General features: G+C 45.7%; 1 protein-coding gene across 1 annotated transcript; it reads right to left on the reverse strand.

Annotated features, from left to right (window-relative positions):
- Window positions 1-6,708: 6,708 nt before the first annotated feature.
- Window positions 6,709-51,357, reverse strand: LOC120998910 (vomeronasal type-2 receptor 26-like). Its single transcript, XM_040429788.1, has 5 exons — window positions 51,103-51,357; window positions 24,046-24,237; window positions 21,970-22,189; window positions 11,089-11,211; window positions 6,709-7,628 (listed from the first exon to the last, which is right to left on the reverse strand). Exons 1-5 carry the CDS (start codon window positions 51,355-51,357, stop codon window positions 6,709-6,711), a joined length of 1,710 nt encoding a protein of 569 aa, XP_040285722.1.
- Window positions 51,358-72,089: the final 20,732 nt, after the last annotated feature.

Here is a 72,089-nt window from a genome sequence, read left to right on the forward strand (position 1 = left end):
AATAGTTTTTAGTTTGTTTTTAGTTTTAGCTATTTTAGGGGGATATCTGTGTGTGCAGGTGACTATTACTGTGCATAATTATTAGGCAACTTAACAAAAAACAAATCTATACCCATTTCAATTATTTATTTTTACCAGTGAAACCAATATAACATCTCAACATTCACAAATATACATTTCTGACATTCAAAAACAAAACAAAAACAAATCAGTGACCAATATAGCCACCTTTCTTTGCAAGGACACTCAAAAGCCTGCCATCCATGGATTCTGTCAGTGTTTTGATCTGTTCACCATCAACATTGCGTGCAGCAGCAACCACAGCCTCCCAGACACTGTTCAGAGAGGTGTACTGTTTTCCCTCCTTGTAAATCTCACATTTGATGATGGACCACAGGTTCTCAATGGGGTTCAGATCAGGTGAACAAGGAGGCCATGTCATTAGATTTTCTTCTTTTATACCCTTTCTTGCCAGCCACGCTGTGGAGTACTTGGACGCGTGTGATGGAGCATTGTCCTGCATGAAAATCATGTTTTTCTTGAAGGATGCAGACTTCTTCCTGTACCACTGCTTGAAGAAGATGTCTTCCAGAAACTGGCAGACTCCATCCTCAACCCGAAAAGGCCCCACAAGCTCATCTTTGATGATACCAGCCCAAACCAGTACTCCACCTCCACCTTGCTGGCGTCTGAGTCGGACTGGAGCTCTCTGCCCTTTACCAATCCAGCCACGGGCCCATCCATCTGGCCCATCAAGACTCCCTCTCATTTCATCAGTCCATAAAACCTTAGAAAAATCAGTCTTGAGATATTTCTTGGCCCAGTCTTGACGTTTCAGCTTGTGTGTCTTGTTCAGTGGTGGTCGTCTTTCAGCCTTTCTTACCTTGGCCATGTCTCTGAGTATTGCACACCTTGTGCTTTTGGGCACTCCAGTGATGTTGCAGCTCTGAAATATGGCCAAACTGGTGGCAAGTGGCATCTTGGCAGCTGCACGCTTGACTTTTCTCAGGTCATGGGCAGTTATTTTGCGCCTTGGTTTTTCCACACGCTTCTTGCGACTCTGTTGACTATTTTGAATGAAACGCTTGATTGTTGAATGATCACGCTTCAGAAGCTTTGCAATTTTAAGAGTGCTGCATCCCTCTGCAAGATATCTCACTATTTTTGACTTTTCTGAGCCTGTCAAGTCCTTCTTTTGACCCATTTTGCCAAAGGAAAAGAAGTTGCCTAATAATTATGCACACCTAATATAGGGTGTTGATGTCATTAGACCACACCCCTTCTCATTACAGAGATGCACATCACCTAATATGCTTAATTGGTAGTAGGCTTTCGAGCCTATACAGCTTGGAGTAAGACAACATGCATAAAGAGGATGATGTGGTCAAAATACTCATTTGCCTAATAATTCTGCACTCCCTGTATAACCCCCCATACCAAGCCAAGGAATTAACTGGGGTTATCATCAGCTCGCTTACAGTGCAGATTGTACAAGTACGGATCAATTCTACTATCTATTGTGCTCAATGCACGCACTACAAGTACCATCAGACGCAGTATAGATATGGGGCACAGTGTGAACCATTACCTGACACCATTGGAAGACATGTCATAACACATATATATTGGTCACTTGTTACGGGAAAAAAAAAAATCCCCAGGTGGATAGCGGAGCCTGCAGTTTGCTAGCTGTCCATCTGGTGTAGTATCCCCGAGTAACAAAGGGGATAGGACTATATTTTATGATATATAAAAACTTCCCCAATCATTTTAGGGGATACCAAATAAAGGTTATATTTTAGCGACACTTATTAATCTAGTTATCCATTCAATACATTGGGTCGTCAAAAGATTTACATATTTTTATGAGTTAATCCTAGATATATATTTATCAGCATTCGCTTCTTTGGTTTGGCGATAAATATCTATCCACTGTCATCAGGCGGAAATGTGTAAAAATCCTCATGGATCCATGAGTTTGACTCATTTTAACAAAGGTAATGTGTTGAACACTTATACAGGACAATTTTGCCCACTTGAGTGTAAAGACGGCACCTGCCGAGGTGAAATGACACTGAAGGCTGGACAAGACAGTTCAGCGACAGCAAACTGGGCCAGTTCCAGCCACTGTTTCAATCTGCCTTCCCAGGAATCCTTGGGATCAGGAGATAACATTGCCCCTGCTGTCTCACTTCTTTCTGTTGGCACAGATGTTGCACTACTCACAGTGACCAGCCCCACTCCCCTTTCTTCCACAACTCTGGTTCCGCCATCCTCTGGCATCCTCTGTGAGCCAAGCCTTGGTGTCTACTTTACAGGTCTCCATCCCTGCTCTATAGGACATGTGTGCTTCTTCTTGGCCTCTTGCAAGGTCAGCTTGCGCACGTCCAAATCCTTCCCTAGCCAATAGATTGGTTTCTCTAGGTAGTTAAGGTGCCCTTCCCTTTGGGAGAGTGTCTGAGTTTTAGTTTTTCTAGTGTCTAGTAAAACGCAAAGGTGTATTTTCTGTCTTACTACCCATGTACCTTACTCCAGTCTGACTACCAACTCTGATTTCTAGTTGCCATTCCTGACCTTTCCCTGTTTCTCTGATTTCCCTCCTGCTGCCTGTCCTGACCTTGGCTTTGTCTCTCGTATAAAAAAACTCACTGAAAAAAGTGGCCTAAACGGGTGAAAATACTCCAAACCCAGACACTGTAGCGTGTCTATAACCGGGTGAGCAATTCCTCCGCATGCGGTCCGCAGACAACGGCAATCCCCAGCAAAAAATGTGTACAATGGAGGATGCCGGGGCAGACAGCATGCACCACAAGAACATCTTACACAAAATGATACATTGTGCAGATGAAAAAATATATACATACCAAAAAATCACTGCAAAAAATGCACCAAAATGATATGCAACTGACAATACTAGCTAGTTCCTCAAGCCGATGTTAAAAGCTGAGAACTTTGCCAATATCTTCCAGTCAGGAACATATCGGAGCCCCTCATGTACCACATCACGGTGTCTCAGCACGCTTGGGGTCCTACCACTCAACTGTCCGTGGTGTGTGAACAGGGTCTGAATCAGTGCTAGAAATCAACTCACAGCCAGACTCTCACATGCCTCCATAGTGGTATCACCAATGCACTGCGAGGCAGGATAAAGCTATGAGCCGCCCCCACAACAGACCACGTGACACAGAAGCTGCCAGGTGCAAAAGAATGTTACCAACAAAACAAAGTGGCACACTCCATACACATAAAGACAAAAAACTCACTGAAAAAAGTGGCCTAAACGGGTGAAAATGCAAAGGTGTATTTTCTGTCTTACTACCCATGTACCTTACTCCAGTCTGACTACCTACTCTGATTTCTAGTTGCCATTCCTGACCTTAGCCTGTTTCTCGGATTGCCCTCCTGCGGCCTGTCCTGACCTTGGCTTTGTCTCTCCTATACCCTTGTATACTGCTTGCCCTAACCTTGGCCTATCTCCAGACTACACATATTATCTCATCCTTCGCTGCGTTTCACTGGAGTCTCTTACCTGTCTGCATCAAAGTTTGTCCCTGTCAGGGGTTAAAGGGTTAATACCAGAGGATTGACTGGATAATGCCCTTAGTGTTACCCCTAAGCCAAACCGGTCTGTTGGTATAGTAGGTTCACACCCACTGCCCATAAACAGTGTATGTGCCATAGAAAGGGCACACAGTCATGTACAAAACAAGACCATTTTAAATAATTTAACAAAAGACAGCCGGCCAGAAGTGCAAATATTATGTAGCAGAATAAAATGTGGTTGAAGGCGCAGAACTGCGCAACATTTTGAAAATGAAGCAGTATTTACACACAAATGGCCATAAGTACCAATGCCATAGAGAAGAATACAATGTGGGTGAAGGGGCAGAAGAATGAATTAAGAAGAAGAATGAATTTCAAAATTAGACAAATTTTACAGACAGCTGTCAAGAAGTAATACTGCCACAGAGACGAATACATTTTGGGAGAAATCACGGAACCGTGCAACCTTTTTGAAAACTAGACAATTTTTACAGAAAGGTTTCCAGAAATATACAGCAGAATTAGATTTGGTGAAGACATGGAACTGGGCAATATTTAAAAAATGAGACAATCTTTACATGCAGCTATTAATAATTCATTACATTTGGTGGAAGATGCCATTTGCCTCACTGAATACTCTCTACGACAGTACAATGGAGGCTGGACAAGACAAGACAATGCCTCCCCAGAAGTCCATGGGGTGAGGAAACAGGGTATGTGCCAGACAAAGGGCATAATCATTTAGAAAAGGAGACAAATTTAAAGGGTTTCTGTCATACACATTTCACTGATATAACTACTAGTGTTGATCGAGCACCTTAGTGCTCGGGGCTCGGGCCGAACACATCGTGATATTCGGGTGCTCAACCGAGCACCTGAGTATAATGGAAGTCAATGGGAGAACCCGAGCATTAAACCAGGTACCCCCTGCTCTGAAGAGGGGAGGGTGTCTGGTTCATAAGAAAATGTCTGAAATTGTTGGTAACACCACCGAAATGGTTCTGTAACAGCATGGGGCGGATGTATGGATGCATCTGGGACTCGCTGGTCGCTGCTGGGAACTATGTTGTCCAAATAGTGCGCCACTTTTACATAATGACAATAATACGCACAAAAACAAGGGAAAAAAAAAAAGATTTTAGAGGAAAAATTGATAGAAAACATTCTTTCCTGAATATAAAGTGCAAGTACAAGAAGAGGCACTCCGATACACCCTTAGTTACACATAAAGGAGGGCATCCTACACACTCTTGGTGACCCTCAAAACATTAAGAGTAAGGGCCTGCTGATCTGACCATCTAAAACCCTAGGGGCGAGGGCCTGCTGCCGCTTTGGTGACTCTAGTAAACCTGGGGCCGATGGCACGTCCATACTGTCATATTGTTTAGATACATATAGATGTCATATACCTTAGATACATATAGATGTCATATACCTTAGATACATATAGCTGTCATATAGCTTAGATACATATAGGTGTCATATAGCTTAGATACATATAGCAGTCATATACCTTAGATACATATTGCAGTCATATAGCTTAGATACATATAGCAGTCATATAGCTTAGATACATATAGGTGTCATATAGCTTAGATACATATAGGTGTCATATAGCTTAGATACATATAGGTGTCATATAGCTTAGATACATATAAGTGTCATAGAGCTTAGATACATATAGCTGTCATAGAGCTTAGATACATATAGGTGTTATATAATTTAGATACATATAGCAGTCATATAGCTTAGATACATATAAGTGTCATATAGCTAAGATACATATATCATTCATATAGCTTAGATACATATAGCAGTCATATAGCTTAGATACATATAGGTGTCATATAGCTTAGATACATATATCATTCATATAGCTTAGATACATATAGCTGTCATATAAATTAGATACATATAGCTGTCATATAGCTTAGATACATATAGCTGTCATATAGCTTAGATACATATAGCAGTCATAAAGCTTAGATACATATAGCTGTTGTATAGCTTAGATACATATAGCAGTCAAATAGCTTAGATACATATAGGTGTCATAGAGCTTAGATACATATAGGTGTCATATAGCTTAGATACATATAAAGGTCATAGAGCTTAGATACATATAGCAGTCATATATGACCCCTATATGTATCTAAGCTCTATGACACCTATATGTATCTAAACTATATGACGGCTATATGTATCTAAGCTATATGACGGCTATATGTATCTAAGCTCTATGACAATTATATGTATCTAAGCTCTGTGACAACTATATGTATCTAAGCTCTATGACACTTATATGTATCTAAGCTCTATGGCACCTAAATGTATCTAAGCTCTATGACACTTATATGTATCTAAGCTCTATGACACTTATATGTATCTAAGCTCTATGACACCTATATGTATCTAAGCTATATCACAGCAATATCTATATTATGGACAATGATTTCCTCTGTGATGTTCCTGGGGGTGGTTTTGAGCTACCAGCTGGGGCTAGTACAGATCGCCAGACGCAGGGCAGCGGGCACACTGGTGGACCGGAGGGAGGGAGCTTTGGAATCCATGGAATCTTTCTTCACGGCTGCCGGCACTGATAAAGATCGCGCATGAGCGATCCCGCACAGGAGCCGCGGCAGCCAGATACAGAGAGACACGGGGCGGGCACCAAAGGCTCTGACGTTTCCTTTACAGAGCCGGGCCCCTACCTCAAGCAGGGAGAAGCCTGTAAACGAGACGTCACCGCCGGAGCCTGGTGATTGACGTCAGGGGTCACGTGACCCGCATCGGGCGTGTGGAAACACAGCAGAATAAATAATGAATGTACCTTAGAAATGTGTTTTTAATAATGTTTTAAGCCACCTTAACATATATTGATTTAACTCGGATAACTCCTTTAATTAAAAAACATATTGAGGAAGATCCAGACCGATACGAGAGTAGATATATAACTAAATAATACAAATATAAAAGACTAATAAATACAGATGCAGCCGAGCTAAACTTGATGGTTAACGCATTAAGTAAATAATAGGAAGAGAAAGGTAACTAACTTTCCCATGGATTTTAATGGCTTTTGTCACGAGAAAACCAAGATAAGACTGTGCCATGTGTTATCAGAGTCAAGTTTAGCTCGGCTACAACTGTACATTGAAACACAAATCAAAATTCTCCTGTACAATGTCTTCTTATGACCCTTATATTGGACTTTGTGTTGAGTTCTGGTCTCAGTAGGATAATGTAACATTTGGGAATGAAGATACAGCCCAGAAGTCCAGCACTGGAACATGAGATGGCAAAAACTTCCACAGCCACCATGTACTTCCCCTTAGTGCTGAGGTAGGCCGGGATGAAGGAGATCCACACACTGCAGAACACCAGCATGCTGAAGGTGATGTACTGAGCCTCATTGAAGGTGTCTGGAAGTCTTCTGGCCAAGAAAGCTACAATAAAGCTCATGATTGCCAGAAATCCAATGTAGCCGATGGACAAGTAGAAAGCAATGGCAGATCCCTCAATACATTGTAAGATTATCTTTCCAACCTCTATTCCAGTGTTATAATCTGGGGATGGTGGAGAATAAAATAACCAGAGGACACAGATCAAAACTTCTCCAGATGAACATATAACAAGTAAGGATGTGGAGAGGTGTCTCTTCATCCACTGCCTCAGTGTCCTGCCTGGTTTAATGGCTTGAAAAGCCAAGACTACAGTGACTGTTTTAGCTAAGACTGAAGAAACTGCAAGGCTAAAAATGATTCCAAAGGTCACTTGTCGGAGGAGACATGATATATCTGAGGGACGTCCAATGAATAAGAGAGGACATAAAAATGAGAAGATGAGTGAGAGGAGAAGTATGAAACTGAGCTTCTGGTTATTGGCTTTCACAATTGGAGAATCTTTATTTTTTATAAATATCCCCAACACAACTATAGTCACAAGGCAAAATGTAAGATTTATAATAATTAGAGATGACCCTAGTGTGTCTCCATAAGACAGGAATTCAATCGGTCTTGGAACGCAGGAATCTCTTCTTCCATTTGACCAGTGATCGTTAGGACACACTAAGCATGTTCCCATATCTGCAATCAAGAAATGATTATATTTTACCATTGTAAATTTGGCGGAAATGTCAATTTATAGTAGTAGTCATGACATCACTGGCCTGCGGGAAACAGCAAGAAGGCCACGGTGCTACATCCAGCGCCACTGCCTTCTCAAACAGCTGATCGGGAGGATTCCCGGGTGTCGGACCCCCACCGATCAGATGCTGATGATCTCTGCAAAGGATACATGACCAGTAATAAAAAGCTACAGAACCCCTTTAATGACCTATATTTTGAATCCTTTGAGGATGTAGCCAGGTTTTTTCATTTTGCCTCTTTGCATTGGGGCTCCATGATTCTTTGAACCTTTTCCCTTATATAGCTTCATGAGGTTTTGTTTTTTAATAGGATTAGATGAACTTTCCCATGGTGCTGAGTTGGATTAAATATCCTTTCATTACATGTATTTTTATTTTTGATCTCAAAAGGAAATTTTTGCACCTTCTCAGGATGAGACCTATGGAAAGCCCTGATGAGACGAGTGGCCATAATGTCCACCACTGGGACGCACATCCTCTCCTCAGGACCATAACCCTCCCAATGAACGAGGTACTGGAGAGAACCGCGGATAATGCAAGAATCCACAATCCTAGAGACCTGAAATTCAAGATTACCATCAACAACAATCGGAGGAGGAGGCAAAGAGGAGGGTACAGTGGGTTGGACATAAGGTTTTAATAGGGACCTTTAAAAAACATTATGGATCTTCCAAGTCTGAGGAAGATCAAGACGGAAGGCAACGGGATTGATGATGGACAAGATCTTGTAAGGCCCAATAAACATAGGACCCAACTTCCAGGAGGGAACCTTCAGTTTGATATTCTTTGTAGACAACCACACCAGATCACCCACATTCAGGTCCGGACCAGGCACACGTCTGTTATCCGCCACACGCTTATATCTCTCACTCATCCTCTTCATATTACCCTGAATCTTTTGCCAAATAAATGACAAAGATGAGGAAAATCTCTCCTCATCAGGTAAACCAGAAGACCCCGCTCCAGAGAATGTCCCAAACTGCGGATGAAACCCATATGCACCAAAAAATTGTGACTTATCAGAGGACTCCTGACAACGGTTATTTAAAGCAAACTCAGCAAGTGAAAAAAAAGAACACCAATCCTCCTGATTCTCCGCCACAAAACAGCGCAGATATGTCTCCAGATTCTGATTGACGCGTTCGGTCTGACCATTCGACTGCGGGTGAAAAGCAGAAGAGAAGGACAACCGAACCCCCAAGCGAGAACAGAAGGCCTTCCAGAATCTGGAAAAAATTGCGTGCCCCTATCAGAAACGATGTCTGAAGGAATGCCATGCAATTTAACAATGTGATCAACAAACGCTTGCGCCAGTGTCTTAGCATTGGGTAACCCAGGAAAGGGAATGAAATGCGCCATTTTGCTAAAACGGTCCACTACTACCAGAATCACAGTCTTCCCCGAAGAATGAGGCAGGTCCGTAACGAAGTCCATGGACAGATGCTTCCAAGGACGGGAATGAATGGGTAACGGGAGGAGAGAACCCGATGGCCGTGAATGAGGGACCTTGGCACGAGCGCAGGTTTCGCAGGCTGCCACAAAACCCTCAACCATCTTACGAAGAGCCGGCCAACAGAATCTCCGAGCAATGAGATCCACTGTGGCTCTGCTCCCCGGGTGCCCAGCAAGGACAGTATCGTGGTGCTCCTTAAAAACCTTGTGTCGTAAAGCGAGAGGCACAAACAACCTCCCAGGGGGACAAAGATCAGGAGCCTCTGCCTGGGCTGCCTGAACCTCTAGCCTCCAAATCAGGATAAAGAGCAGAGACGACCACCCGTTCAGCCAAAATGGGACCCGGGTCTTCAAAGTTCCCCCCTCCCGGAAAACAACGTGACAGGGCATCTGCCTTCACATTTTTAACCCCAGGGCGGAACATAACAACAAAATTAAACCTAGAAAAGAACAAAGACCATCTGGCCTGTCTCGGGTTCAGACGTTTGGACGATTCCAAGTAGGCCAGATTCTTATGGTCTGTAAACACGGTAATAGGGTGTCTGGCTCCCTCTAACCAATGGCGCCATTCCTCAAAAGCTAATTTGATGGCCAACAACTCCCTATCTCCCACATCGTAATTTCTCTCTGCAGAGGAGAGTTTTCTTGAGAAAAAGGCACACGGTTGCCATTTGGCAGGAGAGGGACCCTGAGATAAGACTGCACCCACACCCACTTCAGAAGCGTCCACCTCAACAATAAAAAGTAGAGAGACATCAGGTTGTACCAAAATGGGAGCGGAACAAAACTCTCTTTGATACTAGAAAAGGCTTTAAGCGCATCTACCGACCACAAAGAAAAATCTACCCCCTTTTTAGTCATATCAGTGAGTGGCTTAACAACAGAGGAATAATTCAAAATTAACTTTCTGTAATAATTGGCAAAACCCAAAAACCGCATCAGCGCCTTCTGATTCTCAGGAAACTCCCAATCAAGCACAGTGCGGACCTTCTCAGGGTCCAATGCAAAAACCAGAAGCGGAGAGAAGAAAATCAAGAAATTGAATCTCCGGAGCCGCAAACACACATTTTTCCAGTTTAACGTATAATTTATTATCCCACAGAATCAGCAAGACCTGACGTAGGTGGTCTGGATGAGTCTTGAAATCAGGAGAAAAAATCAAAATGTCATCCAGATACACCAGTACAAATTTCCCCATTAAAAGATGATGAAAAATGCTGTTCACAAAATGTTGGAAGACGGCCGGAGCATTCATCAAACCAAAGGGCATACCTAAATTCTCGAAATGACCCTCAGGGGTATTGAAGGCCGTCTTCCATTCGTCCCCTTCCCTGACCCTGACTAGGTTGTATGCCCCTCCTAAATCCAACTTAGAAAAAACCTTAGCCCCAACATGATAGGCTGTCTGCAAAGCCCGCCAGCCAGGGTTTCTCCCAGAGTCATGTGATCTGTCTTCCCCATCTTCCCCGCTCTATTTCTCTTGCATTTTAACAGTAAAATGGCAGTAAAATGGCAATCACTGTTTTGGCAATTCCTAAAAAGCTAATTGCCTAAACTACGGATTTGTTTGGCAGAAGATTTTTGTGAAATTTATATTGAATCTGAATAACCTTCTATGGAGAATGATAAAAATAAAAATATGGATTTCTATATATGATATTCATATTAAACACCTGGAGTTATGGAAACTAGCAAAATGGCACCTTCCAAAATATGACTGATCTACCCGACATACAGATGTAGCCAATGTTATCTTGACTGGCTTAACGCGTAAATGCAACAAAATGATATTACAGTGATCATGTTACAGTGACCCTCCTGGCATGCCTGGAGCCAGGATAATGTTGGCTACATCTGAACACATGAGCTCTAATTGAATGTTGTCTGATCGATGCTAATGCCCATCTTGTAGATTTGTACTTTCATGTGAAATTGTCCCTACTCACCAGTCTGGTTGGAGAATTCGCCTTCTGCACAGGGGGCACAGTAGTAGCAGCATTTCTGTTTTCCTTCCAGTAGGACTTTCCAGTATCCATGGAGGCAACTCTCACTACAGGTGGAGCGCGGTGTCTGGAAAAGTCATATACACATGTACATATACGTATTTAATGCTTGCCTTTTGAGACATAAAGGTGCTCTCCCTTTTTTAATATATAAACTCCAGATATTGGGACCTGTAGAGGAACCCATACTCATCCAGTCCCTGCTACTCAATTATGGCCCTCTGACATCCAAGCTGTCTGCACTGCACTTCTGGTCCCAGACAATGACTGGTCTCAACAGTGATATGTCCCAAAGTGGCACATCACTTTGTCACCGCCAGTTCTGTGAGAAGGTCTGACAGACGTCCTTCTCTACCTCTTGCATGATGTTCTTTGTTTTGGTTTCACTTTCTCATCTAATTTCCTTCTCCCAGGTGTCACCTATTTAGACTAATCCTCTTTCCTTTATATTCCCTCCCATACTGCCTCACTTTGCGGTTTATACTACTTCCTGGATTGAAGTGTTCATGGCTGGAGGCGTATGCTGCTGCTTGTTCAGATAAGTCCTTTCATGTATTGTGTTTCCTTGCTGGCTTGATTCTAGGTGACCCTTACTCCTTCCGTATTAAGTGCAGGGAGCCGGTGGTCGTGTCCCCTCACTATTATAGGGTTTTCAGGTGTCACACAGTCTTAGGCACGTGGGCATACAATCGTCTAGCTTTGAGACCCTTGTATGTGCTTAGCAGTCAGGGTGTGCTCTTAGGGTTTTATAGGGGTCACCTATATGCTCCTTAGTTTGGGATCAAGCCAGTTGGACGTTTATTCATAACTTCCATCTATCTGCAACATCATCCGTGACACACTGCTGGGTGATGTAATGCTTGGAGATATGTCACCTTTGAGGCCAATCAGTGGAAACAGAGGATAAAGTGACCCTGTCCATGCTGGAAGTTTACATATAGAGACCAGAAGTCCAATGAAGAGCCCTGGAGTGAGGGAGTCAGAACCGAGCAATGGGGACTAGATAAGTATAGATTTCTAAGCAGGTCCCAATTTCTGTGAGTTACATAAGTACACAACTGACAATACTAGCTAATTCCTCAAGCCGATGTTAAAAGCTGAGAACTATGCCAATATCTTCGAGTCAGGGTCACGGTGTCTCAGCAAGCATGTGGTCCTACCAGCCTGACTCTCACATGCCTCCATGGTGGTATCACCAATGCACTGTGCTGTGAGTTGGTTTTTAGCAATGTTCAGACCTTGTTCACACACCACAGGTAGTTTAGTGGTAGGACCCCATGCGTGCTGAGACACAGTGATGTGGTACATGAGGTGCTCCGATATGTTCCTGACTAGAAGATATTGGCAAAGTTCTCAGCTTAACATCGGCTTGAGCAATTAGCTAGCATTGTCAGTTGCGTTTCATTTTGGTTCATTTTTTGCAGTGGTTTTTGTATTTATATATATTTTTTCATTTGCACAATGTATCATTTTGTGTAAGATAAGTAAATGTCCCCCAGAGGTCTTGTATGACCTTATGGGGGAAGAAAAGTGTAAAGTAAAAAAAATAAAAATAAAGTGTAAAAAAAAAAAAAAGGTTTCACATGTAAAAAAAAATAGATTGACCATCCACAGCAGTAACAACTGAATATAAATTGTAGGCCTACTATTTAGGCGCTGGATGACAGGTATCCCTTTTACGGACAGAATTAGACTTGGAAATGCACGGTAGCGTGTGAAGTTTTTGAGGAAGACCCTATCCGCACCTTCAATCTAATATACCCTTTTATGGATAGATTTAACCTTGGCTTGATAGAGCAGAAACCACTAATTTAGGGAATTGCTAAGTTGGGAATTGTATTCAACCCAGAACAAAAACTGTGCTTCGGCAGACAGCAGACAGTATTACAATTGGCTAGCCACAGCTGAAAACACCAGATTTAGGGTACTGCTATTTTGGCAATTGTATTTTACCCCTCAATAAAATAGCAAGCACAGCCAAGCCCCTGATGTAGGATATAGCAAAAAACAAACAAACACACTATTGATGGTTAAAAATGGACTTGGTGGCAGCTTGTGCTGGCGCACCACAAGACACAAAATGGCCGCCGATCACCCCAGAAAAAAGTGACTGAAAAACGCTCTGGGCAGCCTTAAAACAATGAGCAATTGAATAGCAGAGGTTGTATGATACACAGCTGTATATCGATCACTTCAGTAAATAAATCCCTGCCTAATCTCGCCCTAACAGCAGCAGCTGCATCCTCTCGCTACACTGATCAGAGCAGAGTGACGTGCGGCGCTACGTGACCCAAGCTTATATAGAGGCTGGGTCACATGCTGCACTGGCCAATCACAGCCATGCCAATAGTAGGCATGGCTGTGATGGCCTCTTAGGGCAAGTAGTATGACTCTTGTTGATTGGCTGCTTTGCAGCCTTTCAAAAAGCGCCAAGAAAGCGCCGAACACTGAACCCGGACTTTTATGAAAATGTTCGGGTTCGGGTCCGTGTCACGGAAAGTTCAGGTCCCCATTAACTTCAATGGGCTTCGGGTTCGGGGCGAAGTTCGGGTCGAGTTTGAATCCCAAACCCGAACATTTTCGGGAAGTTCGGCCGAACTTCTCGAACCCGAACATCCAGGTGTTCGCTCAACTCTAGTCACGATATTATACCAGTAAAGGGGTGGTGAAGAAAGTAAAGTAACACCTCAAGACACAGGTGTTAGAGTTTAACATTAGGTATTAAGAGTTAATGTGCTATGCACTGTGTAATCCCAAAAATGGTTTTCCATAATCAGAAAAAAGTTACTATCTGGCATGGAGACCGTTTTTCAGATCAGTCTGGCTCAAGCTGAGGGTGAAGCTACAGTTTGTGAGCCTAACAGAATCTGGCACCAAGGAAAGGGAAAAAAACATTATTATGGCTGCCAGAGCAAAGCAGGTGTGCTAGGAGAACCCCTGAGGGATAGAGGACAGCCATCTGTAGACTGTTTAGGATCACAAGGTACTGTGTGTGATAGCAAAGGAAACACTTGTTTATGGCTATGGACTTTGTTGCTTGTGGGGAGGGTATATTGCCTCGGGCAGACATCACACTTATATAATGGATTGGACATCCAATTGAAGATGTACAGCTCTGAACCCCACTGTGGGAACTACAAATCTTAATGCTTGTGGTCAATTGTCACCAGTCACATGATCTACCTACATGACTGCTGCCCTGGAAGCATCTCCTCTTCTGTGCTTGCCCTGAAAGCATTCAGTATATAAACAGGTCCAGCAGATTCCACTGCATCTATCTGTGCATGAGTTAAATAACGTTCGGCACAAGAGCAGAAGAGAATACATTAATGGCAGGAGCCACACGGGTAAATCTTGTGACCATCACCATTTCGATCTCCAGGAACACAGTGGCCACCAGTGGCTGCAGTTTACAGATCCATCCATGGAAAGAGAGGGACGTTGAAACAGAAAGCTGAGATAAGACATGCTTGGGGTTTCCTAGGACAGTGTCCACTACATTACAGCTTTATTGAAGTTATTTTAGAAAATGGCCAACCGCTTTAACTTAGATCAGCAGTAGTTTTATTAGTACATGTTGTATCATGGCCATGTGTAGCCAGCCTTCATTTACATAGTCACTCATTGAATAAATAAATGTGTCAAATCAAGACCTTTGTATGAACCACCATTCTGTTCCTCCTGGCTGATCTTTATGTGTAGGGCTGAAGTGATGACCTCACCTCAATTACATATGACTTCTGTAGCCAATCACTAGCTTATGGGTACACTGTTGAAGGCCAGTGATTGGTTGCAGCAGTCAGGTGTTGTAGACATGACATCAGAGCTGCTAAATCGCCACAGGGAAGACCGGGATGGAACAGCTGGAGTGGTGAACAATTTAACATGGACTTGATACTTGTTTTCCTATTTTCCACCATCCTCTGCCTGTGCCTTTGCTAAATTCAGACAACATTATTTAGACAATACATGGTCAATTAAGATCCTGGTTGAATATGCAAATGACACCCAAAAGTACACATAATATATCTAGAAGACCTGCGATCCCACAGTCGTGTGATTATTAGAGTTGGTCGAATCATGTTTAAAATCCATGAACCGAAGTCGTTTTGTTCCCTAATTTAGTTTTAATGTTGTACGGAGATCTGTATCTGTACACTATAAAATGTATGGGCTTCTTGGAGGCAAACTTTGTTAAGTTGAAGAGACCTCGGTAAAGAACTTTGGCTTTTTTAAGCAGCAATCTGAAGCCGGCTCCAGTACTGACTAGTACCTCGGTACCGAAGCCGGCTCCAGTACAGACTAGTACCTCGGTACAGACGCCGGCTCCAGTACAGACTAGTACCTCGGGACCGAAGCCGGCTTCAGTACAGACTAGTACCTCGGTACCGAAGCCGGCTCCAGTACAGACTAGTACCCTGGTACCGAAGCCGGCTCCAGTACAGACTAGTACCTCGTGAGCACATCCCAATGTGCAGGGGTACGTTGCTATGGCTGAGAACAACACTGTAAAACAAAACATGCAATGCAACAGCTCTCTGCAAACCAAATAAAGTACAAAAAAGCATATTAATTGCTAGTGCTATACTTATAAATTAGAGATGCAGGCCCAGCATTAAAGCGGGCCCAGCATGCATGTGGAACCTACACTCCCTAAATTGTATGGTAGCCGTCATGGCACATAACAGGTAGAATTTAGTGTTAGGAACCCGTCTTACAGAGATCGCCTTGACGTGCGGCAGACGGGCTCAAATAATTTTGTACAAAATTATTTGCCAAGCATCTCTAATTTATAAGTATAGCACTAGCAATTATTATGCATTTTTGTACTTTATTTGGTTTGCAGAGAGCCGTTGCATTGCATGTTTTGTTTTACAGACTAGTACCTCGCTACCGAAGCCGGCTCCAGTACAGACTAGTACCTTGGTACCGAAGCCGGCTCCAGTACAGACTAGTACCTCGGTACCGAAGCCGGCTCCAGTACAGACTAGTACCTCGGGACCAAAGCCGGCTCCAGTGCAGACTAGTACCTCGGTACCGACGCCGGCTCCAGTACAGACTAGTGCCTCAGTACCGAAGCTGGCTCCAGTACAGACTAGTACCTCGGTACCGAAGCCGGCTCCAGTACAGACTAGTACCTCAGGACCGAATCCGGCTCCAGTACAGACTAGTACCTCGGTACCGACGCCGGCTCCAGTACAGACTAGTACCTCGGTACCGAAGCTGGCTCCAGTACAGACTAGTACCTCGGTACCGAATCCAGCTCCAGTACAGACTAGTACCTCAGGACCGAATGCAGCTCCAGTACAGACTAGTACCTCGGTACCGAAGCCGGCTCCAGTACAGACTAGTACCTCAGGAACGAATCCAGCTCCAGTACAGACTAGTACCTCGGTACCGACGCCGGCTCCAGTACAGACTAGTACCTCGGTACCGAAGCCGGCTCCAGTACAGACTAGTACCTCGGTACCGAAGCCGGCTCCAGTACAGACTGGTACCTCTGGCTCGTTTTCGGAACATCTCTCAGCCTGGGTTGATTCTCTGCTCCAGCCTCTGGTGCAGGATATACCCGGTTTCCTGCAGGACACAAGGAGTGTTTTACAGGCCTTTCATAGCCTGAAGTGGGAGTCACGTTTTGCATGGATTTCTGCAGACGTGACTTCCCTCTACACCGTTATTCCACATGATTTGCCCATCAAGGCATTAAGTTGGTTTCTTGCTGTGTATTCAGATTTTTCTATTCCCTTTCAGGGCTACGTGTGCGATGTGTTTTTTTTCTTCTCTTAAAACACAATTTTTTTATGTTTAATGATAGGTTTTTCCTGCAATTATCGGGAGTTTCTATGGGAGCTAAATTCTCCCCTTCCCTGGCCAATGTGTATATGGCCTGGTGGGAGAAGGCATTTTTGTTCTCTCCGACCAATCCCTGGGCATCCTCTCTGGAGTGGTATGGCCGTTACATCGACGACCTGCTATTCATATGGTCGGGCGATTTGGCGGCCATACCACTCTTTGGGGAGTTTTTGAATTTGAAATTCACTTCACATTTCCATACCACTTGTATTTCCTTCCTGGATTTGTCTCTTGAGGGTGATGCGCGCACCAATTTAATTTATACCCGCACCTTTCGCAAGGAAACCGCGGGCAACACAATTCTCCATGCGGCATCTTGCCATCCTCCTCATGTTGCTAAAAATATTCCTAAGGGTGAGTTTATTCGCATTAGACGTAACTGCACTTAGGACGCAACATGCCGCAAGGAGATGCGCTCTGCGGCCGCTCGCCTCTCCATCAGACAATATTCCCAGCATGGTCTGGAACACGCCCAGAAGCAGGCCCTGTCCATACCTAGACAGACATTATTATTTACTCACCACAATCGCACACGTCGCCCTGAAAACACAAATCAGTCACGGCATTCTCGTCTGCCTGTTTTTGTCACTGCCTATAGTACACAATACTCGCAGATTTGTAACATAGTAAGAAATCACTTACCCATATTGTCAACAGATGATCAATGGAGTAGTGTCCTGAAAGGTGGCATCTTGTGCTCAGCCCGTAGAGCGCCCACGCTGGGTAATAGACTCTGCCCCTCTTTATTCACTGAGGGGGCACGAGCCTCTCCAGTTTGGTGGCGGTTTCTCGGCAGTTATAAATGTGGACATAAAATTTGCACATGTTGCTCCTACATGCGACCTGGCAAGGAAGTCTTTTCCTATGCCATGAATCAATGTTTTTCCATCAAACAATACATTAACTGTAATACCACTCATGTGGTGTATTGTATTTCATGTACCCTCTGTTCCCTCCAGTACATTGGCTGCACCACTAATGGCCCCAAGGTTAGACTACGCAGGCACATCTCTGACATCCCTCATTCACATGCCAGAAATGTGTCTGCAGTCAGCCTGCATTTTTCAGTGGTGCATGGCGGTGACACAGAGGGTTTAACTGTGCAAGGCTTGGAAAGGGTTACTCCACCATCAAGGGGTGGTAATCATAAAAAGAAGTTTTTGAACCGTGAGTCGTTCTGGATCTTTAAAATGGGGTCCACCATACCAAATGGACTTAATCGGAAACACGATTTGATGCTACATTATTGATTTTTTGATCCATAAGCCATGTGTGTTCTTTTGTTTTCATTCACCATGCCTTTCAGCATGTGTTGTCAATTTAATTTTAGGAGGAGCTTGTAGTTAGTGTGTCCACCTGTTTCTAGGTGGAGGCGCTATATATTCAACCTCCTCCTCAGTATGTGTATGTCATGAGGAAGGATCGCTATTGTCCCTGATCCGAAACATGTAGACTGGAGTGTAACTGGCTTTTAATCTGCACTGAAAAATAAAGGTAACATTTTAATCGAGGTGGACTTCTTTTTCTCCTTTACTTAAGTTACGCTGTGGTTCCCAGCATGGTCCGTGCTCGGTGCAACAGGGTTTGAGCACGCCTGCCTTTTTCTTTTTGCCAGACTAGTACCTCTGTACCGAAGCCGGCTCCAGTACAGACTAGTACCCCGGTACCGACGCCGGCTCCAGTACAGACTAGTACCCCGGTCCCGACGCCGGCTCCAATACAGACTAGTACCTCGGTACCGAAGCCGGCTTTAGTACAGACTAGTACCTCGGTACCGAAGCCGGCTCCAGTACAGACTAGTACCTCGGTACCAAAGCCGGCTCCAGTACAGACTAGTATCTCGGTACCGAAGCCGGCTCCAGTACAGACTAGTACCTCGGGACCGAAGCCGGCTCCAGTACAGACTAGTACCTCGGGACCAAAGCTGGCTTCAGTACAGACTAGTACCTCGGGACCGACGCAGGCTCCAGTACAGACTAGTACCTCGGTACCGACGCCGGCTCCAGTACAGACTGGTACCTCAGGACCGAAACCGGCTCCAGTACAGACTAGTACCTCGGGACCGAAGCTGGCTTCAGTACAGACTAGTACCTCGGGACCGACGCCGGCTCCAGTACAGACTAGTACCTCGGTACCGACGCCGGCTCCAGTACAGACTAGTACCCCGGTACCGACGCCGGCTCCAGTACAGACTAGTACCCCGGTACCGACGCCGGCTCCAATACAGACTAGTACCTCGGTACCGACGCCGGCTCCAGTACAGACTAGTACCTCGGTACCGACGCCGGCTCCAATACAGACTAGTACCTCGGTACCGAAGCCGGCTTTAGTACAGACTAGTACCTCGGGACCGAAGCCGGCTTCAGTACAGACTAGTACCTCGGTACCGAAGCCGGCTCCAGTACAGACTAGTACCTCAGGACCGAATCCAGCTCCAGTACAGACTAGTACCTCGGTATCGATGCCGGCTCCAGTACAGACTAGTACCTCGGTACCGAAGCTGGCTCCAGTACAGACTAGTACCTCGGTACCGACGCCGGCTCCAATACAGACTAGTACCTCGGTACCGAAGCCGGCTTTAGTACAGACTAGTACCTCGGGACCGAAGCCGGCTTCAGTACAGACTAGTACCTCGGTACCGAAGCCTGCTCCAGTACAGACTAGTTCCTCGGTACCGAAGCCGGCTCCAGTACAGACTAGTACCTCAGGACCGAATCCAGCTCCAGTACAGACTAGTACCTCGGTATCGATGCCGGCTCCAGTACAGACTAGTACCTCGGTACCGAAGCTGGCTCCAGTACAGACTAGTACCTCGGTACCAACGCCGGCTCCTGTACAGACTAGTACCTCAGGACCGAAGTCTACAACTTTAAAAACTTTTAATGTTTTTAAAGTTGTAGAATCGAAGGCCGAAGTTCTTCACCGAAGTCTCATCCAACAAAGTTTGACTCAGATAAGCCCATACAGCATGAAAACGAAGTTGGAGAACGAATTGACTTCGGATCTGAAGCGTGATTCACTCAACCCTAGTGATTATAATAAAACGTAACTTTTAGTACATCTTAGTAAAAACTATGGGGTAGATTTATTAAACTGCTGTAAAGTAGAACTGGCTTAGTTACACATACCAACCAATCAGATTTCACCTTTCATTTTTCACAGCTCCTTTGGAAAATTAAAGGTGAAATCTGATTGGTTGCTATGGGCAACTAAGCCAGTTCAACTTTACAGCAGTTTGATAAATCCCCCCCCCCCTATATTTTGACCACACGGTAGGCCGTACCAGTTGCTTACATAATGCTGCATCCAAATAGTGATTATTAACCCAGTGGTGCTCAATAAATAAAAATGGAGCAGTCTTACCACTTCTGTAGATACAAGACAGTGTGTGGGAGTGCAATAGTGAATAGGAAGGGGTCACAGTGCGGGTCTCTTTTCTGTAGGTAACAGCAGGATGAGGCTATCCCTCCTCTCACCCTGCTCGGCCTAGCCTGAACTATTTCGTCCAGCTAAGCAGAGCACCTTGCCCAACAGGGGCCACCCCTCTGGACATTTCCTCACTATTCTGGGAGCCCTATGTCCAGCCCTGACCCAGGTGGTACCAGTCCTGCTGACAAGGGATTAGTCAGGTTCCCAGGATTAGAATAATCAAAGTCCCCATGTGTTTCAGGGGACTTCCGACCAGGTCTGCTGCTGGTTTCTGTATGTAGCAGCAAAACTAATTGAAGTTGGGTGTGGCAAACATGGATGCATTGCCACGCCATCTAAGTTAAATCTCCTCCCCAGTGATGATGTGTCCTATTCCCCACATCACCATACTGATAGGGTAAACTAGTAGCAAGTGGTGGTGGTCCCCCATAATGACGTGTTGGGCGTCATGTCAACCCACGGACAAGAAACCACTTAGCAAACAAACACGCAAACAATGATGCGATCAGTAATAGTATGGGGCGTGCTCAAGGCCATGTGGAGAGAGTGGTTAGTGCCTCCAGCATGCTAGCATATTCTGTCCCCAGCCAATGATGAACCATTGAAAGGAGGGAAGGGTCGGGGACTCCCATCTTAGTTCCTCATCCATTTTAAAATGTCTCCAATTCTCCTATTATGTCACTGCAGCCGTCAGCAGTCTAACCTGTAGAAGCAGAAGATAGGGGGAGGGGGAGCAGTGTGTGAGCTCAGGCAGGGGAGGGGCGGTCAGCAGTCCTTACCCTGTTGGCTCAGTTTTAGATGTCAAGGTAACTTCATCCTTTGGCAGCTTACAACTAAGCAGAATTGGGAATTTAGTGCAAATTAAATTGCCTATAAAGCAAAAAATAAAAAGTACAAAAATTGGATTTAATAAAAGTTTAATTTTATTCTAATGACCTAACTGAGGGTTTGCAGGCCCTGTAGATATATTACATTTGAAAAAAAAACTCCTTTAAACTTTATTTTTCCACCGTATTTATAAGGCTCTCTTCGATTTGAGCTTTAAGTCAGCCTGACGTATACATGGAGTTGAGACCAGAAGAGGTCCACATCAATATACCTATAATGGGTATGTATTTTTAAAGGGGTTATCAAGACTAAACATTTTTAACAGACCTTTTCAGTTTGGCTGGACCAGCGGTGGGGTTCATACTTACCTGATCCCTGCTACTGGATCCCGGCAGCATCACTCCATTGCCACCTCAGCAGGTCCTTGGTCTCTGGGAATCAATACTCTATTGACAGGTGTCATGTGACCACTGCAGCCAATCACTGGTACATCACTGTGATGCCCATCAACAGGATCTTCATTCCGAGAGACCTGGTACCTGCCGAGGCAGCCATGGAGAGCTGCAGCTGGGATCTAGAGGTGGGGTCCAGGTAAGTATGAACCCCACTATGGTCCAGCCACACAGAAGAGGTCTGTTAAAACGTTTTAGTCTTGGATAAACAGATGACAGTTGTTAATGTGTAATAAAGAATCAGACACTAAATTCACCTGGAGAAGTTGTGATTTCCAAATAATTGAGCTCTCATTTCTAAGAAACTGATGATGACCTTTGTCTTCATGGAGATGTCCCACTGTTTGTTTCCCCACGGTTTGGTTAGCAAATACCTGATAATTTACCAGATCAAATCTTGTTGGAAAGTTTCCTTTCTCATCAAGGTGAATGGAATCTCCACCAGAAGTTATAAACTGAACTCTTCTTATATATTGGTTCAGCTAAAGGCAATAGACATGAGTCTGACATATTGATTTGTGCATTTTGTTACAGTAATCATATTCCTAGGAGTCTCTAAATCTTTCCAAACCTTAGATTTCACAATAAATGTTAAACATTGATAATGTCTCCTAATGAGCAGTATAGCTCTCTCCAGGTATGGTACTGTGTCTCTTCTCTACTAATCCCCTCAATCTGATAGACTTGGTTGGATCGGCTTCATGGTGGTTAGTCTCTTACTTCCTGCTGTAATTTCCTCTGTCACATCCACTGACACAGCGATGGCTACCAACATCTCTCACCAGCTCTCAGTGGCTGCATTTGGCTATTGCTACACAGGTCCAGTCAGGCGCCATATATTTTAAAGATTTCCCTCCAGCCACTTCTTGCCTCAAGGTCCAACTTTCTTACTGCTTCCTCAAGAGTCTACTCTGGTACTATATGCAGTTATTCCATACTCTCTCTTTTTGGTTCCATACTCTGCATTATAACACCTCTCCTGCTCCTTCCCTCAGTGGTTCGGCAAACTGCTCTTCAGCACTTAGCAGTACAACACTGAGCTCTGCATGGGACTGCTGTGATGGTTGGCATCACCCACAGTAATGCTGTCAGGGTAGGGTGGTGCCCTCATTAACAAGTGGATCATAAAACTGTTAACATAAGGGCCAAAAACTAATGAGTGGCAAAATGGGGCACATATGTGGGGCATGATGGGCTCCGATGTGTTCCTGACAGGAATATATTGGCAAAAGTCTCAGCTTTTAATATCTGCTTGTAGGACTAGCTAGTATAGTCCGTGGCATATCGGTTTGGTGCATTTTTTTTCTGTGATTTATATAATTATATTTTCATCCGCACAATGCTCCGTTTTGTGTAGGATGCCTTTGTGGTGCATGTGGACTGCGCCGGCATCCTCCATTGTACGCATTTTTTGCTGGGGATGGTCGTTTGCTGCGGTCCACATGCGGTGGGACTGCTCCCCCAATGAGAAACACGCTGCAGTGTTTGGGGTTTGAGCAGTTCCCCCATATTTGCCACGATATTTCTGTGATTTTGTCACATATGTGGGGCCACCATGTTGGGCAACCATGCAATCTCACCATTTTCTGCTCCTCTCATTGACTAAATAAATGTTATTAAATAAGGTCTCCTTGCTTTAGTGATAGTGAGGGTTACAACAGACAGTCACACAGAATTATGTGTATTACTAGAATTACTGGAGTTTGGAATATGACAGAAAATGTAGGAAAAGTCTGAAAAATCTTACCTTCCATTTGACATTTTGGGTGGTAAATATTTGGAGATGTTCTTGTCTTTTATGTGAGTAGATCAGATGATGTAAGGCATAAGCCACAATATACACTGCAGAGTACACACTGAATGTGTAACGGAAATTGTCTACATCATACAGGGAGCGATCCACATTACCTAGAACATCTCTTTCATTATATGGTCTATCAGATGAATACTGTCCAGAGCTGCAAGAAAGATAATCATACCATACATCAAACATCAGCTCAACCTCTGGATATTTTAGAGGACCGGCTGTGAGTAAATATTCTTGTAAACCTGGAATTCTTCCTTTGTGAAGAGTGAACTGCAAAGATCCATGAAATGTAGGAAGAGAGATTAATCTTTCAGGTAAAATAACTGAGAGCATGATTACAACTCTTCTAGGATTTAAGTCATCTGACAACATAAAATGCAATGTCTCTAAGCCATATGAGCTACCAACAACTATAATCACATTGCAGTGAATCTTCTGTATTTTATATAACACCTTCCTGTAGGCCATAGATGTCATGAAATCACTGACAGATTCTCTATAAGCTATGCAGACCCCGCTCCGTGTTATTACATTGTAGAGCTCCATGCTGGCTCGTTGGCTGCTATCATCATCTACTGTCACCATCCCCACCCAGCTCCAGCCAAAGTTCTCCAGTAGGAGGACAATGGCATCATACTGAGTGGACCCATCAGGGACTGTGCGATAGAAATAAGGAAACAGGAGCTTGTTACTGAAGATGGGATCCATCGCTCCATAGCTGATCTGTAGGGAGAAAACAGGACACGAAAACATCAAAGAAATGTGAGAATTGTGTGTTATCAAACTAAGAATGACATGTGTATCCAATGGAAGCAATCCTCGGGTCAGACCCTAAAGTTATCTATACACATTAATGTCTGCCTGGGTTTGGTTTACCTCTAGTAGCAAGACTGGAGGTAAAGTTAGGTTACAGGAGACCCAATTACAACTTAGAAAGCAGATTAAGGATGATTTAACCGATTCTGATCTTATCAGATTCATTACGAATTTCACAAACATCCTGCTCTCAAACTAATCTGAAGTTTTGTCGATTTACTTCAAACACATAGCGGCAAAACCAAGGCTACCAAGGCCATTTTACTGTGGAAATTGGTGGGGAAAACAGAAGATGAAGATGAAAGATCACATGACCCTGGGAGGGCGGGGGAGGAGGGTGCTAGCCCTGATTGGCTGAGATGTTGATGGACAGCCTGTCAGCCAGTCAGAGGGCAGGATTCTGACGCTAGTCAATTACAGTAGGTGCGGTAGGTGATGTACAGGGATACCATAGGGACATAAATAGGTAGATTCAGGGTTTTATCGGGGAAAGCATAGGAAGAGACGGGTCATTCAGAGAGGTCTGTTTCATATAGCTGCTGCCAGTGATAAGTTCATGCTGCACTGCAAAATCTGCAAGCAAGAAAATCCCACAACAACCTAATTTTTTTCTGTAAATGGACAGCCAGCCTTTAAAAACAATTCAAGTTTCTACAGTTGATAAGGGTTTTATAGGCTTATTGCCAGCACCTCCGACATCAGGAGCAAACATTCTGCTTAAAACACTGAGCATTTTCCACTTTTTATTCTCAAAACCTGTTATAATTTAGCTACTGTACCATATACAAAAAAGCCATGGAACTCCAATTATACAAAAATATATAGCAATCTTTATTTAATAATAAATAAATAAATATTGATACAGAGAACATTGCAAGGGGCGTTATCCCCAATATAGTGATCCACGTCTACAATATATACGATGGAAAATAAATGGCACTACGGAGCGTATCATTACCAAGATGATGAGATAAAACATCTCCAACAATCACCAATAGATCATACAACAACATCAATATGTTCAGTTATTTAATAACAAAATTGCCCCATAGGCCCCCAGGTATGTTGAATAAACACAGTATTGCATTGGCCGTGTCGCTGAACAGGTCACTATATTAAATGCAGATGTCAAAAGTATCACAAATAATAACAACCATGCAACCTGCACTAGCATCAAATTATTACTCTGTACAGCAGCGCTGCAAATGTATTATATTATATCTAGATACCAGGCATTATTAGTGAATAATTTATATTACTGTTTTAGTTAACGTATTATAATGCATCAAGACACAGTGCATTATTACATAATAGGTTATGCTGCAATAAAAGTCTTTTTTTTTTACCAGTTTCAGATTTGCAATATCTCTTGTGGTTCAAAAGTTATCAACACAGAAAGTTCCAAACTTTTGAGCCTTCAGCTCTGTGTTCAGCACCAGGGACAACACCTTGAACAGGACAAATAGCTGTGCATCACAGGGAAGGTTCCCGAGAGGTTCAACACAGATCCCCCATAACAGTGTGACATCTACAGATCCCCCATAACAGTGTCATCCACAGGTCCCCCATAACAGTGTCCTCCACAGATCCCCCATAACAGTGTGTCATCCACAGGTCCTCCATAACAGTGTCCTCCATAGATCCCCCATAACAGTGTCATCCACAGATCCCCCATAACAGTGTCCTCCATAGATCCCCCATAACAGTGTCCTCCACAGATCCCCCATAACACAGTGTCATCCACAGATCCACCATAAAAATGTGTCATCCACAGATCCCCCGTAACAGTGTGACATCCACAGGTCCCCCATAACAGTGTGACATCCACAGGTCCCCCATAAAAGTGTGACATCTACAGGTCCCCCATAACAGTGTGTCATCCACAGGTCCCCCATAACAGTGTCCTCCACAGGTCCCCCATAACAGTGTGACATCTACAGATCCCCCATAACAGTGTGACATTCACAGGTCCCCCATAACAGTGTCCTCCACAGGTCCCCCATAACAGTGTCCTCCACAGGTCCCCCATAACAGTGTGATACCCACAGGTCCCCCATAACAGTGTGTCATCCACACATCCCCCATAACAGTGTGCATGCGCAGCATTATCTGTATTCACTGCTATAGAATTTCTAAAAAGAGCAGAGCCCGTGATCAGCTGTTATCAGAACACTCATAGCATAATGGAGGATGACCGCGCATGCACACTGTGCTCTCCCTTCACCTCAAGGGCCCGATGGGACAACACCTTTTTTGCAGATAGTGGTTTTATAAACTGCACCATGGAAAAACAGAAGAGCCCAGGACATTCATAACGTGGGGTCCATGTCCACAATTCTTATTGAAAATGGGAAGGACAGAATAAAGAATTTGACGTGAGTTTCCATTTGTCAATTCTCTTGACCAATCCTTGACACACACAGAACGCAATCTACTGTCTGGGGAGATGTTTCAGCCATGTATTCCACAGCAAGAGTAATTTTTGGATACAATGTTTATGATATCTTTAATATCCGGTATGACTGCCGTCTTCCAGAGTTTCACAATCAAGATCCTGTAATGAACCTATTTCCATATCTGTAGCGTAATCACACGATCCTCTTACTTACTACAAATGTTGATAGCACTCAGCTGCTGTGGTTACAACCGCTGTCCGTGCCTACAAAGGTCTGTCAGACAGCTCGTCCAATATTTCAAGATTTGGGGCCCCACTTTTTCAATTTTGGCCAGGGTCACACTTTGTCTAAAACCGGCCGTGCATGCAGCCAATCAGCAGCCAGCCCTGTGATGTCACAGCCCTATAAATAGCCTCAGCCATCTGGGATTCTGCCATTTTCCAGCGCACTTAGTGCAGGGAGAGACGTCAGCAGGCGCTAGGGACAGTGCTAGGAAAGACTTCATTGTGCTGAAAAAATTATTTACAAGTATAGGGAAAGATTATTCATGTTGTAGGGAAAGGATAGGGAGTAGAGTTGAGTGGATACCTGGATGTTCAGGTTTGATGGTTTCGGCCGAACTTCACAAAAAAGTTTGAGTTCGGGACCCGAACTTGACCCCGAACCCAAACCCAAACCGCATTGAAATCAATCGGGACCCGAACTTTTGAGCACTAAAATGGCTGTAAAAATGTCATGGAAAGGGCTAGAGCTAGAGGGCTGCAAATGGCATCAAAATTTGATTAAGAACATGACAAGTGCTCTGCAAACAAATGTGGATAGGGAAATTACTTTAAATAACATAACATACATAAAAATTAAAAAAATTATCTTGATCTAGGAGGACGAGGTCCATATGGAGTAAGAGGTTGAAGAGGCGGTGGATGTGGCGGTGTATGTGGAAGCAGTGGTGGAGGAGGTAGCCTACACTGCTTTTTGGTTTTAAATTAATTTTTTTAAATTAGGGTACACCCCAAAACATTGGGAAATATAACCTGTGATAACCTCCTCTAGTCGTGATAAACACACGTTCAGACAATACACTGGCTGCAGGGCAGGTCAGCACCTCCAAGGCGTAAAGGGTAAGCTCAGGCCATGTGCCCAATTTGGAGACCAAGAAGTTAAAGGGGGCAGACCCGTCATTCAGTAAGTGTAGGCGTGTGCACACATACTGCTCCACAATGTTGGGGAAATGTTGCCTCCTGCTAAGACGTTCAAGATCAGTGGGTGGTGCTGGTTGTTGTGGCGTGCTGACAAAGCTTTTCCATATTTCGGACATCCTAATCCTGCCTTCTGAGGTGCTGGCGGTGCCCCAACTGCTTTGGCAAACTCTTCCTCGTCCTCTGCCTTCGCATTGTACTTCCATTGTGCCCCCGAGGTCAGGTAGGAATGCCACCAGCAGCGAATCTAGCAGCGTGCGCTTGTACTAACGCATCTTACGATCACGCTCCAGTGAGGGAACTAAGGATGGTACGTTGTCCTTGTAATGGGGATCCAGCAGCGTGGCCACCCAGTAATCAGCACAAGTTAGAATGTGGGAAACTCAGCGGTCGTTGCGTAGACACTGCAGCATGTAATCGCTCATGTGTGCCAGGCTGCCCAGAGGCAACGAAAACCTGTCCTCTGTGGGAGGTGTATCGTCTGTGTCCTCTGTATCCCCCCAGCCACGCACCAGTGATGGCCATGAGCTGGTCTCGGTGCCACCCTGCTGTGAACATGGTTCCTCCTCCTCCATCTCCTCCTCCTCATCCTCCACCTTGTCATCCTCCAGAACTGTGCCCTGGCTGGACAATTGTGTAACTGGTGTTTGTGGGTGCAGGAACCCACCCTCGGAGCGACTTGTGAATGACTGCCCGGAAACCCTATGAAATGATCCTTCTTCCTCCTCCTCCTCCTGGGCCACATCCTCTTCCATCATCGCCAGCAGCGTTTTTTCAAGGAGGCATAGAAGCGGGATAGTTACGCTGAGAACGGCGTTATCGGTACTGGCCATGTTGGTGGAGTACTCGAAACAGCGCAACAAGGAACACAGATCTCGCATGGAGGCCCAGTCATTGGTGGTGAAGTGGTGCTGTTCTGCAGAGTGACTCACCCGTGCGTGCTGCAGCTGAAACTCCACTATCGCCTGCTGCTGCTCGCACAGTCTGGCCAGCATGTGCAAGGTGGAGTTCCACCTTGTGGGCACGTCGCATATGAGGCGGTGAGCGGGAAGGCCAAAGTTACGGTGCAGCGCTGACAGGTGAGCAGCAGCAGGGTGAGGACGTCGAAAGCGCGCTCAGACGGCCCGCACTTTAAGCAGCAGCTCTGACATATCGGGGTAATTTTTAAGGAATCTCTGCACCACCAAATTTAGCACATGCGCCAGGCAATGGATGTGCGTCAAACCGGCTAGTCCCAGAGCTGCTACGAGATTTCGCCTTTTATCGCACACTACCAGGCCGGGCTTGAGGCTCACTGGCACCAACCACTCATCGGTCTGTTGTTCAAGGCCCGTCCACAGCTCCTGCGCGGTGTGGGGTTTGTCCCCCAAACAGATACGTTTTTAAACTGCCTGCTGTCGTTTTGCCCTGGCTGTGCTGAAGTTGGTGGTGAAGGCGTTACACTGACCGGATGAGGAGCCGGCAGAGGATGAAGAAGCGGAGTAGGAGGAGGAAGCAACAGGAGGCAAACTGAAGCGCCCTGCAATCCTTGGTGGTGGAAGGACATACGCCAAACTGCTATCCGCCTCAGGCCCAGCCGCCACTGCATTTACCCAGTGTGTTGTTAGGGAGATATAACGTCCCTGACCGTGCTTACTGATCCACGTATCCATAGTGAGGTGCACCTTGCCACAGATGGCGTTGCGCAGTGCACACCTGATTTTGACTCCCTACTTGGTTGTGCAGGGAAGGGATGGCTCATCTGGAAAAGTAGTGGCGGCTGGGCATGACGTACTGTGGGACAGCCACTTCCATAAGGTTTTTTAAACTATCCGTCTCCACCAGACGGAATGACAGCATTTCAAAGGCCAGTAATTTAGAAATGCTGGCAATCAGCGTTAGGGATCGCCGATGAGTAGGGTGGTACTTCCTCTTCCTCTCCAGAGTTTGGGAGATGGAGAGCTGAACGCTTCCGTGGGACATTGTGGAGATGCTTGGTGACACAGGTGCTGGTGTTGCTGGAAGATCAATTGTTTGCGGGGTGGCAGGTGCCACTGTCACTCCAGAGGTGGATGAAGAGGCTAAGACTGCAGCAGAAGAGGAAACAGGAGGAGTGAGAGACCTTTCTTGGTTTTTGAGGTGTCTACTCCACTGCAACTCGTGCTTTGCACTCAGATGCCTGGTCATGCAGGTTGTGCTCAGGTTGAGAACGTTTATGTCTTGCTTCAGGCTCTGATTGCACAGCGTGCAAACCACTTGTGTCTTGTCGTCAGCACATTGTCTGAAGAACTGCCACGCCAGGGAACTCCTTGGAGCTGGCTTTGGTTTGCTCAGTCCCTTGCTGCGGTGGGCAGTAGCAGGCGTACTGTCTAGGGGACGGACGCTCCGCTTTTGCACCCTGCTCCCTCCTCTGCTGTGCTGGTGGCTCTGTGCGACCACCAACTCTTCCTCTGAACTACATAGGTCACTAGCATGACCTTGATTCCATGTGGGGTCGAGGACCTCATCGTCCTCCACATCATCTTCCATACAGTTTTTACCCCAGCCCTCCTTGTCGGTCTGCACTCTTTCGAATGCCCCAACAGTTGGCACCTGTGTTTCGTCATCATCCAAGACGTGCTGCGATGGTCCTCCCATGTACTCATCTTGAAACATAAGTGGTTGGGCATCTCTTCCACTTCTGGGGCAGGGCTAGGTGGATGGCCCTGGGAAACTCTGCTAACAGAGTCTTTAAAAAGCAGAAGAGATTGCTGCATGACTTGGGGTTCAGACTGCTTGGCTGATTTGCAAGGGGGTGAGGTGAAAGACTGATGGACATCGGCTGCAGGTGCCAACTCTGATCTTTCAGCAGTAGACTGGGTGGGAGACAATGTGAAGGAACTGGAGGTACTGTCAGCAACCCAATCTACTATCGCCTATACTTGTTCAGGCCTCACTATTCGTAGAGCCGCATTAGGCCCGACTAAATACCGCTGCAGGTTCTGTCGCCTACTTGCACCTGAGGAAGGGGTTTCACTTGTGCGTGTAGCTGGCACAGATCGACCATGTCCTCTCCCTGCAACAGGAGCTCTACTAGCAGCACCACGACCTGGGCCATGTCCCTTATTTGACGCTCTCCTCATATTTTTCAAATTTAGGATCTTGCCCTAAATAGGTGTTTAATTAATAGTAAAATAGAACGACAGTATGTAAAGGGTGTATCTCACACGTACAGATGCAGACTAGGCCGCAATTAAATACTTATTTGCACAAAATGGCTGTATTTCAAATGTCTGAATCCAACCCTTGTATGTAGTAGGAGTATCTCACAGGGCCTGAACCAGTGAAGGCCTGAATTAAATATTTCTTTGCCCAAAATGGCTGTATTTCAAATGCCTGATTCAAACCCCTGTATGTAGAGGGTGTATCTCACACGGCCTGAACCAGTGTAGGTCTAAATTCAATATAAGTGCAAAAAATGGCGGTTTTTCAAATCTCTAAATCTAACCCAAATGTATTAAGGGTGTATCTCACAATGACATCTGCATCAAAGGCTGCCAACTAAATTTTTTGTGCCCAAACGAGTGTTTGTTTAACAACAGAATTTGACAGCAGTATTTAAGCCTGTAATTTCACACGTGCTGATGCTGCAAGGGCCTGAAAATAGTGTTTTTGGTCAAAAAAGTGTGTTTTTCAAACCCCAGAAAATGATGGGTGTATTTCTTGCTTAAATTGCACACTGACTAATCCAGATGTTGGATATTGCCAAAAAAGTGTGTTTTTAAAAACCCAGAATATTATGGCTGTATTTCTAGCTTATATTGCACACTGACTAATCCTGCAAATGCACCAGATGTTGTATATTGCCAAAAAAGGGTGTTTTTTTTAAAACCAACTTGGATTTGAATGTCACAATAGCTCAGATGCAGTGCTGGTGTACTGAGCTTGCATAAAATGGCTGCCGCCGCCCACCTAACTAACAGACGGATAAAAGTTATTTTTCTCTGTCACTGGGCTCAGGGCAGGGTAAAAAGATTGTGCACTGCACCCTCACAACTAATTGTATGTAGATCGCTGAGTTAGATTCGTGTTCTGATCACAGATTTCTCCTATTCTCTCCCTGAGATCACCAGCAGCAGCGTCCTCTCCCTACACTAGTAAGAGCAGAGTGACGTGCAGCGCTACATGACTCCAGCTTATATAGAGGATGGGTCACATGCTGCTCTGGCCAATCACAGCCATGCCATTAGTAGGCATGGCTGTAATGGCTTCTGAAGGCACAGAGTTAAACGCTTGTTGATTGGCTGCTCTGCAGCCTTTCAAAAAGCGCTAAGAAACTGCCGAACACCGAACCCGAACTTTTACTGAAATGTTCGGGTCCGGGGTCCAAAAATCCTAAAGTTCGGTACGAACCCTAACTTTACAGTTCGGGTTCACTCAACCCTAATAGGGAGGAATCATTCTACAGCATTTATGTAGAACAGGTTTCAGTAGGGGAGGTAACAACCTGGGTAATAGGAACAATCCTGTTACCCCTTGCTGCACTGTCTGGGGATCCAAATTGCCATTATACTGCTCTGTGATTCCAGCAAACCGTTCTTGTTAGGGTGCAAGTGCTGTTTGATACAGCCATTAACAGGGGTTATTACAAGGAAATATTTCTACAGTCCGTCTTATTTGCCCTTGTGCGGTGCAGTTATATGTTCTAAAGCCATTTTTGCTTATTAGCTGTTGTGTGGTAAAGTGAGAAAATTACAGACTTTTCTGGGGGGTTTTAATTTCCCATTTATTTATTTGATCTAACACTCTGTGGTCTCCTGATTAGTGATGTCACGAACATAAAATTTTCCGCGAATTTCTGCAAATGTTCGCAAACAGGCGAACCGGGCGAACCACCATAGACTTCAATAAGCAGGCGAATTTTAAAACCCACAGGGACTCTTTCTAGCCACAGTAGTGATGGTAAAATGGTGGCTTCAAGGGGACTAACACCTGGACTGTGGCATGCCGGAGGGAAACCATGGCAAAACTCCCATGGAAAATTATGTAGTTGACGCAGAGTTGGATTTTAATCCATAAAAGGGCATAAATCACCTAACAATCCAATTTTTTTTACGATCAGGTATGATGTTGTATCGATCAGGTAGTGTAAGGGTTACGCCCGCTTCACAGACATTGACAGACCAAACTCCCCTTTTAATGCACCGCAAACAGTCCATTTGCCCAACCGCAAACTCCCCATTTGTTCAAGGTTGGATACCAAGCTAGCCATGTCCCGTTGATGTCATTGAAGGTTTCTTCCTCCACCCAGCCATGTACAACACCAAGGGTCCCCGAAAGGTGAATTGAATTGATTTTTCGAACGGGGAGATGGTTAAAAAAACGCTGGCTCCCTCCCCTTTGTTTGAATCCACGCTCACTGCGTCTGCGCCGTGCAATTTACTGCCCCACCCGATATGAGTGGTATTTTCTGTAGCTCTCTCTTCTCATCAGTTTAATCCCTGTTACGTCCCCAATCTGGGGTCAATTTATTAAATAGATTTTTCGAACGAGGAGATGGTTAAAAAAACGCTGGCTCCCTCCCCTTTGTTTGAATCCACACCACGGTCACTGCGTCTGTGCCGTGCAATTTACTGCCCCACCGGATATGAGTGGTATTTTCTGTAGTTCTCTCTTCTCATCAGTTTATTCCCTGTTACGTCCCCAATCTGGGGTCCATTTATTAAATTGATTTTTCGAACGGGGAGATGGTTAAAAAAAATGCTGGCTCCCTCGCCTTTGTTTGAATCCACGCCATGGTCACTTCGTCTGCGCCGTGCAATTTACTGTCACACCCGATATGAGTGGTATTTTCTGTAGTTCTCTCTTCTCATCAGTTTAATCCCTGTTACATCCCCAATATGGGGTCCATTTATTAAATTGATTTTTCGAATGGGGAGATGGTTAAAAAAATGCTGTCTCCCTCCCCTTTGTTTGAATCCACGCCACGGTCACTGCGTCAGCGCCGTGCAATTTACTCTCACACCCAATATGAGTGGTATTTTCTGTAGTACTATTCTCATCAGTTTAATCCCTGTTACGTCCCATATCAGGGTGGGATTGCCTTTTGTGAAAAAAAATTTAGGCCGGGTACCTTCGACTGCCTTCACAGTGACAGACCAAACTCTGATACACCAAAATGAATTGCTTTTAGGAACCGGGAGATGGAAAAAGCAGCTTGGTCGGTCCTTTTACTCCCAAGTTGGGGCACTGCGCATGCACAGAGCAATGTGCTGTGACACCCTATATGAGTGGTGTCTTAACTAGTACTATTCCTATCAGTTTAATCCCTGTTACGTCCCCTATCCGGGGACGTGTGTCGAATTGATTAACCATTGTCGAATTAACGAACCATTACGACATCCTGGAATTATTTAGTTCTGAGCTCTGTACTTGCTTTGTATTGGAATTGATGGGGATTTTTAAAATTGTCTGCATTATTTCTAATAAACTATTAAGAGACTTTATTATGATTTTTTTATTTTATGTATTAAAAACCCACCCATACAACTAAAAAAAAATATCTAAAAAAAATTATGTTTTTTCTATGAAAAATTATCCAGCCGATCGCTTTTGGTCTGATCATAATAAAGCAACGGCCTTATCATCTGGGGTGTGGCAACATTGCCAACACACTCATAGAGGTGATGATCGCTTCATTGTGATACGCAAGCCCCTTCACCACAACAAGGTAACGATCATGAAGGGGAATTGACACTTGTATGTGCCTTTTTTTTTTGTTTTGTTTTTGCAGCCACAGTGCAGCACCAGAGGCCAGAAAAATTAGGCATGTACACATGCCTGAAAAATAATGTTATTGTTGCAGGCGCTGTTGTAGCAGCGGCCGGAAAAAATGATGTTTTCAAGGCAGAAAGGTGACTAAAACATTGCTTGAACCTTAGTTGGTGGCGGAGAATTCACGAAAGTCATCCGGTATGCAGACATTAAATACAGCAGCGTGGGGACCATTTTGAGGCCAAGGCATGTCATCAGGCCCTTTGTTAGTCAAACGTATCCCCCACTGTCAGTCCCTTTGGGCTCCATGCCTCATTCATCTTAATGAAGATGAGGTAATCAACACTTTTTTGACTGAGGCGACTTCTTTTGTCAGTGACAATGCCTCCTGCTGCACTGAAGGTCCTTTCTGACAGGACACATGAAGCGGGGCAGGCCAGAAGTTCTATCGCAAACTGGGATAGCTCAGGCCACAGGTCAAGCCTGCACACCCAGTAGTCAAGAGGTTCATCGCTCCTCAGAGTGTCGATATCTGCAGTTAAGGCGAGGTAGTCTGCTACCTGTCGGTCGAGTCGTTCTCTAAGGCTGGATCCCGAAGGGCTGTGGCGATGTGTAGGACTGAAAAAGCTCTGCATGTAAAGCGTCCTGTCCTTGCCGCCGTGGTCGTGGTAGGAGGAGGATTACTTTCACCTCTTCCCCTGTTAGATTCCCGTTGTGCTGTGACATCCCCCTTATAAGCTGTGTAAAGCATATTTTTTCGTTTTGTTTTGAACTGCTGCATCCTTTCTGACTTTCGGTAAGTTGGTAACATTTCCGCCACTTTCTGCTTATACCGGGGGTCTAGTAGCGTGGCCACCCAGTACAGGTCGTTCTCCTTCATCCTTTTTATACGAGGGTCCCTCAACAGACATGACAGCATGAAAGACCCCATTTGCACAAGGTTGTATGCCGAGCTACTCATTTCCCGTTCCTCATCCTCACTGATATCATTGACGGTCTGTTCTTCACCCCAGCCACGTACATCACCACGGGTCTCAGATAGGTGACAACAACGAGCACCCTGGGATGCCTGCTGTGGTTGGTCTTCCTCCTCCTCAAAGCCACAATCCTCCTCTGACTCCTCTTCCTCAGACTCCTCTTCCAGCGTTGCCGCAGGTCCAGCAAGCGATGATGACAAGGCTGTTTCTGGTGGTGATGGTGACCACATCTCTTCCTCTTCACGCTCATCTACAGCCTGATCCAGCACTCTTCGCAGGGCACGCTCCAGCAGGAAAACAAATGGGATGAGGTCGCTGATGGTGCCTTCGGTGCGACTGACAAGGTTTGTCATCTCCTCAAAAGGACGCATGAGCCTACAGGCATTGCTCATGAGCGTCCAGTAACGTGGCAAAAAAATCCCCAGCTCCGCAGAGGCTGTCCTAGCACCCCGGTCATACAAATACTCGTTGAAGGCTTTTTCTTGTTGGAGCAGGTGGTCGAACATTAGGAGTGTTGAATTCCAACGTTTCGGGCTGTCGCAAATCAATCGCCTCAATGGCATGTTGTTTCGGCGCTGAATGTCTGAAAAGTGCGCCATGGCCGTGTAGGAACGCCTGAAATGGCCACACACCTTCCTGGCCTGCTTGAGGACGTCCTGTAAGCCTGGGTGCTTAGACACAAAGTGTTGTACGATGAGATTCAACACATGTGCCATGCATGGCACATGTGACAACTTGCCCAAATTCAATGCCGCCAACAAATTGCTTCCATTGTCACACACCACTTTACCGATCTCCAGTCTGTGCAGGGTCAGCCACTGATCCACCTGTACGTTCAGGGCGGACAGGAGTGCTGGTCCGGTGTGGCTCTCTGATTTCAGGCAAGTCAACCCCAAGACAGCATGACACTGTCGTATCCGGGATGTGGAATAGCCCCTGGGGAGCTGGGGGGATTCAGTTGATGTGCAGCCAGACACCGCAGCAGAAGAGGACTCAGCCGAGGAGGTTATGGAAGAGGATGGAGTAGGAGGAGTAGAGGAGGTGGCAGTAGGCCTGCCTGCAAGTCGTGGCGGTGTCACCAACTCCGCTGCAGAGACACGCATTCCATGCTTGTCAGCCGTCAGCAGGTTGACCCAATGCGCAGTGTAGGTGATATACCTGCCCTGATCGTGCTTTGAAGACCAGGTATCAGTGGTCAGATGGACCCTTGTCCCAACACTGTATGCCAGAGATGCCATGACTTCCTTTTCAATCACTGAGTAGAGGTTTGGGATTGCCTTTTTTGAAAAAAAAATTTGTCCGGGTACCTTCCACTGTGGTGTCCCAATAGCGACAAATTTTTTGAAGGCCTCAGACTCTACCAGCTGGTATGGTAAAAGCTGGCAGGCTAAGAGTTCCGTCAAGCCAGCTGTCAGACGCCGGGCAAGGGGGTGACTCTGGAACATTGGCGTCCTACGCTCAAACATTTCCTTTACAGACACCTGACTGTGGGCAGATGAGATGGAACTGCTGAAGGTGAGAGGCGGAGTGGCAGGTGGTTGAGAGGGGGCAAGGAGGACAGCAGTGGTTGACGTGGCTGAAGATGCTGGACCAGGAGGAGGATGGTGGCTTTGAGCTTGTGTGCTGCTTCTACTCGTCATCATGTGTTGATCCCATAGGCGTTTGTGATGTGCGATCATGTGCCTTCGCAAAGCAGTTGTACCTAGGTGGGTGTTGGATTTCCCACGACTCAGTTTCTTTTGGCACAGGTTGCAAATGGCATCGCTGTTGTCAGAGGCAGACACACCAAAAAAATGCCACACTGCTGAGCTTTGCAATGACGGCATTCTGGTGGTGGCAGCAGCATGTGTTGATTGGCGTGCTGTCTGGCTGACCCCGGGTGCCGATACATGCTGTCTGACTGTGCCACTAGCTCCTTGCGACGACCTCCCCCTGCTTCCAACTCGTCTCCTGCTTCTCTCTGTCTTCACTTCTGAACTTTCCCTCTCTTCTTCTTCTCTTCGAGCAGGCACCCATGTGGCAACCACGGACACATCGTCATCATCAACCACTTCACTTGTATCTGACACCTCAGCAAAGGAAGCAGCAGCGGGTACAACATCATCATCATCATCACACTGTACGTCCATGTGTGTAATGCTGCCTGACTGAGACATATCCCTGTTATCTCCATCCTCTGGCAATAATGGTTGCGCATCACTAACTTCATCCAAATGATGTGTAAATAACTCCTCTTAGGGATCAAGTGAAGCGGCTGTGGTGGCTGTGGTGGTAGTGGTGGTGGTGGCGGCGGGCGGCAGAGTGGTAACTTGAGAGCAGGTGACCAAAGCTGAGCTGGAGGAGGATGGTGCGTCAAGGTTCTTAGCGGAAGCTGTTGAAGATTGGGTGTCCTGTGTAAGCTAGTCAACTATTTTCTCCGAATTTTTTGGGTTCAGGGTACGTGGCCTCTGAACACTGGGCATTATTCCAGGGCCAGTGGAAATCACAGCACCACGAACATGACGGCCCCTGCGGCGTGGCCTGCCTCTGCCTGTCATTTTATATTAGATAAGTGTTACTATGCGTGCAAGGTACTGTACCACCCTATATAAGTGGTGGGCAGTGGGCACAGTACAGTCTGTGTGGGCCTGACACACACTGGCTTGCAAATGGGATTATATCACAGAAAAATATTAAATTGATTTTTTTTTTATCTGCGAGGTATTTGTGAGTGAGTGACACCCTGTAACGGTATGAGTGGAGGTCTAGCCACTAACCAGTGACCACAATACAGTCTGTGTGGGCCTGACACACACTGGCTTGCAAATGGGATTATATCACAGAAAAAGATTAAATAGAATTTATTTTTATCTGCGAGGTATTTTCTGTCACACCCTGTATGAACACACGGGCAGGCAACTGCAATATATACATATATAAACTAAAGTTTATTTTATTTTAATCCAGTGGAGTGCTGCCCTTTTTTCTTTTTTATAATTGTTGGATTGGCTTATATCCACATTTGGGCCTGTGCACCCTTTTCTTCCAAGTTCTATTGTGACGGTGCTGCCATCCCCCTTTTTCCTTTTCATATACGGCCGTTGTTTGGCATTTGCACGTCTTTTTCTATACGGACTTATTATTTCAAGTATGTCTACTAGTGATCATATTACACCCGGAGGCCTCACATATTCACAGGAAGCAGTCGACAGGATTTTATGCTTGATTGAGGGAGATGCCACGTTCCTTACCACTCCAACAGCTAAGGAGCTAAAGAGGAAATATGAATTCCTATCAAAGAGGTCCATCTCTTTGCGTCTCCACATGACCACTCTTGGCGAAAATTTTAAAGCACAGCGTATACCGAGAGGGATGAGATCCACTTTATGCCCTAATCTATTTTCTGGTTGTCCATTATTTTGTAAAAAATTTGAAAACCTTTCAAACAGGTATGCATTGGACTTTATATTGCTCAACATTGAATTTCTACAGGGCGAACTGTCTAATGTCACACATGAATTGGCAAATGTGGAACAATTATTGATTAATCTGTCTTCAGTTGATGAATTTGGGACATATAATGATACATTGTCTATTCAGCTTCAGTCCTTTCGTACTGAGATTGAGGAAGGTAAACGCCTTAAATGGAACCGGGACTGTGATGACTATAAAAAGGGAAACATCTATTCCTGGCAATCCAGTGACAAAAATGTCCATACAAACAAGGATACATGGAAAAAGAAATATAAAACCACACATGATGCATCTTCCGTTGACCAGGCTTTTTTAGGGGTAAGAGAGATGGAACAATCCGGAGACAACATATCCGGCGTGGAGGCCGCAGACACAAGAGATACCAGAAAACAACGCAACAACAAATCCCGACCACCGGGCCGAAACATGCCGTCCAGGAAGAAGTAACGGTTGTTAATCTTTCTTCTAAAAACCTGACCGATGCTCAAGTGAGTGTGCTGAGTAAGGGGCTTTCATTTTGCCCTCGAGCCAATGCAGATTGGTTCGAACTTGATTTTGATTTGTGTACTTTTTTTCGTGCAATCAAGTTGAAAATTTGGTTTCATGGTAGGGAGCGGATCGAGCATGCCAAGATGAGTGAACTCTCTCTTGGCATGCTCGATCTCTCACCCAGAAGTAGTTTTAACCCAGTCATCAATGAGCCTGCAGTTGAGGCATATATGGCTGCTGTTAAATCTGACATTCAGAATTTGAAAGCTGTATATTCTTCTCATCCCTTTGGTCATCCCAATGTGACAACAGAAGAGATGGTAGCTCTTAAAGAACTCAAGCTCGACCACGAACTTACCATTAAGGCCGCTGATAAAGGCGGTGGTCGTGCTTGACACCCATAAGTATATCGCCGAAATTAAGCGGCAATTGGGTGATAGAACCATCTATAGACACATTGACTCTGACCCAAGATTAAAAATTGCAGGGTTGATTGACAGTGTATTGACGGAAGCCCTTCATGCGGGGGTCATTGACGAGGGGCTTGTGGAGTATCTTGCGGTGGCACATCCTGTCACTCCGGTGCTCTATGTGCTGCCTAAGATCCACAAGTCCCTCGTCGATCCACCTGGCCGCCCCATTGTTTCGGGCTCCGATTCAATATTTAGTCACATATCCATTTTCCTTGACAATATTCTGTGCAGCTTTGCATGTGGAGGCAGTTCATACATTCGCGATACTAGCGATTTTTTGCTTAACCACCTCAGCCCCTATAGCTTAAACACCCTGAAAGACCAGGCCACTTTTTACACTTCTGACCTACACTACTTTCACCGTTTATTGCTCGGTCATGCAACTTACCACCCAAATGAGTTTTACCTCCTTTTCTTCTCACTAATAGAGCTTTCATTTGGTGGTATTTCATTGCTGCTGACATTTTTACTTTTTTTGTTATTAATCGAAATTTAACGATTTTTTTGCAAAAAAATGACATTTTTCACTTTCAGTTGTAAAATTTTGCAAAAAAAAACGACATCCATATATAAATTTTGCTCTTAATGTATTGTTCTACATGTCTTTGATAAAAAAAAAATGTTTGGGTAAAAAAAAAATGGTTTGGGTAAAAGTTATAGCGTTTACAAACTATGGTACAAAAATGTGAATTTCCGCTTTTTGAAGCAGCTCTGACTTTCTGAGCACCTGTCATGTTTCCTGAGGTTCTACAATGCCCAGACAGTACAAACACCCCACAAATGACCCCATTTCGGAAAGTACACACCCTAAGGTATTCGCTGATGGGCATAGTGAGTTCATAGAACTTTTTATTTTTTGTCACAAGTTAGCGGAAAATGATGATTTATTTTTTTTTTTTTTTCTTACAAAGTCTCATATTCCACTAACTTGTGACAAAAAATAAAAACTTCTATGAACTCACTATGCCCATCACGAAATACCTTGGGGTCTCTTCTTTCCAAAATGGGGTCACTTGTGGGGTGGTTATACTGCCCTGGCATTCTAGGGGCCCAAATGTGTGGTAAGGAGTTTGAAATCAAATTCTGTAAAAAATGACCTGTGAAATCCGAAAGGTGCTCTTTGGAATATGGGCCCCTTTGCCCACCTAGGCTGCAAAAAAGTGTCACACATCTGGTATCTCCGTACTCAGGAGAAGGTGGGGAATGTGTTTTGGGGTGTCATTTTATATATACCCATGCTGGGTGAGAGAAATATCTTGGTCAAATGCCAACTTTGTATAAAAAAATGGGAAAAGTTGTCTTTTGGCAAGATATTTCTCTCACCCAGCATGGGTATATGTAAAATGACACCCCAAAACACATTCCCCAACTTCTCCTGAGTACGGAGATACCAGATGTGTGACACTTTTTTGCAGCCTAGGTGGGCAAAGGGGCCCATATTCCAAAGAGCACCTTTCGGATTTCACAGGTCATTTTTTACAGAATTTGATTTCAAACTCCTTACCACACATTTGGGCCCCTAGAATGCCAGGGCAGTATAACTACCCCACAAGTGACCCCATTTTGGAAAGAAGACACCCCAAGGTATTCCGTGAGGGGCATGGCAAGTTCCTAGAATTTTTTATTTTTTGTCACAAGTTAGTGGAAAATGCTGATTTATATATTTTTTTTTTTTTTCATACAAAGTCTCATATTCCACTAACTTGTGACAAAAAATAAAAACTTCCATGAACTCACTATGCCCATCAGCGAATACCTTGGGGTCTCTTCTTTCCAAAATGGGGTCACTTGTGGGGTAGTTATACTGCCCTGGCATTCTAGGGGCCCAAATGTGTGGTAAGGAGTTTGAAATCAAATTCTGTAAAAAATGACCTGTGAAATCCGAAAGGTGCTCTTTGGAATATGGGCCCCTTTGCCCACCTAGGCTGCAAAAAAGTGTCACACATCTGGTATCTCCGTACTCAGGAGAAGTTGGGGAATGTGTTTTGGGGTGTCATTTTACATATACCCATGCTGGGTGAGAGAAATATCTTGGCAAGAGACAACTTTTCCCATTTTTTTATACAAAGTTGGCATTTGACCAAGATATTTATCTCACCCAGCATGGGTATATGTAAAAAGACACCCCGAAACACATTCCTCAACTTCTCCTGAATACAGAGATACCAGATGTGTGACACTTTTTTGCAGCCTAGGTGGGCAAAGGGGCCCATATTCCAAAGAGCACCTTTCGGATTTCACAGGTCATTTTTTACAGAATTTGATTTCAAACTCCTTACCACACATTTGGGCCCCTAGAATGCCAGGGCAGTATAACTACCCCACAATTGACCCCATTTTGGAAAGAAGAGACCCCAAGGTATTCGCTGATGGGCATAGTGAGTTCATGGAAGTTTTTATTTTTTGTCACAAGTTAGTGGAATATGAGACTTTGTATGAAAAAAAAAATTTAAAAAAAAATCAGCATTTTCCACTAACTTGTGACAAAAAATAAAAAATTCTAGGAACTCGCCATGCCCCTCACGGAATACCTTGGGGTGTCTTCTTTCCAAAATGGGGTCACTTGTGGGGTAGTTATACTGCCCTGGCATTTTCCAGGGGCCCTAATGTGTGGTAAGTAGGTAAATGACCTGTGAAATCCTAAAGGTGCTCTTTGGAATATGGGCCCCTTTGCCCACCTAGGCTGCAAAAAAGTGTCACACATGTGGTATCTCCGTATTCAGGAGAAGTTGGGGAATGTGTTTTGGGGTGTCATTTTACATATACCCTTGCTGGGTGAGAGAAATATCTTGACAAACGACAACTTTTCCCATTTTTTTATACAAAGTTGGCATTTGACCAAGATATTTCTCTCACCCAGCATGGGTATATGTAAAATGACACCCCAAAACACATTCCCCAACTTCTCCTGAGTACGGCGATACCAGATGTGTGACACTTTTTTGCAGCCTAGATGCGCAAAGGGGCCAAAATTCCTTTTAGGAGGGCATTTTTAGACATTTGGATACCAGACTTCTTCTCACGCTTTGGGGCCCCTAGAATGCCAGGGCAGTATAAATACCCCACATGTGACCCCATTTTGGAAAGAAGACACCCCAAGGTATTCAATGAGGGGCATGGTGAGTTCATCAAAAAAAAAATTTTTTGGCACAAGTTAGCGGAAATTGATATTTTAAATTTTTTTCTCACAAAGTCTCCCGTTCCGCTAACTTGGGACAAAAATTTCAATCTTTCATGGACTCAATATGCCCCTCACGGAATACCTGGGGGTGTCTTCTTTCCGAAATGGGGTCACATGTGGGGTATTTATACTGCCCTGGCAGTGAGAAGAAGTCTGGAATATAAATGTCTAAAAAATTTTACGCATTTGGATTCTGTGAGGGGTATGGTGAGTTCATGTGAGATTTTATTTTTTGACACAAGTTAGTGGAATATGAGACTTTGTAAGAAAAAAAATAAATAATTCCGCTAACTTGGGCCCAAAAAATGTCTGAATGAAGCCTTACAGAGGGGTGATCAATGACAGGGGGGTGATCAATGACAGGGGGGTGATCAATGACAGGGGGGTGATCAGGGAGTCTATATGGGGTGATAACCACAGTCATTGATCACGCCCGTGTAAGGCTTCATTCAGACGTCCGGATGCGTTTTGCGGATCCGATCCATCTATCAGTGCATCCGTAAAAATCATGCGTACATCTGAATGGAGCTTTACAGGGGGGTAATCAATGACAGGGGGGTGATCAGGGAGTCTATATGGGGTGATCACCACAGTCATTGATCATGCCCCTGTAAGGCTTCATTCAGACGTCCAGATGCGTTTTGCGGATCCGATCCATCCATCAGTGGATCCGTAAAAATCATGAGGACGTCTGAATGGAGCTTTACAGGGGGGTAATCAATGACAGGGGGGTAATCAATGACAGGGGGGGGATCAGGGAGTCTATATGGGGTGATCACCACAGTCATTGATCACGCCCCTGTAAGGCTTCATTCAGACGTCCGGATGCGTTTTGCGGATCCGATCCATCTATCAGTGCATCCGTAAAAATCATGCGGACATCTGAATGGAGCTTTACAGGGGGTTGATCAATGACAGGGGTGTAATCAATGACAGGGGGGTGATCAGGGAGTCTATATGGGGTGATCACCACAGTCATGGATCACGCCCCTGTAAGGCTTCATTCAGACGTCCGTATGCGTTTTGCGGATCCGATCCATCTATCAGTGCATCCGTAAAAATCATGCGGACATCTGAATGGAGCTTTACAGGGGGGTAATCAATGACAGGGGTGTAATCAATGACAGGGGGGTGATCAGGGAGTCTATATGGGGTGATCACCACAGTCATTGATCATGCCCCTGTAAGGCTTCATTCAGACGTCCGGATGCGTTTTGCGGATCCGATCTATCTATCAGTGGATCCGTAAAAATCATGCGGACATCTGAATGGAGCTTTACAGGGGGGTAATCAATGACAGGGGGGTGATCAATGACAGGGGGGTAATCAATGACAGGGGGGTGATCAGGGAGTCTATATGGGGTGATCACCACAGTCATTGATCACGCCCCTGTAAGTCTTCATTCAGACGTCCGGATGCGTTTTGCGGATCCGATCCATCTATCAGTGGATCCGTAAAAATCATGCGGACGTCTGAATGGAGCTTTACAGGGGGGTGATCAATGACAGGGGGGTAATCAATGACAGGGGGGTGATCAGGGGTGATCAGGGGCTAATAAGGGGTTAATAAGTGACGGGGGGGGGTGTAGTGTAGTGGTGCTTGGTGCAACATATTACTGAGCTACCTGTGTCCTCTGGTGGTCGATCCAAACAAAGGGGACCACCAGAGGACCAGGTAGCAGGTATATTAGACGCTGTTATCAAAACAGTGTCTAATATACCTGTTAGGGGTTAAAAAAAACACATCTCCAGCCTGCCAGCGAACGATCGCCGCTGGCAGGCTGGAGATCCACTCTCTTACCTTCCGTTCCTGTGAGCGCGCGCGCGCCTGTGTGCGCGCGTTCACTGGAAATCTCGCGTCTCGCGAGAGGACGCGCCGGCGCGTCCAGGAGGAATGAATCAACCACCTCCAGGACGCGTCTGTGCGTACAGCGGTCCGGAGGTGGTTAAACTGCAGGAGATTGATCTTGTTGATGTATCTGATGTGACATTAGCATCATTTGATGTGACCTCACTCTATACATCAATAGATCATCATAAGGGTTTGACAGCGGTTTCTTCTATGTTGGATAAATCCACATTTACAGATGGCGCTCAACAGTTTATATTATCTCTACTCGAAATTGTGCTCAGACAGAATTACTTCTTATTTCAGGACTCATATTATGTACAAGAACAGGGCGTGGCGATGGGGTCCAATGTGGCCCCAACTTACGCAAATATTTTTATGCGTCGGTTTGAGGAAGATGTCGTCTATGGAAACCACCACTTCCAACACGTCAGGGCGTGGTGGCGGTACATAGACGACATCTTCCTCATCTGGACGGGTGATCTGCAGAAACTTTTTGATTTCCATGGTTACCTTAATGGAGTTGATGAGGCACTGCAGTTCACCTTAGTACATTCTCCTGTTGAGATGCAGTTCCTCGATACTCGCGTGATCCTGTCGGCGGGTAAAATAGAGACAGAGCTGTTCACGAAACCTACCGACAGAAACACACTACTGACTTACAACAGTAATCATCCTAGATCAATGGTAAAATCTCTCCCATACTCTCAGTTTCTGAGAGTCAAACGTATAGTCTCTGACCCCACTACATCGAGTAGCACGCTTGATGCAGTATTGCATAAATTTGAGCAACGAGGTTACCCAACCAAATTGCTGCATGAGAAAAAGAAACTGGTCGGTCAACTCAATAGGGATGATATCCTTAAAAGGAAAGTGCAACAAGTGAAAACCAGTAGGATTCCTTTTATTTCCACCCATTGTGAACAGAGCGTCGACATTAACAACATTATTCGACGTCACTGGGGCATACTGGGTGGCTGTCTCAATACCGTTAAGGAATTCCATTCTCCCCCTATTATGTCCTACCGTAGATCCAAGAGTTTTAAGGACCAATTGGTTAGGGCAGACGTAGGAACCTCAAAAGTGACAAGACAACGTACACTGACTGGTGCCAGTGTTGGCTGTTTTCCATGTTTGTCCTGCGTAAATTGCAAATATATCATCAAGGGTAGGTCCTTTGTACACCCACAAACCGGAGTCTCATATCAGATAAGACATTATCTGACTTGTGACTCCAATCACGTTATTTACGTGATTGTTTGTCCGTGTAATTTGCTATACGTTGGAGAAACATCAACTGATTTCAAGACACGATTTAATAATCATCGACTTAGTGTCAGGAAGAAACGACTGGACTTACCAGTCTCTAAACACTTTGCCAATCACAAACATACTGAGAAAGATCTGAAGTGTTATATTATTGACCACATACCAATGCCAAGGAGAGGTGGTAACAGAATTGGACTCCTAAAAAAGAGAGAGCTCAAATGGATTTATACGCTCAATTCCCTGCAGCCATGTGGTCTCAATGTGGACTACAGGGTTGGAGTGGGTTAGCTGTGTGGTTTGCCCTCTCTCTTTGCATTCTAAATGTCGACTATCTTGCAGTAAAGTATGTGATTTGTGTATACAAAACATATATCCTAGGTTTATTCCGCAAGTTTTCTTTGGTCAAAAACAAGTTTTTTGATTTTTAACTTTTATGCATTCTTTTTTTCCTTTTTTCATTCTTTCAGATAATTTTTCACTGGATTCGGGATATGGAGAAGTGGCGTTATGTCCATTGGGGCTGTGCAATCACGATATCTGGACACGTCTGCTCATGCACTATACGGTCTTCTAGACTTGTGTATTTCCTCAAATAACTATTTCTGTATTTTCTTATTTAGATTCCGTTACTAGTATGGCGGGGTGTGATGAGGAGAACCCTCAGAGTGAGGTGGCGATGGATGGATTTTGACCGGTGTAGCGGTGCGACTCTGCATTCACATGCGGATGCGCTACCGCTCTATGGTCAGGGTAGGGTGCTCCACTTCAATTTGTAGGTGTGGCCCTCTCCCTAGTCCACTTAGCCACTGCGACACTCGGACATTGTTATGTCTTTTTTCACCCTGAGCCTGCGGTATACCGGGATTACTAGTTGTTCTCAGTAGCAGCGTAATTTAGTGGGCGTTCTGCCCTTATCCAAAATGGCGGCGTTAGCGTTACAGCCCAAGAGCGCACGCGTCACGTGACGAGGCTAATGCTAGACGGAAGCACAGTTTATGCGTCATAGGGGCATGCGCAGTGACGATTCAGGTACGCCGGATCACACATGTCTACATGGACAACAGCCGCTCTCCCTCCTGCATCCATCATATGTATCACCTGTAACAGTAAGCACTTTGCACTTTATGTAATTATCTACAGCTGGCACTCGTTATGTGATTTATGGAATACAAATGTATTGTACTATTTATATTCACTATATTATTCCACAATTGTATGTATCACGATTCAATGTCTCTGTATGTTGGGTTTCATTGCTTTATATATTTATAATGCATCATGTATTTTGATTTTTTATTAATCATGTCCACTTAATATGTAATTGTCTTGAATTGGTTGTAACACTATATATACCCAGAGTTTTGATGTGTACACACTGCTTGAGGAAGGCTCCTGTGTAAGAGCCGAAACGTCGCTACAACCTTTGGGTAAATAAAGTTTATTTTATTTTAATCCAGTGGAGTGCTGCCCTTTTTTCTTTTTTATATATATAAAAAGCAGACTGATGTACCAGCCCTGAAAAGGGCTTTTTGGGGTGCTGTCAGGACGCTGTCCTTACAGCAGATGAGTCTGTGGACACAGAACACTGCCCTAGCTAACGCTTTCCCTATTGAATCAGCAACAGCAGCACTGTCCCTCCTCTCACTGAGAATGCAGATTCCGAATGAATCTAAAATGGATGCTGTCCAGGAGGTGGAAGGGTCTGGGAGGGAGGGTCTGCTACTGATTGGCTGGAATGTGTCTGCTGACTGTGGGGTACAGGGTCAAAGTTTACTCAATGATGATGTATAGGGGGCGGACCGAACATCGCATATGTTCGCCCGCCGCGGCGAACACGAACAAGCTATGTTCGCCGGGAACTATTCGCCGGCGAACTATTCAGGCCATCTCTATTCCTGATGCTGCTGCCTCCTCCAGACTCTGTCATTGGGCCACTCTGTGGCCTCCTCATGCTACTTTCACCACACAACTATGTCATAGGGCCACTAGTGGACTTCTCATGCTGTTCCCACCCTCCCCACTTCATGACTGGGCCACTATTTTGCCTTTCGGCCTGGCTGACATGATTTATTTGACCCTTCTTCTGATCTGCCAGAAGGAAGGAAAAATGAGACGCACAACAGATCCTGTCTGTGTAGCAGCTGTAAGGCCTGTATGGTCCCATCAGAATTGGCTTTTGATTTGGTAGCCAAAAGCAGGAGTGGGTACAATACACATTAGACATGCAAATATTCAATTCATTAAAGGGAACCTGTCACCGAGTTCTGATGTATAGAGCTGAGGACATGGGTTGCTAGATGGCCGCTAGCACATCCGCAATACCCAGTCCCCACAGCTCTGTGGGCTTTTATTCTGTAAAAAAAAACGATTTGATACATATGCAAATTAACCTGAGATGAGTCCTGTCCGTGACTCCTCTCACGTACAGGACTCATCTCAGGTTAATTTGCATATGTATCAAATCGTTTTTTTTTTACACAATAAAAGCATACAGAGCTATGGGGACTGGGTATTGCGGATGTGCTAGCGGCCATCTAGCAACCCATGTCCTCAGCTCTATACACAAAATCCTGGTGACAGGTTCCCTTTAAGCAAACACCTTCAATTGCTTTTCAATGGCTTTTATTGGGTTTCTACATTACAGTAAATTGGGGTTTCTACATGAGCTCTCCATAGTTTGGACACTCTGTGAAACCTTTGAAGGTCTCCTTCACACATCATTAGATTTAAAAAAAATAATAATAAATCAGCGGCTGCTATGCTCTCTTCCAGGTGAAAAAATCTTTAAAACTGGCCTAAAAAAAAAAAAGCCATGTGAACAAAGCTAACCCACAGTGGTTGTATTTGATTACCTTATGACATATATGTTTGCAGGTACAGTTGCAAGAAAAAGTATGTGACCCCTTTGGAATGATATGGATTTCTGCACAAATTTGTCATAAAATGTGATCTGATCTTCATCTAAGTCACAACAATAGACAATCACAGTCTGCTTAAACTAATAACACACAAAGAATTAAATGTTACCATGTTTTATTGTACACACCATGTAAACATTAACAGTGCAGGTGGAAAAAGTATGTGAATCCCTAGACTAATGACATAACCAAGAGCTAATTGGAGTGAGGTGTCAGCCAACTGGGGTCCAATCAATGAGATGAGATTGGAGGTGTTGGTTACAGCTGCCCTGCCCTATAAAAAACACACACCAGTTCTGGGTTTGCTTTTTACAAGAAGCATTGCCTGATGTGAATAATGCCTCACACAAAAGAGCTCTCAGAAGACCTAGGATTAAGAACTGTTGACTTGCATAAACCTGGAAAGGGTTATAAAAGTATCTCCAAAAGCCTTGCTGTTCATCAGTCCACGGTAAGACAAAATGTCTATAAATGGAGAAAGTTTAGCACTGCTGCTACTCTCCCTAGGAGTGGCTGTCCTGTAAAGATGACTGCAAGAGCACAGCGCAGACTGCTCAATGAGGTGAAGAAGAATTCTAGTGTCAGCTAAAGACTTACAAAAGTCTCTCGCATATGCTAACATCCCTGTTAGCGAAGCTACGATACGTAAAACACTAAACAAGAATGGATTTCATGGGAGGATACCACAGAGGAAGCCACTGCTGTCCAAAAAAAACATTGCTGCACGTTTACAGTTTGCACAAGAGCACCTGGATGTTCCACAGCAGAACTGGCAAAATATTCTGTGGACAGATGAAACCAAAGTTGAGTTGTTTGGAAGAAACACACAACACTATGTGTGGAGAAAAAGAGGCACAGCACACCAACATCAAAACCTCATCCCAACTGTGAAGTATGGTGGTGGGGGCATCATGGTTTGGGGCTGCTTTGCTGCGTCAGGGCCTGGACGGATTGCTATCATCGAAGGAAAAATGAATTTTTAAGTTTATGAAGACATTTTGCAGGAGAACTTAAGGCCATCTGTCCACTGGCTGAAGCTCAACAGAAGATAGGTGTTGCAACAGGACAACGACCCAAAGCATAGAAGTAAATCAACAGAATGGCTTACACAGAAGAAAATACGCCTTCTGGAGTGGTCCAGTCAGAGTCCTGACCTTAACCCGATTGAGATGCTGTGGCATGACCTCAAGAAAGCGATTCACACCAGACATCCCAAGAATATTGCTGAACTGAAACAGTTCTGTAAAGAGGAATGGTCAAGAATTACTCCTGACCGTTGTGCACGTCTGATCTGCAACTACAGGAAACGTTTGGTTGAAGTTATTGCTGCCAAAGGGGGTTCAACCAGTTGTTAAATCCAAGGGTTCGCATACTTTTTCCACCTGCATGGTGAATGTTTACATGGTGTGTTCAATAAAAACATGGTAACATTTATTTCTTTGTGTGTTATTAGTTTAAGCAGACTGTGATTGTCTATTGTTGTGACTTAGATGAAGATCTGATTACATTTTATGACCAATTTGTGCAGAAATCCATATCATTCCAAAGGGTTCACATACTTTTTATTGCAACTGTAAGTTTAGCTGTTCTATTTTCATGCTTTATCATCTCTATTATAATTTACTATTATAATTTACTATTTGTTTTTAGATGTTTTTCAGCAGTATACTGTAACAACGTTACTGGGCAGCAAATCCAACCAGGGGCAACATCTGCATGGAGTTTGTATGTTCTCCCTGTGTATTGCCAGCGTGTGACTGACTCCCTTGTTTCACAACCTTCCCTTCACCTTCAGTCCACTGTATAAGAAAAGCATATTGAAAGTCCTTTTTTTACCTGAGGATAGCCATAGATCCCAGTTATCTCCGCTATGGACAGACTGGAGGAAGACATCAAGTGTCCGATAAAAGCCACCACGCTGTTCTTCTCATCACAGCTGTAGTTGGGGACGGCTTCTTCTTGTCCTGACAGTATACTCAGTGCACTCTGTACAGCTTTATGTTCTAACAAACCGGAGTCATAGATCTTGTATCCCAGAGTGATATTAGGTAAGAGGTCAGATCTTCTGTTTATTTCTTCTATGGTGAACATGAAGACCAGGAGATGTCTCACCAAATGAACAGATGGTCTACAAGATGTATAAACATGATTACAGTTTATTGACCGTGTGTCTTTATACCAAAGCCATGGATATTATTTTTTCATTTCCATGCTCCATATTTCAATGTACAATGTAGACATAGATCTATGCAAACAGTGAGGATACATTTAGAAACATCTTTTTCAGGAGCTGATAGACATTATTCAATTTAGAGGTACCTTGTTGCAGAAGAAATGCAACTATTACATAGTTACATAGTTAATATGGTTGCAAAAAGAAATAAATCCATCAAGTTCAACCAAGGGATAAGTGGGGAAGCAAATTTTAGAAAAAGGCGAGTGAGACACAGATTTCTGCGTATTTTTATAAGAATTAATGTTATTTACTTTTAAGAATGTATCTAAGTTCTTCATAAAACTGCCCACTGTTATGTTGTGACCACGTCTTGATGTAGACTATTCCATAGATTCCCAGTTCTTACAGTAAAGGAGCCTTGACTAGGGATGAGCGTGTTCAGGTTCGGTGTTCGGCGCTTTCTTGGCGCTTTTTGAAAGGCTGCAAAGCAGCCAATCAACAAGCGTCATACTACTTGCCCCAAGAGGCCATCACAGCCTTGCCTACTATTGGCATGGCTGTGATTGGCCAGTGCAGCATGTGACCCAGCCTCTATATAAGCTTGGGTCACGTTGCGCTGCACGTCACTCTGCTGATTCAAGCATAGGGAGAGGTTGCAGCTGCTACGTTAGGGCGAGATTAGGCAGTGATTAACTCCTCCAAAAGACTTCATTCTGTGATCGATCTGCAGCTGTGGATCATTGAAGTGCTAATATTGACTTGCTCACTTTTTTGAGGCTGCCCAGAGCGTTTTTAGATAAAAAAATTTCTGGGGTGATCGGCGGCCATTTTGTGACTTGTGGTGCGCCAGCACAAGCTATCACCAAGTGTATTTAACCATTCATAGTGTGGTTATTTTGTGCTATATCCTACATCAGCTGCAGGCTGAGCCTGTGTCACCGAAGTGCATTTAACCATCAACAGTCTGGTTATTTTTTGGCCATATACTACATCAGCTGCAGGCTGAGCCTGTGTCACCGAAGTGCATTTAACCATCAACAGTCTGATTATTTTTTGGCCATATACTACATCTGGTGCAGGCTGAGCCTGTGTCACCCAAGTGCATTTAACCATCAACAGTGTGGTTATTTTTTGGCCATATACTACATCAGGGGCAAGTTGAGCCTGTCACCCAGCACCTAAAAAATAGACCTGACATTTCTATTCAACCAAATCTGTAGTGTTTTAGCTGGTCAAGTTATTTGTAGTGACCGTAAAAGCACACTTTTTTTTCTGGGTTGAAAAACTATTCCCAAATTTGCCATTCTCAAAATAACTAGTTTCTGGTATATGAGGCCTACTTGAAATCTATCCCAAAAAGGATATCTTACATTGAAGGTACTGATAGTGTCATTCAGAAAAACCTAAGACACACGCTACCGTGCAGATAGAAGTCTGATTCTGAGATTAAACTTTAACTTGTCACACAGTGCAAAAAAAAACAGGTCTCACATTTCTATTCAAGCAAATCTGTACTGTTTTAGCTGGTCAAGTTATTTGTAGTGACCGTAAAAGCACACTTTTTTTTCTGGGTTGAAAAAGTATTCCCAAATTTGCCATTCTCAAAATAACTAGTTTCTGGTATTTGAGGCCTACTTGAAATCTATCCCAAAAAGGATATCTTACATTGAAGGTACTGATAGTGTCATTCAGAAAAACCTAAGACACACGCTACCGTGCAGATAGAAGTCTGATTCTGTGATTAAACCTTAACCTGTCACACAGTGCAAAAAAAAAACAGGTCTCACATTTCTATTCAAGCAAATCTGTACTGTTTTAGTTGGTCAAGTTATTTGTAGCGACCGTAAAAGCCCTTTTTTTTTTTCTGGGTTGAAAAACTATTCCCAAATTTGCCATTCTCAAAATAACTAGTTTCTGGTATTTGAGGCCTACTTGAAATCTATCCCAAAAAGTATATCTTACATTGAAGGTACTGATAGTGTCATTCAGAAAAACCTAAGACACACGCTAGCGTGCTGATAGAAGTCTGATTCTGAGATTAAACCTTAACCTGTCACACAGTGCAAAAAAAACCAGGTCTCACATTTCTATTCAAGCAAATCTGTACTGTTTTAGCTGGTCAAGTTATTTGTAGCGACCGTAAAAGCACACTTTTTTTTCTGGGTTGAAAAACTATTCCCAAATTTGCCATTCTCAAAATAACTAGTTTCTGGTATTTGAGGCCTACTTGAAATCTATCCCAAAAAGGATAACTTACATTGAAGTTACTGATAGTGTCATTCAGAAAAACCTAAGACACACGCTACCGTGCAGATAGAAGTCTGATTCTGAGATTAAACCTTAACCTGTCACACAGTGCAAAAAAAAAACAGGTCTCACATTTCTATTCAAGCAAATCTGTACTGTTTTAGCTGGTCAAGTTATTTGTAGTGACCGTAAAAGCACACTTTTTTTTCTGGGTTGAAAAACTATTCTCAAATTTGCCATTCTCAAAATAACTAGTTTCTGGTATTTGAGGCCTACTTGAAATCTATCCCAAAAAGGATATCTTACATTGAAGGTACTGATAGTGTCATTCAGAAAAACCTAAGACACACGCTACCGTGCAGATAGAAGTCTGATTCTGTGATTAAACCTTAACCTGTCACACAGTGCAAAAAAAAAAAACAGACCTCACATCTCTATTTAACCAAATCTGTACTGTTTTAGTTGGTCAAGTTATTTGTAGCGACCGTAAAAGCCCTTTTTTTTTTCTGGGTTGAAAAACTATTCCCAAATTTGCCATTCTCAAAATAACTAGTTTCTGGTATTTGAGGCCTACTTGAAATCTATCCCAAAAAGGATATCTTACATTGAAGGTACTGATAGTGTCATTCAGAAAAACCTAAGACACACGCTACCGTGCAGATAGAAGTCTGATTCTGAGATTAAACCTTAACCTGTCACACAGTGCAAAAAAAAAACAGGTCTCACATTTCTATTCAAGCAAATCTGTACTGTTTTAGCTGGTCAAGTTATTTGTAGCGACCGTAAAAGCACACTTTTTTTTCTGGGTTGAAAAACTATTCCCAAATTTGCCATTCTCAAAATAACTAGTTTCTGGTATTTGAGGCCTACTTGAAATCTATCCCAAAAAGTATATCTTACATTGAAGGTACTGATAGTGTCATTCAGAAAAACCTAAGACACACGCTACCGTGCAGATTAAAGTCTGATTCTGTGATTAAACCTTAACCTGTCACACAGTGCAAAAAAAAACAGGTCTAACATTTCTATTCAAGCAAATCTGTACTGTTTTAGTTGGTCAAGTTATTTGTAGCGACCGTAAAAGCCCTTTTTTTTTTCTGGGTTGAAAAACTATTCCCAAATTTGCCATTCTCAAAATAACTAGTTTCTGGTATTTGAGGCCTACTTGAAATCTTTCCCAAAAAGGATATCTTACATTGAAGGTACTGATAGTGTCATTCAGAAAAACCTAAGACACACGCTACCGTGCAGATAGAAGTCTGATTCTGTGATTAAACCTTAACCTGTCACACAGTGCAAAAAAAAACAGGTCTCACATTTCTATTCAAGCAAATCTGTACTGTTTTAGTTGGTCAAGTTATTTGTAGCGACCGTAAAAGCCCTTTTTTTTTTCTGGGTTGAAAAACTATTCCCAAATCTGCCATTCTCAAAATAACTAGTTTCTGGTATTTGAGGCCTACTTGAAATCTATCCCAAAAAGGATAACTTACATTGAAGTTACTGATAGTGTCATTCAGAAAAACCTAAGACACACGCTACCGTGCAGATAGAAGTCTGATTCTGAGATTAAACCTTAACCTGTCACACAGTGCAAAAAAAAACAGGTCTCACATTTCTATTCAAACAAATCTGTACTGTTTTAGTTGGTCAAGTTATTTGTAGCGACCGTAAAAGCCCTTTTTTTTTCTGGGTTGAAAAACTATTCCCAAATTTGCCATTCTCAAAATAACTAGTTTCTGGTATTTGAGGCCTACTTGAAATCTATCCCAAAAAAGATATCTTACATTGAAGGTACTGATAGTGTCATTCAGAAAAACCTAAGACACACGCTACCGTGCAGATAGAAGTCTGATACTGAGATTAAACCTTAACCTGTCACACAGTGCAAAAAAAAAACAGGTCTCACATTTCTATTCAAGCAAATCTGTACTGTTTTAGCTGGTCAAGTTATTTGTAGCGACCGTAAAAGCACACTTTTTTTCCTGGGTTGAAAAACTATTCCCAAATTTGCCATTCTCAAAATAACTAGTTTCTGGTATTTGAGGCCTACTTGAAATCTATCCCAAAAAGGATATCTTACATTGAAGGTACTGATAGTGTCATTCAGAAAAACCTAAGACACACGCTACCGTGCAGATAGAAGTCTGATTCTGTGATTAAACCTTAACCTGTCACACAGTGCAAAAAAAAACAGGTCTAACATTTCTATTCAAGCAAATCTGTACTGTTTTAGTTGGTCAAGTTATTTGTAGCGACCGTAAAAGCCCTTTTTTTTTCTGGGTTGAAAAACTATTCCCAAATTTGCCATTCTCAAAATAACTAGTTTCTGGTATTTGAGGCCTACTTGAAATCTTTCCCAAAAAGGATATCTTACATTGAAGGTACTGATAGTGTCATTCAGAAAAACCTAAGACACACGCTACCGTGCAGATAGAAGTCTGATTCTGTGATTAAACCTTAACCTGTCACACAGTGTAAAAAAAAACAGGTCTCACATTTCTATTCAAGCAAATCTGTACTGTTTTAGCTGGTCAAGTTATTTGTAGCGACCGTAAAAGCACACTTTTTTTTCTGGGTTGAAAAACTATTCCCAAATCTGCCATTCTCAAAATAACTAGTTTCTGGTATTTGAGGCCTACTTGAAATCTATCCCAAAAAGGATAACTTACATTGAAGTTACTGATAGTGTCATTCAGAAAAACCTAAGACACACGTTACCGTGCAGATAGAAGTCTGATTCTGAGATTAAACCTTAACCTGTCACACAGTGCAAAAAAAAACAGGTCTCACATTTCTATTCAAGCAAATCTGTACTGTTTTAGTTGGTCAAGTTATTTGTAGCGACCGTAAAAGCCCTTTTTTTTTTCTGGGTTGAAAAACTATTCCCAAATTTGTTATTCTCAAAATAACTAGTTTCTGGTATTTGAGGCCTACTTGAAATCTATCCCAAAAAGGATAACTTACATTGAAGTTACTGATAGTGTCATTCAGAAAAACCTAAGACACACGCTACCGTGCAGATCGAAGTCTGATTCTGTGATTAAACCTTAACCTGTCACACAGTGCAAAAAAAAACAGGTCTCACATTTCTATTCAAGCAAATCTGTACTGTTTTAGTTGGTCAAGTTATTTGTAGCGACCGTAAAAGCCCTTTTTTTTTTCTGGGTTGAAAAACTATTCCCAAATTTGCCATTCTCAAAATAACTAGTTTCTGGTATTTGAGGCCTACTTGAAATCTATCCCAAAAAGGATATCTTACATTGAAGGTACTGATAGTGTCATTCAGAAAAACCTAAGACACACGCAAGTCTGATTCTGTGATTAAACCTTAACCTGTCACACAGCGCAAAAAAAAACAGGTCTCACATTTCTATTCAAGCAGATCTGTACTGTTTTAGCTGGTCAAGTTATTTGTAGCGACCGTAAAAGCACACTTTTTTTTCTGGGTTGAAAAACTATTCCCAAATCTGCCATTCTCAAAATAACTAGTTTCTGGTATTTGAGGCCTACTTGAAATCTATCCCAAAAAGGATAACTTACATTGAAGTTACTGATAGTGTCATTCAGAAAAACCTAAGACACACGCTACCGTGCAGATAGAAGTCTGATTCTGAGATTAAACCTTAACCTGTCACACAGTGCAAAAAAAAACAGGTCTCACATTTCTATTCAAACAAATCTGTACTGTTTTAGTTGGTCAAGTTATTTGTAGCGACCGTAAAAGCCCTTTTTTTTTCTGGGTTGAAAAACTATTCCCAAATTTGCCATTCTCAAAATAACTAGTTTCTGGTATTTGAGGCCTACTTGAAATCTATCCCAAAAAAGATATCTTACATTGAAGGTACTGATAGTGTCATTCAGAAAAACCTAAGACACACGCTACCGTGCAGATAGAAGTCTGATACTGAGATTAAACCTTAACCTGTCACACAGTGCAAAAAAAAAACAGGTCTCACATTTCTATTCAAGCAAATCTGTACTGTTTTAGCTGGTCAAGTTATTTTTAGCGACCGTAAAAGCACACTTTTTTTCCTGGGTTGAAAAACTATTCCCAAATTTGCCATTCTCAAAATAACTAGTTTCTGGTATTTGAGGCCTACTTGAAATCTATCCCAAAAAGGATATCTTACATTGAAGGTACTGATAGTGTCATTCAGAAAAACCTAAGACACACGCTACCGTGCAGATCGAAGTCTGATTCTGTGATTAAACCTTAACCTGACACAGTGCAAAAAAAAAACAGGTCTCACATTTCTATTCAAGCAAATCTGTACTGTTTTAGTTGGTCAAGTTATTTGTAGCGACCGTAAAAGCCCTTTTTTTTTTTTCTGGGTTGAAAAACTATTCCCAAATTTGCCATTCTCAAAATTGTTTTGAATGGGAAAAATGAGGAAAACATCTAATAAGGGACACGGACGCGGACGTGGACATGGTCGTGGTGGTGTTAGTGGACCCTCTCGTGCTGGGAGAGGACGTGGCCGTTCTGCCACAGCCACACGTCCTAGTGTACCAACTACCTCAGGTCCCAGTAGCCGCCAGAATTTACAGCCATATTTGGTGGGGCCCAATGCCGTTCTAAGGATGGTAAGGCCTGAGCAGGTACAGGCATTAGTCAATTGGGTGGCCGACATTGCATCCAGCACGTTCACATTATCTCCCACCCAGTTTTCTGCAGAAAGCGCACAGATGGCGCATGAAAACCAAGCCCATCAGTCTGTCACATCACCCCCATGCATATCAGGGAAACTGTCTGAGCCTCAAGTTATGCAGCAGTCTGTTATGCTGTTTGAAGACTCTGCTGCCAGGGTTTCCCAAGGGCATCCACCTAGCTCTTCACCAGGGGTGGAAGAGATAGAATGCACTAACGCACAACCACTTATGTTTCCTGATGATGAGGACATGGGAATACCACCTCAGCACGTCTCTGATGATGACGAAACACAGGTGCCAACTGCTGCGTCTTTCTGCAGTGTGCAGACTGAACAGGAGGTCAGGGGTCAAGACTGGGTGGAAGACGATGCAGGGGACGATGAGGTCCTAGACCCCACATGGAATGAAGGTCGTGCCACTGACTTTCAGAGTTCGGAGGAAGAGGCAGTGGTGAGACCGAGCCAACAGCGTAGCAAAAGAGGGAGCAGTGGGCAAAATCAGAACACCCGCCGCCAAGAGACTCCGCCTGCTACTGACCGCCGCCATCTGGGACCGAGCACCCCAAAGGCAGCTTCAAGGAGTTCCCTGGCATGGCACTTCTTCAAACAATGTGCTGACGACAAGACCCGAGTGGTTTGCACGCTGTGCCATCAGAGCCTGAAGCGAGGCATTAACGTTCTGAACCTTAGCACAACCTGCATGACCAGGCACCTGCATGCAAAGCATGAACTGCAGTGGAGTAAACAACTTAAAAACAAGGAAGTCACTCAGGCTCCCCCTGCTGCCTCTTCTGCTGCTGCCGCCTCGGCCTCTTCTGCTGCTGCCGCCGCCTCGGCCTCTTCTGCTGCTGCTGCCGCCGCCTCAGCCTTTTCCTCTGCCTCTGGAGGAACGTTGGCACCTGCCGCCCAGCAAACATGGGATGTACCACCAACAACACCACCTGCGTCACCAAGCATCTCAACCATGTCACACGGCAGCGTTCAGCTCTCCATCTCACAAACATTTGAGAGAAAGCGTAAATTCCCACCTAGCCACCCTCGATCCCTGGCCCTCAATGCCAGCATTTCTAAACTACTGGCCTATGAAATGCTGTCATTTAGGCTGGTGGACACACACAGCTTCAAACAGCTCATGTCACTTGCTGTCCCACAGTATGTTGTTCCCAGCCGCCACTACTTCTCCAAGAGAGCCGTGCCTTCCCTGCACAACCAAGTATCCGATAAAATCAAGTGTGCACTGCGCAACGTCATCTGTGGCAAGGTCCACCTAACCACAGATACGCGGACCAGTAAGCACGGCCAGGGACGCTATATCTCCCTAACTGCACACTGGGTAAATGTAGTGGCGGCTGGGCCCCAGGCTGAGAGCTGTTTGGCGCACGTCCTTCCGCCGCCAAGGATCGCAGGGCAACATTCTTTGCCTCCTGTCTCCTCCTCCTCCTACTCAGCTTCCTCCTCCTCTTCTTCCGCCTGCTCATCCAGTCAGCCACACACCTTCACCACCAACTTCAGCACAGCCCGGGGTAAACGTCAGCAGGCCATTCTGAAACTCATATGTTTGGGGGACAGGCCCCACACCGCACAGGAGTTGTGGCGGGGTATAGAACAACAGACTGACGAGTGGTTGCTGCCGGTGAGCCTCAAGCCCGGCCTGGTGGTGTGCGATAATGGGCGAAATCTCGTTGCAGCTCTGGGACTAGCCGGTTTGACGCACATCCCTTGCATGGCGCATGTGCTGAATTTGGTGGTGCAGAAGTTCATTCGCAACTACCCCGACATGTCAGAGCTGCTGCATAAAGTGCGGGCCGTCTGTTCGCGCTTCCGGCGTTCACACCCTGCCGCTGCTCGCCTGTCTGCGCTACAGCATAACTTCCGCCTTCCCGCTCACCGCCTCATATGCGACGTACCCACCAGGTGGAACTCCACCTTGCATATGCTGGACAGACTGTGCGAGCAGCAGCAGGCCATAGTGGAGTTTCAGCTGCAGCACGCACGGGTCAGTAGCACTGCGGAACAGCACCACTTCACCACCAATGACTGGGCCTCCATGCGAGACCTGTGTGCCCTGTTGCGCTGTTTCGAGTACTCCAACCAACATGGCCAGTGGCGATGACGCCATTATCAGCGTTACAATACCACTTCAATGTCTCCTTGAGAAAACACTTAGGGCGATGATGGAAGAGGAGGTGGCCCAGGAGGAAGAGGAGGAAGAGGGGTCATTTTTAGCACTTTCAGGCCAGTCTCTTCGAAGTGACTCAGAGGGAGGTTTTTTGCAACACCAGAGGCCAGGTACAAATGTGGCCAGACAGGGCCCACTACTGGAGGACGAGGAGGACGAGGATAAGGAGGAGGTGGAGGAGGATGAGGATAAAGCATGTTCACAGCGGGGTGGCACCCAAAGCAGCTCGGGCCCATCACTGGTGCGTGGCTGGGGGGAAACACAGGACGATGACGATACGCCTCCCACAGAGGACAGCTTGTCCTTAACTCTGGGCAGCCTGGCACACATGAGCGACTACATGATGCAGTGCCTGCGCAACGACAGAAGAGTTGCCCACATTTTAACGTGTGCGGACTACTGGGTTGCCACCCTGCTGGATCCCCGGTACAAAGACAATGTGCCCACCTTACTTCCTACACTGGAGCGTGATAGGAAGATGCGCGAGTACAAGCGCACGTTGGTAGATGCGCTACTGAGAGCATTCCCAAATGTCACAGGGGAACCAGTGAAAGCCCAAGGCGAAGGCAGAGGAGGAGCAAGAGGTCGCCAACGCAGCTGTGTCAAGCCCAGCTCCTCTGAGGGCAGGGTTAGCATGGCAGAGATGTGGAAAAGTTTTGACAACACGCCACAGCTAAGTGCACCACCACCTGATACGGAACGTGTTAGCAGGAGGCAACATTTCATTAACATGGTGGAACAGTACCTGTGCACACCCCTCCAAGTACTGACTGATGGTTCGGCCCCATTCAACTTCTGGGTCTCCAAATTGTCCACGTGGCCAGAGCTAGCCTTTTATGCCTTAGAGGTGCTGGCCTGCCCGGCGGCCAGCGTTTTGTCTGAACGTGTATTCAGCACGGCAGGGGGCGTCATTACAGACAAACGCAGCCGCCTGTCTACAGCCAATGTGGACAAGCTGACGTTCATAAAATCACATTATCTCCCACCCAGTTTTCTGCAGAAAGCGCACAGATGGCGCATGAAAACCAAGCCCATCAGTCTGTCACATCACCCCCATGCATATCAGGGAAACTGTCTGAGCCTCAAGTTATGCAGCAGTCTGTTATGCTGTTTGAAGACTCTGCTGCCAGGGTTTCCCAAGGGCATCCACCTAGCTCTTCACCAGGGGTGGAAGAGATAGAATGCACTAACGCACAACCACTTATGTTTCCTGATGATGAGGACATGGGAATACCACCTCAGCACGTCTCTGATGATGACGAAACACAGGTGCCAACTGCTGCGTCTTTCTGCAGTGTGCAGACTGAACAGGAGGTCAGGGGTCAAGACTGGGTGGAAGACGATGCAGGGGACGATGAGGTCCTAGACCCCACATGGAATGAAGGTCGTGCCACTGACTTTCAGAGTTCGGAGGAAGAGGCAGTGGTGAGACCGAGCCAACAGCGTAGCAAAAGAGGGAGCAGTGGGCAAAATCAGAACACCCGCCGCCAAGAGACTCCGCCTGCTACTGACCGCCGCCATCAGGGACCGAGCACCCCAAAGGCAGCTTCAAGGAGTTCCCTGGCATGGCACTTCTTCAAACAATGTGCTGACGACAAGACCCGAGTGGTTTGCACGCTGTGCCATCAGAGCCTGAAGCGAGGCATTAACGTTCTGAACCTTAGCACAACCTGCATGACCAGGCACCTGCATGCAAAGCATGAACTGCAGTGGAGTAAACAACTTAAAAACAAGGAAGTCACTCAGGCTCCCCCTGCTGCCTCTTCTGCTGCTGCCGCCTCGGCCTCTTCTGCTGCTGCCGCCGCCTCGGCCTCTTCTGCTGCTGCTGCCGCCGCCTCAGCCTTTTCCTCTGCCTCTGGAGGAACGTTGGCACCTGCCGCCCAGCAAACATGGGATGTACCACCAACAACACCACCTGCGTCACCAAGCATCTCAACCATGTCACACGGCAGCGTTCAGCTCTCCATCTCACAAACATTTGAGAGAAAGCGTAAATTCCCACCTAGCCACCCTCGATCCCTGGCCCTCAATGCCAGCATTTCTAAACTACTGGCCTATGAAATGCTGTCATTTAGGCTGGTGGACACACACAGCTTCAAACAGCTCATGTCACTTGCTGTCCCACAGTATGTTGTTCCCAGCCGCCACTACTTCTCCAAGAGAGCCGTGCCTTCCCTGCACAACCAAGTATCCGATAAAATCAAGTGTGCACTGCGCAACGTCATCTGTGGCAAGGTCCACCTAACCACAGATACGCGGTCCTTCCGCCGCCAAGGATCGCAGGGCAACATTCTTTGCCTCCTGTCTCCTCCTCCTCCTACTCAGCTTCCTCCTCCTCTTCTTCCGCCTGCTCATCCAGTCAGCCACACACCTTCACCACCAACTTCAGCACAGCCCGGGGTAAACGTCAGCAGGCCATTCTGAAACTCATATGTTTGGGGGACAGGCCCCACACCGCACAGGAGTTGTGGCGGGGTATAGAACAACAGACTGACGAGTGGTTGCTGCCGGTGAGCCTCAAGCCCGGCCTGGTGGTGTGCGATAATGGGCGAAATCTCGTTGCAGCTCTGGGACTAGCCGGTTTGACGCACATCCCTTGCATGGCGCATGTGCTGAATTTGGTGGTGCAGAAGTTCATTCGCAACTACCCCGACATGTCAGAGCTGCTGCATAAAGTGCGGGCCGTCTGTTCGCGCTTCCGGCGTTCACACCCTGCCGCTGCTCGCCTGTCTGCGCTACAGCATAACTTCCGCCTTCCCGCTCACCGCCTCATATGCGACGTACCCACCAGGTGGAACTCCACCTTGCATATGCTGGACAGACTGTGCGAGCAGCAGCAGGCCATAGTGGAGTTTCAGCTGCAGCACGCACGGGTCAGTAGCACTGCGGAACAGCACCACTTCACCACCAATGACTGGGCCTCCATGCGAGACCTGTGTGCCCTGTTGCGCTGTTTCGAGTACTCCAACCAACATGGCCAGTGGCGATGACGCCATTATCAGCGTTACAATACCACTTCAATGTCTCCTTGAGAAAACACTTAGGGCGATGATGGAAGAGGAGGTGGCCCAGGAGGAAGAGGAGGAAGAGGGGTCATTTTTAGCACTTTCAGGCCAGTCTCTTCGAAGTGACTCAGAGGGAGGTTTTTTGCAACACCAGAGGCCAGGTACAAATGTGGCCAGACAGGGCCCACTACTGGAGGACGAGGAGGACGAGGATAAGGAGGAGGTGGAGGAGGATGAGGATAAAGCATGTTCACAGCGGGGTGGCACCCAAAGCAGCTCGGGCCCATCACTGGTGCGTGGCTGGGGGGAAACACAGGACGATGACGATACGCCTCCCACAGAGGACAGCTTGTCCTTAACTCTGGGCAGCCTGGCACACATGAGCGACTACATGATGCAGTGCCTGCGCAACGACAGAAGAGTTGCCCACATTTTAACGTGTGCGGACTACTGGGTTGCCACCCTGCTGGATCCCCGGTACAAAGACAATGTGCCCACCTTACTTCCTACACTGGAGCGTGATAGGAAGATGCGCGAGTACAAGCGCACGTTGGTAGATGCGCTACTGAGAGCATTCCCAAATGTCACAGGGGAACCAGTGAAAGCCCAAGGCGAAGGCAGAGGAGGAGCAAGAGGTCGCCAACGCAGCTGTGTCAAGCCCAGCTCCTCTGAGGGCAGGGTTAGCATGGCAGAGATGTGGAAAAGTTTTGACAACACGCCACAGCTAAGTGCACCACCACCTGATACGGAACGTGTTAGCAGGAGGCAACATTTCATTAACATGGTGGAACAGTACCTGTGCACACCCCTCCAAGTACTGACTGATGGTTCGGCCCCATTCAACTTCTGGGTCTCCAAATTGTCCACGTGGCCAGAGCTAGCCTTTTATGCCTTAGAGGTGCTGGCCTGCCCGGCGGCCAGCGTTTTGTCTGAACGTGTATTCAGCACGGCAGGGGGCGTCATTACAGACAAACGCAGCCGCCTGTCTACAGCCAATGTGGACAAGCTGACGTTCATAAAAATGAACCAGGCATGGATCCCACAGGACCTGTCCATCCCTTGTGCAGATTAGATATTAACTACCTCCCCTTAACAATATATTATTCTACTCTAGGGCACTTCCTCATTCAATACTATTTTTAATTTCATTTTACCATTATATTGCGGGGCAACCCAAAGTTGAATGAACCTCTCCTCTGTCTGGGTGCCAGGGCCTAAATGTGTGACAGTGGCCTGTTCCATTGGTGGGTGACTTGAAGCCTGATTCTCTGCTATGACATGAAGACTTATTCTGTGCTGACATGAAGCCAGATTCTCTGTTACGCAACCTCTCTCCTCTGCCTGGGTGCCTGGGCCAAAATATAAGACAGTGGCCTGTTCCAGTGGTGGGTGACGTGAAGCCTGATTCTCTGCTATGACATGAAGACAAATTCTGTGCTGACATCAGGCCAGATTCTCTGTTACGGGACCTCTCTCCTCTGCCTGGGGGCCTGGGCCTAAATGTGTGACAGTGGCCTGTTCCAGTGGTGGGTGACGTGAAGCCTGATTCTCTGCTATGACATGAAGACAGATTCTATGCTGACATCAGGCCAGATTCTCTGTTACGCGACCACTCTCCTCTGCCTGGGTGCCTGGGCCTAAATGTGTGACAGTGGCCTGTTCCAGTGGTGGGTGACGTGAAGCCTGATTCTCTGCTATGACATGAAGACAGATTCTGTGCTGACATCAGGCCAGATTCTCTGTTACGGGACCTCTCTCCTCTGCCTGGGTGCCTGGGCCTAAATGTGTGACAGTGGCCTGTTCCAGTGGTGGGTGACGTGAAGCCTGATTCTCTGCTATGACATGAAGACAGATTCTGGGCTGACATAAGGCCAGATTCTCTGTTACGGGACCGCTCTCCTCTGTCTGGGTGCCGGGGCCTAAATGTGTGACAGTGGCCTGTTCCAGTGGTGGGTGACGTGAAGCCTGATTCTCTGCTATGACATGTAGACAGATTCTGTGCTGACATAAGGCCAGATTCTCTGTTACGCGACCTCTCTCCTCTGCCTGGGTGCCTGGGCCTAAATGTGTGACAGTGGCCTGTTCCAGTGGTGGGTGACGTGAAGCTTGATTCTCTGCTATGGCATGAAGACAGATTCTGCGCTGATATAAGGCCAGATTCTCTGTTACGGGACCGCTCTCCTCTGTCTGGGTGCCGGGGCCTAAATGTGTGACAGTGGCCTGTTCCAGTGGCGGGTGACGTGAAGCCTGATTCTCTGCTATGACATGAAGACAGATTCTGTGCTGACATAAGGCCAGATTCTCTGTTACGCGACCTCTCTCCTCTGCCTGGGTGCCTGGGCCTAAATGTGTGACAGTGGCCTGTTCCAGTGGTGGGTGACGTGAAGCCTGATTCTCTGCTATGACATGAAGACAGATTCTGGGCTGACATAAGGCCAGATTCTCTGTTACGGGACCGCTCTCCTCTGTCTGGGTGCCGGGGCCTAAATGTGTGACAGTGGCCTGTTCCAGTTGTGGGTGACGTGAAGCCTGATTCTCTGCTATGACATGTAGACAGATTCTGTGCTGACATAAGGCCAGATTCTCTGTTACGGGACCTCTCTCCTCTGCCTGGGTGCCTGGGCCTAAATGTGTGACAGTGGCCTGTTCCAGTGGTGGGTGACGTGAAGCTTGATTCTCTGCTATGACATGAAGACAGATTCTGCGCTGACATAAGGCCAGATTCTCTATTACGCGACCTCTCTCCTCTGCCTTGGTGCCTGGGCCTAAATGTGTGACAGTGGCCTGTTCCAGTGGTGGGTGACGTAAAGCCTGATTCTCGGCTATGACATAAAGACAGGTTCTGTGCTGACATAAGGCCAGATTCTCTGTTACGCGACCTCTCTCCTCTGCCTGGGTGCCTGGGCCTTAATGTGTGACAGTGGCCTGTTCCAGTGGTGGGTGACGTGAAGCTTGATTCTCTGCTATGACATGAAGACAGATTCTGCGCTGACATAAGGCCAGATACTCTATTACGCGACCTCTCTCCTCTGCCTGGGTGCCTGGGCCTAAATGTGTGACAGTGGCCTGTTCCAGTGGTGGGTGACGTGAAGCCTGATTCTCTGCTATGACATAAAGACAGATTCTGTGCTGACATAAGGCCAGATTCTCTGTTACGCGACCTCTCTCCTCTGCCTGGGTGCCTGGGCCTAAATGTGTGACAGTGGCCCAGGCACCCAGGCAGAGTGCCTGGGCCATTCTCTGTTACGCGACCTCTCTCCTCTGCCTGGGTGCCTAGGCCTAAATGTGTGACAGTGGCCTGTTCCAATGGTGGGTGACGTGAAGCCTGATTCTCTGCTATGACATGAAGACAGATTCTGTGCTGACATAAGGCCAGATTCTCTGTTACGGGACCTCTCTCCTCTGCCTGGGTGCCTGGGCCTAAATGTGTGACAGTGGCCTGTTCCAATGGTGGGTGACGTGAAGCCTGATTCTCTGCTATGACATGAAGACAGATTCTGTGCTGACATAAGGCCAGATTCTCTGTTACGCGACCTCTCTCCTCTGCCTGGGTGCCTGGGCCTAAATGTGTGACAGTGGCCTGTTCCAGTGGTGGGTGACGTAAAGCTTGATTCTCTGCTATGACATGAAGACAGATTCTGCGCTGACATAAGGCCAGATACTCTATTACGCGACCTCTCTCCTCTGCCTGGGTGCCTGGGCCTAAATGTGTGACAGTGGCCTGTTCCAGTGGTGGGTGACGTAAAGCTTGATTCTCTGCTATGACATGAAGACAAATTCTGCGCTGACATAAGGCCAGATACTCTATTACGCGACCTCTCTCCTCTGCCTGGGTGCCTGGGCTTAAATGTGTGACAGTGGCCTGTTCCAATGGTGGGTGACGTGAAGCCTGATTCTCTGCTATGACATGAAGACAGATTCTGTGCTGACATAAGGCCAGATTCTCTGTTACGCGACCTCTCTCCTCTGCCTGGGTGCCTGGGCCTAAATGTGTGACAGTGGCCTGTTCCAATGGTGGGTGACGTGAAGCCTGATTCTCTGCTATGACATGAAGACAGATTCTGTGCTGACATTAGGCCAGATTCTCTGTTACGCGACCTCTCTCCTCTGTTTGGGTGCCTGGGCCTAAATGTGTGACAGTGGCCTGTTCCAGTGGTGGGTGACGTGAAGCCTGATTCTCTGCTATGACATTAAGACAGATTCTGTGCTGACATAAGGCCAGATTCTCTGTTACGGGACCTCTCTCATCTGCCTGGGTGCCTGGGCCTAAATATGTGACAGTGGCCTGTTCCAGTGGTGGGTGACGTGAAGCCTGATTCTCTGCTATGACATGAAGACAGATTCTGTGCTGACATAAGGCCAGATTCTCTGTTACGCGACCTCTCTCCTCTGCCTGGGTGCCTGGGCCTAAATGTGTGACAGTGGCCTGTTCCAGTGGTGGGTGACGTGAAGCCTGATTCTCTGCTATGACATTAAGACAGATTCTGTGCTGACATAAGGCCAGATTCTCTGTTACGCGACCTCTCTCCTCTGCCTGGGTGCCTGGGCCTAAATGTGTGACAGTGGCCTGTTCCAATGGTGGGTGACGTGAAGCCTGATTCTCTGCTATGACATGAAGACAGATTCTGTGCTGACATAAGGCCAGATTCTCTGTTACGCGACCTCTCTCCTCTGCCTGGGTGCCTGGGCCTAAATGTGTGAAGGTGGCCTGTTCCAGTGGTGGGTGACGTGAAGCCTGATTCTCTGCTATGACATTAAGACAGATTCTGTGCTGACATAAGGCCAGATTCTCTGTTACGGGACCTCTCTCCTCTGCCTGGGTGCCTGGGCCTAAATGTGTGACAGTGGCCTGTTCCAATGGTGGGTGACGTGAAGCCTGATTCTCTGCTATGACATGAAGACAGATTTTGTGCTGACATAAGGCCAGATTCTCTTTTACGCGACCTCTCTCCTCTGCCTGGGTGCCTGGGCCTAAATGTGTGACAGTGGCCTGTTCCAGTGGTGGGTGACGTAAAGCTTGATTCTCTGCTATGACATGAAGACAGATTCTGCGCTGACATAAGGCCAGATACTCTATTACGCGACCTCTCTCCTCTGCCTGGGTGCCTGGGCCTAAATGTGTGACAGTGGCCTGTTCCAGTGGTGGGTGACGTGAAGCCTGATTCTCTGCTATGACATGAAGACAGATTCTGTGCTGACATAAGGCCAGATTCTCTGTTACGCGACCTCTCTCCTCTGCCTGGGTGACTGGGCCTAAATGTGTGACAGTGGCCTGTTCCAGTGGTGGGTGACGTGAAGCCTGATTCTCTGCTATGACATTAAGACAGATTCTGTGCTGACATAAGGCCAGATTCTCTGTTACGGGACCTCTCTCCTCTGCCTGGGTGCCTGGGCCTAAATGTGTGACAGTGGCCTGTTCCAATGGTGGGTGACGTGAAGCCTAATTCTCTGCTATGACATGAAGACAGATTTTGTGCTGACATAAGGCCAGATTCTCTTTTACGCGACCTCTCTCCTCTGCCTGGGTGCCTGGGCCTAAATGTGTGACAGTGGCCTGTTCCAGTGGTGGGTGACGTAAAGCTTGATTCTCTGCTATGACATGAAGACAGATTCTGCGCTGACATAAGGCCAGATACTCTATTACGCGACCTCTCTCCTCTGCCTGGGTGCCTGGGCCTAAATGTGTGAAGGTGGCCTGTTCCAGTGGTGGGTGACGTGAAGCCTGATTCTCTGCTATGACATTAAGACAGATTCTGTGCTGACATAAGGCCAGATTCTCTGTTACGGGACCTCTCTCCTCTGCCTGGGTGCCTGGGCCTAAATGTGTGACAGTGGCCTGTTCCAATGGTGGGTGACGTGAAGCCTGATTCTCTGCTATGACATGAAGACAGATTTTGTGCTGACATAAGGCCAGATTCTCTTTTACGCGACCTCTCTCCTCTGCCTGGGTGCCTGGGCCTAAATGTGTGACAGTGGCCTGTTCCAGTGGTGGGTGACGTAAAGCTTGATTCTCTGCTATGACATGAAGACAGATTCTGCGCTGACATAAGGCCAGATACTCTATTACGCGACCTCTCTCCTCTGCCTGGGTGCCTGGGCCTAAATGTGTGACAGTGGCCTGTTCCAGTGGTGGGTGACGTGAAGCCTGATTCTCTGCTATGACATGAAGACAGATTCTGTGCTGACATAAGGCCAGATTCTCTGTTACGCGACCTCTCTCCTCTGCCTGGGTGACTGGGCCTAAATGTGTGACAGTGGCCTGTTCCAGTGGTGGGTGACGTGAAGCCTGATTCTCTGCTATGACATTAAGACAGATTCTGTGCTGACATAAGGCCAGATTCTCTGTTACGGGACCTCTCTCCTCTGCCTGGGTGCCTGGGCCTAAATGTGTGACAGTGGCCTGTTCCAATGGTGGGTGACGTGAAGCCTGATTCTCTGCTATGACATGAAGACAGATTCTGTGCTGACATAAGGCCAGATTCTCTGTTACGCGACCTCTCTCCTCTGCCTGGGTGCCTGGGCCTAAATGTGTGACAGTGGCCTGTTCCAGTGGTGGGTGACGTGAAGCCTGATTCTCTGCTATGACATTAAGACAGATTCTGTGCTGACATAAGGCCAGATTCTCTGTTACGGGACCTCTCTCCTCTGCCTGGGTGCCTGGGCCTAAATGTGTGACAGTGGCCTGTTCCAATGGTGGGTGACGTGAAGCCTGATTCTCTGCTATGACATGAAGACAGATTCTGTGCTGACATAAGGCCAGAATCTCTGTTACGCGACCTCTGTCCTCTGCCTGGGTGCCTGGGCCTAAATGTGTGACAGTGGCCTGTTCCAGTGGTGGGTGACGTAAAGCTTGATTCTCTGCTATGACATGAAGACAGATTCTGCGCTGACATAAGGCCAGATACTCTATTACGCGACCTCTCTCCTCTGCCTGGGTGCCTGGGCCTAAATGTGTGACAGTGGCCTGTTCCAGTGGTGGGTGACGTGAAGCCTGATTCTCTGCTATGACATGAAGACAGATTCTGTGCTGACATAAGGCCAGATTCTCTGTTACGCGACCTCTCTCCTCTGCCTGGGTGCCTGGGCCTAAATGTGTGACAGTGGCCTGTTCCAGTGGTGGGTGACGTGAAGCTTGATTCTCTGCCATGACATGAAGACAGATTTTGCGCTGACATAAGGCCACATTCTCTGTTACGGGACCGCTCTCCTCTGTCTGGGTGCCGGGGCCTAAATGTGTGACAGTGGCCTGTTCCAGTGGTGGGTGACGTGAAGCCTGATTCTCTGCTATGACATGAAGACAGATTCTGTGCTGACATAAGGCCAGATTCTCTGTTACGCGACCTCTCTCCTCTGCCTGGGTGCCTGGGCCTAAATGTGTGACAGTGGCCTGTTCCAGTGGTGGGTGACGTGAAGCCTGATTCTCTGCTATGACATTAAGACAGATTCTGTGCTGACATAAGGCCAGATTCTCTGTTACGCGACCTCTCTCCTCTGCCTGGGTGCCTGGGCCTAAATGTGTGACAGTGGCCTGTTCCAATGGTGGGTGACGTGAAGCCTGATTCTCTGCTATGACATGAAGACAGATTCTGTGCTGACATAAGGCCAGATTCTCTGTTACGCGACCTCTCTCCTCTGCCTGGGTGCCTGGGCCTAAATGTGTGACAGTGGCCTGTTCCAGTGGTGGGTGACGTGAAGCTTGATTCTCTGCTATGACATGAAGACAGATTCTGCGCTGACATAAGGCCAGATTCTCTGTTACGGGACCGCTCTCCTCTGTCTTGGTGCCTGGGCCTAAATGTGTGACAGTGGCCTGTTCCAGTGGTGGGTGACGTGAAGCCTGATTCTCTACTGTGACATGAAGACAGATTCTGTGCTGACATAAGGCCAGATTCTCTGCTATGACATGAAGACAGATTCTGTGCTGATATGAAGCCAGATTCTTTGCTAAGGCATGAAGAGACTGATTATCTGCTGACGTGAAGCCAGATTCTCTGCTATGGGACCTCTGTCCAATTGATATTGGGTCATTTTTATTTTTTTAATTTTTTTTTTATTTCATTTCCCTATCCACATTTGTTTGCAGGGGATTTACCTACATGTTGCTGCCTTTTGCAGCCCTCTAGCTCTTTCCTGGGCTGTTTTACAGCCTTTTTAGTGCCCAAAAGTTCGGGTCCCCATTGACTTCAATGGGGTTCGGGTTCGGGACGAAGTTCGGGTCGGGTTCGGATCCCGAACCCGAACATTTCCGGGAAGTTCGGCCGAACTTCTCGAACCCGAACATCCAGGTGTTCGCTCAACTCTAGCGTTGACCTCTATGGAGACTGAACTTTTTCTTCTCCAGTTGGAGGCAGTGCCCCCTTGTCTTTTTAGGGCATTTTACATGGAACAGCTTTTTACCATATTTTTTGTATGGCCCATTTATATATTTGAATAGGTTAATAATGTTACCCCTTTAGATGTCTCTTCTCAAGACTAAATACATTTAATTATTTTAATCTTTCCTAAGACCCTCCAGGCCCTTCAACAATTTAGTCGCTCTCCTCTGTACTTTTTGCAGCTCCAGGGCA

The sequence above is a fragment of the Bufo bufo genome, chromosome 4, assembly GCF_905171765.1.
Source record: "Bufo bufo chromosome 4, aBufBuf1.1, whole genome shotgun sequence".
Taxonomy (NCBI): domain Eukaryota; kingdom Metazoa; phylum Chordata; class Amphibia; order Anura; family Bufonidae; genus Bufo; species Bufo bufo.

Excerpts from the sequence above, each read along its gene's own strand:
- LOC120998910 (XM_040429788.1), bottom strand. The coding sequence starts at position 51,357 with ATGTTCACCATAGAAGAAATAAACAGAAGATCTGACCTCTTACCTAAT. Across the intron at positions 22,190-24,045 it reads CCAGCATGGAGCTCTACAAT|CTGAACCAATATATAAGAAG; the intron begins GTAATAACACGG and ends TATTGCCTTTAG. Across the intron at positions 7,629-11,088 it reads CGAATTCTCCAACCAGACTG|ATATGGGAACATGCTTAGTG; the intron begins GTGAGTAGGGAC and ends TCTTGATTGCAG.